This window comes from Mus caroli, unplaced genomic scaffold, assembly GCF_978045245.1.
Source record: "Mus caroli unplaced genomic scaffold, Mus_caroli_1 scaffold_10, whole genome shotgun sequence".
NCBI lineage: Eukaryota > Metazoa > Chordata > Mammalia > Rodentia > Muridae > Mus > Mus caroli.
In genome coordinates this window covers 102,737,002-102,798,336 of record NW_028227265.1, presented here as the reverse complement: position 1 = coordinate 102,798,336, position 61,335 = coordinate 102,737,002, and the positions used below count along the sequence as shown (strand labels likewise).

The 61,335-nt window shown below is 44.2% G+C and overlaps 5 pseudogenes; 3 read left to right on the top strand and 2 right to left on the bottom strand.

Moving 5' to 3' along the window:
• The first annotated feature begins 25,928 nt into the window (after nt 1-25,928).
• On the top strand, nt 25,929-27,275 carry LOC110287781 (protein Tex24 pseudogene; annotated as a pseudogene).
• Nucleotides 27,276-27,300: 25 nt separating this feature from the next.
• On the top strand, nt 27,301-28,083 carry LOC110287782 (cyclin-Q-like; annotated as a pseudogene).
• Nucleotides 28,084-35,795: 7,712 nt separating this feature from the next.
• Nucleotides 35,796-36,578, top strand: LOC110300176 (cyclin-Q-like; annotated as a pseudogene).
• Nucleotides 36,579-39,341: 2,763 nt separating this feature from the next.
• Nucleotides 39,342-40,083, bottom strand: LOC110300781 (cyclin-Q-like; annotated as a pseudogene).
• A 34-nt stretch (nt 40,084-40,117) lies between these two features.
• LOC110300177 (protein Tex24-like) lies at nt 40,118-43,141 on the bottom strand (annotated as a pseudogene).
• Nucleotides 43,142-61,335: the final 18,194 nt, after the last annotated feature.

The following is a 61,335-nucleotide window of genomic DNA, read 5'->3' as shown; positions in this document are numbered from 1 at the left end:
GTCACCTTTCTCCTGAGCCTGGGCCAGTGTAGAGCCATCGGTCCACATGAGAACAGTCTTTGTCAGTCATCTCTGTGTGTGCTGCTGTGGGGGATGCAGAGGAGATAATAGATAATGGTAAGGATTTTACTGAGGTGTACCATGTACCCATTAAAAAAGGTAGCATGAAGTCAATTGCATAGGATTGGTTCCCAGTGGTCCATGTGGGGTGAGTGGTGGGGGACAGAGGGTGGAGCTTGGAGGAAATGTTATAGTTGGGAATGAGAGGAGGCAGATACCCAGTGTTACAAAGGTCAGATGGTCTTGGGGAGCCAAGGTGACTAAGGGTGGGGTGTCTCAGATCCCTTTAGGGACACTGCAGGTACTTTTGTGTATGAATGTGACTTACCAGTTGTTAAAGAAAGAGAGCGACTTTTATTTGTCTGGACTGCTGGACTGAGTCTGGTGTGGTAGGTGTCTCATGACAGGACCTTCTGAGGGGTGGGTCCCCTGGATCCAGAGACAGCGGCTAATCAGGAGGCAGTGCCCTTTGTAGGTTTGGGATCATAGTGTTTCATTAGCTTGACATTGGGTGAGCGGCAGGCCTCAGAGGCCAGATCTTTAATTTGCCTTCTCCACAGTCCTTGCCAAAGGAAGCAGAGTCCATGTGGAAATACAGGAAAGGATGTAGCGCTTTGCTGTGTTGGTTGCATACACACAGCATAGCCTCCTCTGAGTGTGAGATTAGGAGACTGTTGAGGGGATACCACCACAGGAAAATTTCATTTAGGTTAAATGAGAGATTAGGTCAACATTTCCTGTCAGCTTCTCAATGAAAGCATCTCATTGCCCTGGCATCTCAGTAGAGGTCTTGGTCACCAGTGTATGTAATCTTAGGGCTGTTCTCATTTTCTTAGGGTCGGCATGCACTTCCCTGGTAGATCAGGAGCCATAACACAGTGGAGAAGTTAGCAGCTTTACCCACTGAGAAATGTACCCTTCAGAGGAAGGCCTGATCCCCACAGCTATAATTGTTGCTGGGTGCTGTGTGGTGGCAAAGCTCTGCAACCCAGTCCTTGTTCTCCAGGAAGAAAAGTTTTGGAGAGACGAGCCTGCTTTGTTCGTCTTGACACCCCCATGTGCTGGCATCTCAATGGTTAGCAGAGGTGCCCTCTTAAACCCATCTGCTTGGCATGCCTGTTCTGCTGTGACCTGAAGCACTGTTTGCATTTGAAGAGCTAACTGGGCCGCTGTAGACAGGGGCCAAGAACCAGAAACGCAAAGAAGATTTAAGGTATAGCGTGTGCTCCCAAGTTATGAAGCCTAATGGAGAGGAAATCAAAGCAAGCATTTGTGATTGTCCACTGCCTGGAGGCTGGCTTGACCTGTCCTCTGAAGGGATGGAAACAGGTTTAAGCATCATCATAGCTGGCCCTTGTGATTCCAGGTCCTTCCTGGACCCCGAGTGGCCTGTGCTTTAGGGTCCCCGAGAACAGGCTTGCTGGGGTAAATATTGGAGGTAAGAAGCTTTATAAGAATCAGTGAAGAGGCCCAGCCTGGTGGTCAGTAGAGAATGGCTGTGCTGATGTAGGAGTCAGAGGGGAACAGTCTTGGGGTTTTCGAGGCTGGGATGCTAGCTTTGGCTGTGCAATCGTGAGGCAGCAATCCATAGCACTCTGATATCAGCTTCTGTGTGACAGAGAAGAGCTTGCAGCCTGTCCAGTTTACCTCAGTGGGCATGCTTCAGTTTCAGTGAATGATCCTGTCTCTAAAAAGAAGCAGAAGCCGGGCGTGGTGGTGCATGCCTTTAATCCCAGTAGTTGGGAGGCAGAGGCAGGCGAATTTCTGAGTTTGAGGCGATCCTGATCTAGAGTGAATTCCAGGACACCAGGACTATACAGAGCTCTACACCCTGTCTCCAAAAACCAAAAATCCAAACAAAGTAGAAAGTGGAGAGCGATTGCATGTGAGTGATGCTGTCCATCTATTTCTTGTTTCCACATGCTGCGTCACATGATAATGAACGCACAGAGGGCACACTCTTAGAAATTGCAGCAAGGAGGGGAAAAATAATCTTGGGTAATGTGCCTAGTTAACCTGGATGCAGTGTAGGGACCTGAACTGGTAGTTGTCCACCTAAGGAGCTATTGGCTCCTTTGTCTCCCAGATTGCCAGACATTCCAGCTGGTACCTCCTCCTTCCTGGTATCTTTTAGTGTGACGTTTAGGGAACTGGAGGAAAGGCCAGAGACAAGACCAACAGAGAAGTCTGTTTTGCCACTTGAACGGTGTCTCAGGCAGGGTGAGATTCAGTAAGTGACCTGCAGAAGATTCCTGCCTCCTTTAAGAAATGTGTGCCAAGTCTTCCCTACATCCAATGCCTTCATCCTGGAGAACCTAAAACAATCACCTGAGAAAAACGTTAACCCCAGGAAGCCTGACTAAGTGTACACACAGAAACAGGACAAGGTTAACAGAGTAGGGACAGATGGAAGGATGTGGAGACTGGAAAAGAGTGTGCTAGTGTCTTAGTCACTGTCCTATTGCTGTGAGAGCCACCGTGGGCACGGCAGCTCTTTATAAAGGAGAGCGCTTGGCTGGAGCTTGCTTACAGCTACAGAAGCATGGTCTGTTATGACAGCCAGCATGGCAGGCACAGTGCTTCAGCAGTAGTGAAGAGCTATGTCCGGATCTGCAGGAAGAGACCTTCAGGTCGGGAGAAGAGAGGGAGGGTGAGAGATCACACACTTAGGTCCATCATGGGCTTTTGAAACCTCAATGTCCACCCTCAGTGACACACTCCCACCAACAAAGCCACACATCCCAATCCTTTCCAAGTTGTGCCATTCCCTGATGAGGAAGCATTCAAATATATGAGCTCATGGCGGGGGGGTGGGGTTGGGGTTTGGGGAGGTGGTGTTTAGGTTGGGGTGGGGGGGTGGGACATTCACATCTAAACCACCACAATCCGCAAATGTGTACCTGGAAGGTGTGCCTGTGGACACTAAAGTGTGTCAGGTGGTGTCCTGGAAATTTAGGTGACAATGGAGTTCAATTGCTGGAACAGCAGAAAAGCTGCAACAATGATTTCTATACACCTGAAACTTGAAGCACTTGGCAGGTCGCTGTTTTATTCTTGTTTTATATATGGCCGTGGGGAGTGAATATTAGAATTAGGATTCCAGTTCCTGTTGGTTTGGCCTCAACGCTCGGGTCCACATAGGTACCACGCTGAATGGACATGAAGCCTGAGCAGTTCAGGCTCAGAACTCTTAGCAGACAGCTGTTGGTTAGAGTAGAGACTGGTGTTGAGGGACCTGGAGCCATGCAGGTGTTTGGTGGTCTCTTGGGGTTGGGTTTGAACCAGGGATAGCAGGGATCGAAGGTTCCTGAGTAGCAAGTGCCTGTTGTGTAGGAAGCTCTTTGTAGGTGCAGAATCCCATTAGGCATTGATGCTGTGTGTGATTCCTTTTGTGGATTCTCATTGGAAAGTCAAACCTGGCCTCCCGGAGGCCAAGTGTCTCCACTCCCTCAGGACACACACCCTTTTGTTGTAGGACAGTTCAACCTAGGACGAGCCAGCACCCCAGTGAAGGTAATAGAGATCTCTGTTCTAGACATTCTCTGATCCTCAAACTCCAGAGCTGATTTTGATGTCATCTTGGTACTTGGGTAAATGCTGCCCCCTGCTGGAAGAGTTCATCAAAGTAAGGAATACATAGGTCTCTCACATGAGCTTACATCATTTAGAGTCCATTCAGGAGAAAGCGAATGTGCTGTATGTGTTGAAGACCTAAGGATTCTGCAGTCTCTCTGTTAAAATGCCACTGGACCCTCACTTCCCGAACGAAGGGGAGGGGTTTCAGAAGATGGCCTTGCCACCCACTGATCCCCACCTAGGCTTGGGACAAGCTTGCCAAGATCTTGTTTATTCATTGGACCAAGCAAGACTGACCTGTGGCCAAACTGCCTTCTGATTGGCCCAGCACTCGGGCCTTCAGTAGCCAACTGATTCCTTCCGTGGCAGCTTGGAACAACATTTTTGTGAGTCTTTAAGCAACCTGAGTAGTTAAACATTTTCCTAGACATTTCCTGGTCAAACCAGAGAAGAAAGACTACGTTTTAGAGCGAATCAGGATCCCAATGGTAAAACACTTTACTTTGCCTTATAGGATGGCTCAGATTTGCACTGGAATCTGTAATATACCTCTCTCTCTCTCTCTCTCTCTCTCTCTCTCTCTCTCTCTCTCTCTCTCTCTCTCTCTCTCTCTCTCTTCTTTCAGCAGAGTCCCATATAGCTCAGAGTATCCTTGAACTCCTGATTTTGCTGCCTCTATTTACCAATTGCGGGGATTGTGTAGTCCAGTTTTGAGTTCTGAGTCTTTAAAAAAACAAACCCCGATCCCCAATCAGGTCTGTTTTCTGGCTTTCCATCTGAACCTCTTGATTCCCCGTGACGTTTCCAGCATACTAGAAAGCTAAGTGTCCCATCAGCATCAATAAAAAAATATTTACACAGAGATTTAAACCAACGTATAGTATGCATTTGTGGGTTACTTACTGTCTTAGGGTTTCTGCTGGTGCGATAAAATACCAGTGACCAAAAGCAATTTGGGGAGGAAAGAGTTCCTTTTAACTTACAGCTTTTAGGTCCATCATCAGGGCAGGAATCTGGAGGCAGGAACTAGAGCAGAGGCCGTGTGTGTGTGTGTGTGTGTGTGTGTGTGCGCCCGCGTGCATGCGTATTTGTGTGGGAACGCCAGGGCCAGGAAGCGAGAGTGGGTGGGTTGGGGGGCAAGGTGAGAGGAAAGGGGATAGGGGATTTTTGGAGGGGAAATTAGTAAAGGGGGATAGTATTTGTAATGTAAATAATGATAAATTTTCGTGATAAACTTGACTGAATTGAGAGTCATCTAGGAGACACCTCTGGGTGTGTGCCTTTGAGGAGTTTCTAGAGAACTTCCCTTGTAGAGGAAAGATCCACTCTGGATGTGGGCAGTGCCACGCTAGGGCGCAGCAGCATCCTGCTGCTCCAATGAGCTTGGGGTCCTGGGCTGACTGGAAAAAGGAGAAGGAAGGCAGTGGAGCACCACCATTCCCCTCTGTTTCCCTGAGTGCACACAGTGTGAGCAGACAGCACACCTCTGCTCCTATATATCTCCCCTATCATGGTGGGCTGTTCTGGTTTGCTTTCTGTTGCAGCAGTGAACACTGATGAGGAGCCACAGGTTTGTATGGCTTAGTCTTCCTGAGAGAGCCGCCATTGAGGAAAAGTCAGGGCAGGAACTCAATCAGGAGCAGAGGCAGGAACCACGCAAAGAGGGGCTGTCTGGCTTACTCAACTAGGTTCCGTATACAGGCCAGGACCACCCATGTGGTGATGGCGTAGCCCACATGGGCTGGGCTCTCCTACGTCAATTAACAGTTAAGAAAAAATGATTGTAGACATGCCTGTAGACCAATCTAGTTGAGGCAGTCCCCCATTGAGTCTCCTTTAGATAACTAGGCTGTGTCAAGCTGAGAGCTGACACTAATTAGGATGACTGTAAGTCTTCAGATTATAAAGGAGACCAAACCCTTCCATCATTTGCTTTGTCATGAATGTTGTCACAAAGTAATAAAGGGGACCAAGAGAGGAAGAGGAAGGGGTGGGGAAGGAATGTGTCCTACGAGGCAGCATCACTTACAGTTTCCCCCATGTGCAGGTGACCAAGTCTATAGCACGTGGGCCCTGGGAGGATGGATGATACGCCTGATCAAAACAGTGGCATTCACTCTACCTCCTGTCCTCTACAGTTTTCACAGAACCTCCTGCAACATTCAGGGATCAAAGGGAGTTAGTCTCACTCTGATCCATTTCTGGTGTCTGATGTTCTTCAGAGCTGCTAACATACTTTGTGTGGCTTAACCTGTGCACTCCAAACAGCCTTTATTAGCTTCCTGAAGAGCAGATAAGGACTAGGATGCATCTTCTTGCTCTTCAGACCCTACTGGCACTCACTGTGGACCATGAGGTGTCCGCTTACCTTCTGACTTCTTGTCTTCTTCTTCTTCTTCTTCTTCTTCTTCTTCTTCTTCTTCTTCTTCTTCTTCTTCTTCTTCTTCTTCTTCTTCTTCTTCCTTCTCCTTTTCCTTCTCCTCCTCTTTCCTTCTCCTACTCTTTCCTTCTCCTTCTCCTCCTCTTTCCTTCTCCTATTTCCTTCTCCTCTTTCCTTCTCCTCTTTCCTTCTCCTTCTCCTCTTTCCTTCTCCTTCTCCTCCTCCTCCTTCATCTTCTTTTCTTCTTTTCTTCTCTTCTTCTTCTTCTTCTTCTTCTTCTTCTTCTTCTTCTTCTTCTTCTTCTTCTTCTTCTTCTTCTTCTCTTCTTCTTCTTCTTTCTCCTCCTCCTCCTCCTCTTCTTCTTCTTCTTCTTCTTTTTTTTACATATAAAACTATTTTTTATTACATCTTTTCCTCAATTACATTTCCAATGCTATCCCAAAAGTCCCCCATACCCTCCCCCCTACTTCCCTACCCACCCTTTCCCATTTTTTTGGCCCTGGCGTTCCCCTGTACTGGGGCATATAAAGTTTGCATGTCCAATGGGCCTCTCTTTCCAGTGATGGCTGACTAGGCTATCTTTTGATACATATGCAGCTAGAGTCAAGAGCTCCGGGGTACTGGTTAGTTCATAATGTTGTTCCACCCATAGGGTTGCAGATCCCTTCAGCTCCTTGGGTACTTTCTCCAGCTCCTCCATTGGGGGCCCTGTGATCCATTCACTAGCTGACTGTGAGCATCCACTTCTGTGTTTGCCAGGCCCCGGCATAGTCTCACAAGAGACAGCTATATCTGGGTCCTTTCAGCAAAATCTTGCTAGTGAATGCAATGGTGTCAGCATTTGGATGCTGATCATGGGATGGATCTCTGGATATGGCAGTCTCTAGATGGTCCATCCTTTCGTCACAGCTCCAAACTTTGTCTCTGTAACTCCTTCCATGGGTGTTTTGTTCCCAATTCTAAGGAGGGGCATAGTGTCCATACTTCAGTCTTCATTCTTCTTGAGTTTCATGTGTTTAGCAAACTGTATCTTATATCTTGGGTAACCTAAGTTTTGGGCTAATATCCACTTATCAGTGAGTACATATTGTGTGAGTTCTTTTGTGATTGTGTTACCTCACTCAGGATGATGCCCTCCAGGTCCGTCCATTTGCCTAGGGATTTCATAAATTCATTCTTTTTAATAGCTGAGTAGTATTCCATTGTGTAAATGTACCACATTTTCTGTATCCATTCCTCTGTTGAGGGGCATCTGGGTTCTTTCCAGCTTCTGGCTACTATTAATAAGGCTGCTATGAACATAGTGGAGCATGTGTCCTTCTTACCGGTTGGAACATCTTCTGGATATATGCCCAGGAGTGGTATTGCTGGATCCTCCGGTAGTACTATGTCCAATTTTCTAAGGAACCGCCAGACTGATTTCCAGAGTGGTTGTACAAGCTTGCAATCCCACCAACAATGTAGGAGTGTTCCCCTTTCTCCACATCCTTGCCAGCATCTGCTGTCACCTGAATTTTTGATCTTAGCCATTCTGACTGGTGTGAGGTGGAATCTCAGGGTTGTTTTGATTTGCATTTCCCTGATGATTAAGGATGTTGAACATTTTTTCAGGTGCTTCCCTGCCATTCGGTATTCCTCAGGTGAGAATTCTTTGTTCAGCTCTGAGCCCCATTTTTTAATGGGGTTATTTGATTTTCTGGAGTCCACCTTCTTGAGTTCTTTATATATATTGGATATTAGTCCCCTATCTGATTTACGATAGGTAAAGATACTTTCCCAATCTGTTGGTGGTCTTTTTGTCTTATTGATGGTGTCTTTTGCCTTGCAGAAGCTTTGCAGTTTCATGAGATCCCATTTTTCAATTCTCGATTTATAGCACAAGTCATTGCTGTTCTATTTAGGAATCTTTCCCCTGTGCCCATATCTTCAAGGCTTTTACCCACTTTCTCCTCTATAAGTTTCAGTGTCTCTGGTTTTATGTGATGTTCCTTGATCCACTTAGATTTGACCTTAGTACAAGGAGATAGGAATGGATCGATTCGCATTCTTCTACATGATAACAACCAGTTGTGCCAGCACCATTTGTTGAAACTGCTGTCTTTCTTCCACTGGATGGTTTTAGCTCCCCTGTCGAAGATCAAGTGACCATAGGTGTGTGGGTTCATTTCTGGGTCTTCAATTCTATTCCATTGGTCTACTTGTCTGTCACTATACCAGTACCATGCAGTTTTTATCACAATTGCTCTGTAGTAAAGCTTTAGGTCAGGCATGGTGATTCCACCAGAGGTTCTTTTATCCTTGAGAAGAGTTTTTGCTATCCTAGGTTTTTGTTATTCCAGATGAATTTGCAGATTGCTCTTTCTAATTCGTTGAAGAATTGAGTTGGAATTTTGATGGGGAATTGCATTGAATCTGTAGATTGCTTTAGGCAAGATAGCCATTTTTACAATGTTGATCCTGCCAATCCATGAGCATGGGAGATCTTTCCATCTTCTGAGATCTTCTTTAATTTCTTTCTTCAGAGACTTGAAGTTCTTATCATAGAGATCTTTCACTTCCTTAGTTAGAGTCACGCCAAGATATTTTATATTATTTGTGACTATTGAGAAGGGTGTTGTTTCCCTAATTTCTTTCTCAGCCTGTTTATTCTTTGTGTAGAGAAAGGCCACTGACTTGTTTGAGTTAATTTTATATCCAGCTACTTCACCGAAGCTGTTTATCAGGTTTAGGAGTTCTCTGGTGGAATTTTTAGGGTCACTTATGTATACTATCATATCATCTGCAAAAAGTGATATTTTGACTTCATCTTTACCAATTTGTATCCCCTTGATCTCCTTTTGTTGTCGAATTGCTCTGGCTAGGACTTCAAGTACAATGTTGAATAGGTATGGTGAGAGTGGAAAGCCTTGTCTAGTCCCTGATTTTAGTGGGATTGCTTCAAGCTTCTCACCATTTATTTTGATGTTGGCTACTGGTTTGCTCTAGATTGCTTTTATCATGTTTATGTATGGGCCTTGAATTCCTGATCTTTCCAAGACTTTTATCATGAATGGGTGTTGTATCTTGTCGAATGCTTTTTCTGCATCTAACGAGATGATCATGTGGTTTTTGTCTTTGAGTTTGTTTATATAATGGATTACGTTGATGGATTTCCATATACTAAACCATCCCTGCATCCCTGGAATAAAACCTACTTGGTCAGGATGGATGATTGCTTTAATGTGTTCTTGGATTCAGTTAGCAAGAATTTTGTTGAGGATTTTTGCATCTATATTCATAAGGGAAATTGGTTTGAAGTTCTCTATCTTTGTTGGATCTCTCTGTGGTTTAGGTATCAGAGTAATTGTGGCTTCATAGAATGAGTTGGGTAGAGTTCCTTCTACTTTTATTTTGTGGAATAGTTTGTGCAGATCTGGAATTAGATCTTCATTGAAGGTCTGGTAGAACTTTGCACTAAACCCATCTGGTCCTGGGCTTTTTTTTGGCCGGGAGACAATTAATGACTGCTTCTATTTCTTTAGGGCATATGGGACTGTTTAGCTAGTTAACTTGATCCTGATTTAATTTTGGTACCTGGTATCTGTCCAGAAATTTGTCCATTTCGTCCAGGTTTTCAAGTTTTGTTGAATATAGCCTTTTGTAGAAGGATCTGATGGTGTTTTGGATTTCTTCAGGATCTGTTGTTATGTCTCCCTTTTCATTTCTGATTTTGTTAATTAGGATGTTGTCCCTGTGCCCTCTAGTGAGTCTAGCTAAGGGTTTATCTATCTTGTTGATTTTCTCAAAGAACCAACTCCTCATTTGGTTAATTCTTTGAATAGGTCTTCTTGTTTCCACTTGGTTGATTTCACCCCTGAGTTTGATTATTTCCTGCCGTCTACTCCTCTTGGGTGAATTTTCTTCGTTTTTTTCTAGAGCTTTTAGATGTGTTGTCAAGCTGCTAGTGTGTGCTCTCTCTAGTTTCTTTTTGGAGGCACTCAGAGCTATGAGTTTCCCTCTTAGAAATGCTTTCATTGTGTCCCATAGGTTTGGGTATATTGTGGCTTCAATTTCATTAAACTCTAAAAAGTCTTTACTTTCTTTCTTTATTCCTTCCTTGACCAAGGTATCATTGAGAGGAGTGTTGTTCAGTTTCCACGTGAATGTTGGCTTTCTATTATTTATGTTGTTATTGAAGATCAGCCTTAGTCCATGGTGGTCTGATAGGATGCATGGGACAATTTCAATATTTTTGTATCTGTTGAGGCCTGTTTTGTGACCAATTATATGGTCAATTTTGGAGAAGGTCCCATGAGGTGCTGAGAAGAAGGTATATCCTTTTGTTTTAGGATAAAATGTTCTGTAGATATCTGTTAAGTCCATTTGTTTCATAACTTGTTAGTTTCACTGTGTCCCTGTTTAGTTTCTCTTTCCAGGATCTGTCCATTGATGAAAGTGGTGTGGTGAAGTCTCCCACTATTATTGTGTGAGGTGCAATGTGTGCTTTGAGCTTTACTAACGTGTCTTTAAGGAATGTGGCTGCCCTTGCATTTGGGGCATAGATATTCAGAATTGAGAGGTCCTCTTGGAGGATTTTACCTTTGATGAGTATGAAGTGTCCCTCCTTGTCTTTTTTGATAACTTTGGGTTGGAAGTCGATTTTATTCGATATCAGAATGGCTACTCCAGCTTGTTTCTTCAGACCATTTGCTTGGAAAATTGTTTTCCAGCCTTTCACTCTGAGGTAGTGTCTGTCTTTTTCCCTGAGATGGGTTTCCTGTAAGCAGCAGAATGTTGGGTCCTGTTTGTGTAGCCAGTCTGTTAGTCTATGTCTTTTTATTGGGGAATTGAGTCCATTGATATTAAGATATATTAAGGAAAAGTAATTGTTTTTCCTTTTATTTTTGTTGTTAGAATTGGCATTCTGTTCTTGTGGCAGTCTTCTTTTAGGTTGTTGAGGGATTACTTCCTTGCTTTTTCTAGGGCATGATTTCTGTCCTTGTATTGTTTTTTTTCTGTTATTATCCTTTGAAGGGCTGGATTCGTATAAAGATAATGTGTGAATTTGGTTTTGTCGTGGAATACTTTGGTTTCTCCATCTATGGTAATTGAGAGTTTGGCCGGGTATAGTAACCTGGGCTGGCATTTGTGTTCTCTTAGTGTCTGTATAACATCTGTCCAGGCTCTTCTGGCTTTCATAGTCTCTGGTGAAAAGTCTGGTGTAATTCTGATAGGCCTGCCTTTATATGTTACTTGACCTTTCTCCCTTAGTGCTTTTAATATTCTGCCTTTATTTAGTGCATTTGTTGTTCTGATTATTATGTGTCGAGAGGAATTTCTTTTCTGGTCCAGACTATTTGGAGTTCTGTAGGCTTCTTGTATGATCATGGTCATCTCTGTCTTTAGGATTGGGAAGTTTTCTTCTATTATTTTGTTGAAGATATTTGCTGGCCCTTTACGTTGAAAATCTTCATTCTCATCAACTCCTATTATCCGTAGGTTTGGTCTTCTCATTGTGTCCTGGATTTCCTGGATGTTTTGAGTTAGGATCCTTTTGCTTTTTGTATTTCCTTTGATTGTTGTGCCGATGTTCTCTATGGAGTCTTCTGCACCTGAGATTCTCTCTTCCATCTCTTGTATTCTGTTGCTGATGCTTGCGTCTATGGTTTCAGATTTCTTTCCTAGGGTTTCTATCTCCAGCGTTGCCTCACTTTGGGTTTTCTTTATTGTGTCTACTTCCCTTTTTAGGTCTAGTATGGTTTTGTTCATTTCCATCACCTGTTTGGATATGTTTTCCTGTTTTTCTTTAAGGACTTCTACCAGTTTAGTTGTGTTTTCCTGTTTTTCTTTAAGGACCTGTAACTCTTTAGCAGTGCTCTCCTGTATTTCTTTAAGTGAGTTATGAAAGTCCTTCTTGATGTCCTCTACCATCATCATGAGATATGCTTTTAAATCTGGGTCTAGATTTTCGGCTGTGTTGGGGTGCCCAGGACTAGGTGGGGTGGGAGTGCTGCGTTCTGATAATGGTGAGTGGTCTTGATTTCTGTTAGTAGGATTCTTACATTTGCCTTTTGCCATCTGGTAATCTCTGAAGCTTGCTGTTATAGTTGTCTCTGATTAGAGCTTGTTCCTCAGGAGACTCTGTTAGCCTCTATCAGCAGACCTGGGAGGCTGGCTCTCTCCTTAGTTTCAGTGGTCAAAGTATTCTCTACATGCACGCTCTATTCTTGCAGGGAAGGTGCCCAGATATCTGGTGTTCGAACCTGCCTCCTGGCAGAAGTTGTGTTCCAATCACCAGAAGCCTTAGGATCCCGTGGGGAATCCTGTGCGGGTCCTTGCAGGTGTCCGGAGACTCCTCTGGCAAGGCACCCCGATACTCGAGTGTACCGGAAGGGACTTGTGCTGCAGCAGAGGCCGGGTTGCCTGCTTCCCTAGTTATTGCAGTCTCAGGTCCCACTCAATTGGATTGGAGCAGAAGCTGTGTTCCACTCACCAGAGGTCTTAGGATCCCATGGGGAGTCCTGTGCGGGTCCTTGCGGGTGTCCGGAGACTCCTCTGGCAAGGCACCCCGATACTCGTGTGGACCGGAAGGGACTTGTGCCCCAGCAGAGGTCGGGTTGCCTGCTTCCCTAGTTAATGCAGTCTCAGGTTCCGCACAATTGGATTGGAGCAGATGCTGTGTTCCACTCACCAGAGGTCTTAGGATTCCGTGGGGAGTCCTGTGCGGGTCCTTGCAGGTGTCTGGAGACTCTCTGGCAAGGCACCCCGATACTCAAGTGGACCGGAAGTTTCTTCTTCTTCTTCTTCTTCTTCTTCTTCTTCTTCTTCTTCTTCTTCTTCTTCTTCTTCTTCTTCTTCTTCTTCTTCTTCTTCTTCTTCCTCTTCTTCCTCTTCCTCTTCCTCCTCCTCCTCCTCCTCCTTCTTCTTGTTCTTCTTCTTCTTCTTCCTTCTTCTTCTTCTTCTTCTTCTTCTTCTTCTTCTTCTTCTTCTTCTTCTTCTTCTTCTTCTTCTCCTTCTTCTGCAATTTAACTTTTTGATTTAAGTTTTATTGCATTATGATGAGAAAAGATACATAATTTCAATTTATCTGAATTTCTTAACCTTTAAAAACATTTTGAATAAATAGACATAATTTCAATTTATTGGAATTTCTTAACATTTAGAAACATTTTGAGTAAATAGACTTACATCACTTTCTTCTTTCCCTTTGTACCCCAACTCCTTCAAGAGAGGCCCTCCCCCTTCAAAACCTGCAATACCTTTCATTTTTATTATATTCTTTAAAATGTATAAAATATTGTAACAATAAAAATGAGTATTATAAAAGTTGTTTGATATAAAACAACAATCAATTGAACAGTCTTATGTAGATGTTTGTCTACAGCAATGGTGAAAATACATATATATTTTTCAGTATAAATTTCAAATAACTCCTGCCGTCTACTCCTCTTGGGTGAATTTGCTTCCTTTTGTTCTAGTGCTTTTAGGTATGTTGTCAAGCTGCTAATGTGTGCTCTCTCTAGTTTCCTTTTGGAGGCACTCAGAGCTATGAGTTTCCCTCTTAGAAATGCATATATCCAGAAGATGTCCCAACCGGTAAGAAGGACACATGCTCCACTATGTTCATAGCAGCCCTATTTATAATAGCCAGAAGCTGGAAAGAACCCAGATTTCCCTCAACAGAGGAATGGATACAGAAATTATGGTACATTTACACAATGGAGTACTACTCAGCTATTAAAAAGAATGAATTTATGAAATTCCTAGCCAAATGGATGGACCTGGAGGGCATCATCTTGAGTGAGGTAACACAATCACAAAGGAACTCACACAATATGTATTCACTGATAAGTGGATATTAGCCCAAAACTTAGGATACCCAAGATATAAGATACAATTTGCTAAACGCATGAAACTCAAGAAGAATGAAGACCAAAATGTGGACACTGTGCTCCTTCTTAGAATTGGGAACAAAACACCCATGGAAGGAGTTACAGAGACAAAGTTTGGAGCTGTGATGAAAGGATGGACCATCTAGAGACTGCCGTATCCAGGGATCCATCCCATAATCAGCTTCTAAACGCTGACACCATTGCATACACTAGCAAGATTTTGCTGAAAGGACCCAAATATAGCTGTCTCTTGTGAGACGATGCCGGGGCCTAGCAAACACAGGAGTGGATGCTCACAGTCAGCTATTGGATGTATCACAGGGCTCCCAATGGAGAAGCTAGAGAAAGTACCCAAGGAGCTAAAGGGATCTGCAACCCTATTGTTGGAACAACATGATGTACTAACCAGAACCCTGGAGCTCTTGTCTCTAGCTGCATATGTTTCGAAAGATGGCCTAGTCAGCCATCACTGGAAAGAGAGGCCCATTGGACTTGCAAACTTTATATGCCCCAATATAGGGGAATGCCAGGGCCAAAAGAATGGGAATGGGTGGGTAGGGAAGTGGGGGGCGCTGTGGGGGACTTTTGGGATAGCATTTAAAATGTAATTGAGGAAAATATGTAAAAAAATATTAAAAATTAAAAAAAATTTAAATAACTCCAAATATATTAACTGTATGATGCTTTAAAATAATACATCACTATTAGTTGTTTTAAATGAACATAAGTAGATGAAGTCTTTTGTTTGTTTGTTTGTTTTTTGTAGAGCTTAAAATCTTGGCTCTTACTGTGATACAAACTCAAAATAAGAACAGTTTTTGAACATTGGAATTCATTGAATTAAGCTGTACTAGAATGTCCCTCACATCATCAACGGATTTTACCTCCATAGTAGCTAAGCTAAGAGGTGAGAGTTCTGCTGCACCAAGGAATTAATTGTAGGCACGATTTTTGGATACAGATTTCCTGCTACAGTCAAAACTATTTGAACTGAGTGATTATCGTCATTCTCAGCCTGCAGGGAACTGGTAACATTCATTTAAGAAATGGTGTGTGTATTAAGATGGTCTATCCATGAAGTCATTCATCAACTGTTTTAGTGATCAGTGGTTCTGCTTGGAAGGTGGCACAGACATTAGGTGAGGGTAAGATTCTGGTTCATTGGTTGTGATGATTTTGAAAAGCATTCATCTCAGAATAAGAGTAACTTATAAAGTCCTCTTCTTCAAAATTGATACAGTAACTATAAATATCAAGCAAAGCTTTCAGTCTCACTCTTTGCTGTTCTCTTACAAGCCCCATCCCAAATTAATTGTCTACATTTCTTTTGGCTGTATAAATAATTTTGAACTATGTAAGCTGTTCTGAAAACCATAGTACAGTGTACAAAACATCAAGTAAACAATCCTACTAATAGAGAGGCTGAGATAGGAGAGGCATGATTTCAAGACCATCATGTGGCACACAGTAAGACCCTGTCATGTATAAACAAGCAGAAAGTGTATATGGATTGTACAATATTGGACCTATTTCTCCCATTATCAAATTAGAGAGACTATGGGTTGACACCTGACCAATTTCTAATTCCTCATATTTTTGAATCAATTAGTATATGTTGGTAATATTAATTTTCATATTACAAGATATTAAAGAAAAGTGATTGTTACTTTCTGTTAATTTTCTTGTTAGAGTAGGACTTATGTTTGTGTGGGTTTTTTTTTGGGAAAGATTACTTTCTTGCTTCTTCTAGGGTGTAGTTTCAAAACCTTGTGTTGGTGTTTTCCATCTATTATCCTTTGTAGGTCTGGATTTGTGGAAAGATATCGTGTAAATTTGGTTTTGTCATGGAATATCTTGTTTTTTCCGTCTATGGTGATTGAGAGTTTTGTTGGGTATAGTAGCCTGGGCTGGCATTTGTGTTCTCTTAGGATCTGTATGACATCTGCCCAGGATCTTCTAGTTTTCAAAGTCTCCGGTGAGAAGTCTGGTGTAAGTCTGATAGGTCTGCCTTTATATGCTACTTGACTTCTTTCCCTTACTGCTTTTAATATTCTTCCTTATTTTAGTGCATTTGGTGTTTTGATTATTACTAGTCGGGAAGAATTTCTTTTCTGGTCCAGTCTATTAGGATTTCTATGGGCATCTCTCTCTTTAGGTTAGGGATGTTTTCTTCTATAATTTTGTTGAAGATATTTACTGGCTCTGTAAGTTGAAAATCTTCATTCTCATCTGTAACTATTATCCTTAGGTTTGGTCTTCTCATTGTGTCTTGGATTTCCTGGATGTTTTGGGTTAGGAACTTTTTGCTTCTTCCGTTTTATTTCACTCTTGTGTCAATGTTTTCTATGGTATCTTCTGCACCTGATATTCTCTCTTCTATCTCTTGTATTCTGTTGGTGATGCTTGCATCTATGACTTCTGATCTCTTTCCTAGGTTTTCTAACTCCAGGGTTGTCTCCCTTTGTGATTTCTTTATTGTTTCTATTTCCATTTTTAGTTCCTGGATTGTTTTGTTCCTTTCCTTTGCCTGTTTGATTGTGTTTTCCTGTAATTCTTTAAGGGATTTTTGGGTTACCTCCTTGAGGCTTCCAGCTGCTTACCTGTGTTCTCCTGTATTTCCTTAAGGGAGTTATTTATGTCCTTCTTAATGTCCTGTATCATCATCATGAGAAGTGATTTTAGATCTGAATCTTGCTTTTGGAAAGATGTGTTAGGGTGTGGAGGACTTGTTATGGTGGGAGAATTGGGTTCTGATGGTGCCAAGTAACCTTGGTTTCTGTTGCTTATGTTCTTACCTCCTGCTATCTGGTTATTTCTAGTGCTACATGCTCTGGCTATATCTGACTGGAGCCTGTTCTTCCTGTGATCCTGGTTGTGTCAGAACTCCTCAGAGTCCAGCTGTGTCTGTGATCCTTTGATCCTGACTGTGTCCAAGCTCCTGGGAGTCAAGCTGCCTTTGGGACCTTGAGATCCTGGTGTGACCAAGCTCCTGGGATCCTGGGATCCTCTGATTTTGGGCATGGTAGAGCGCCTGGGAGTGGAGCTACCTCTGGGTGTTGTGGGCTTGGCTTTGGAGTTTGCACACAAGATCTGCTCAGGAAGCCAGCCCACACAGACTGGAAGGAACCCGTGCCACCTGTCTGGTGGAGTTGCTGAGTGCCTGAGTCCCACCGAATCTAATTACTCCTGGTGTAAGGGACAGATGTTGTGCCCTCCTCACCTCCTCTGCACCTCTACCTCACCTAGCAGTGGAGCTGCCTCTGGGTGTTGTGGGACTGGCTGTGGAGGCTTACCCTCTCTGTCTCTCCTACTGCATAAGTGCTTCTTATGTAAGTTGTGGTGTGCAACAGGATGAGTTGGAAAACTTGTTAAAATTCCTTGCTGGAATAAACACCTGGAGATTTCTGATTAAGCGGTTCAGGATGGAGTCTCAGAGAACTGCTAAAAGCACACAACTTCAGGATGCCAGCTCTTCCAGGCTAGGGAGCCCACAAGCCTTTCTCCAGGGCCAGCCATCCAGTGCCTTTGTATGTTTGGGTAGACAAAAGTAAGTTGTTTCCTGTGACTCAGCAGAGGACTACTTCCCTCAGCTGGGGAGTTTGCATCCTTGGCCTTTAGGTTTGGTTTTAGCTGTTTGAGATAGGAACTCACTATAGTAATCAGCACTGGCTGGCCTGAAGCTCACTATGTAGTCCAGGCTGGCCGCCTACTTGTGGCAAACTTTCTACCTCTCCATGCCTCCTGAATGCTGAGATTAAAGGTGTATGCCACTATATCCAACTGGAGAAATGTAATATCATTTACTCAGAAAACACAGCCAAGAACTATTCTAGAAGTCACTGAATGAAATAAACAAATGCCTATCCACATAGTGTTGGTCACATGCACACACAGTCCCTCATGGACACAGACACACACACATACTCACACACACACAGATACACACTTAAAGCACTTACACACTCATGGATACACTCATAGACACAATTACAGATTCAAAGTTACAGTACTTACACACATACTCTCAGACACAGACACACACACAGACACATAGAAACTCTCTCTCACACACTTACACATATAAACACCCTCATACACACACTTACAGATACACACATTCATAGATACACACAGATACATAATCACAGACACATACAGACATACACTCACAAACAGACAGACAGACAGACAGACAGACACACACCATGAAAATAGGAGTTAAGGGTAAGAGAGAATAATTGGGGGGCATGTTTAGAATACACTGGATACAAGTTATGGAAATTATCAAAAATAAAACCCAGCAATTAACAAGCGTCACTTTCAGTGGGAAAGGAACATGGCTCAGTAGTACAACATTTAAGACCCTGGGATTGGGTCCCACACCGAGACCTTTGCTTGCCCTTGTTCTATTGTTTGATAGTCCAGTTCACACATTCGAGGGGACACAGGTTTAATATATACATATATCCATATATATATATGTATCCATATATATAACTCAATTTCTCTATCTATGTATCTATCTATGTATCTGTCTATCTATCTATCTATCTATCTATCTATCTATCTATCTATCTATCTATCTATCTCTTTCTATCTATCTCTTTTTTGGGTTAAAAAAAGACAAATTAGACTTTAACAAATTGAGAAACTTTTGTAAAGAAAATGAGACAGTGAGCAGAATAGGAGAGGAAAAAAGGCTTCTAACTGTTCTTCTAACAGAAAGTTAGTTTCAGGAATACACAAAGAGAAAGAGTGGTTGGAGAGCTGGTTCAGGTGAGACAGGTACATGCCACCAAGGCTGATGGCCCAAGCAGAAGTTATTCTCAGACAACACATGTGCCGTGGAGTAGCCCATAAATACCAAGAAGAATATACAGGAGACAACATCAACATCAACAACAACAACAACAACAACAACAACAACAACACACCACCATCTATGAAGCTTCTCTTGTGGCAGAGTTCATTACAGAAAACCACAGCTGGTCAAAATGCAGAGGGCAATGGGCTGTGAGGTGCCCCACCCCAATCCATACATTTACAAACCATATCTACACCCAAGGCTCAGAGAAACATCCTAGAAGGAGGGGCTGGAAGATGGTAAGAGCCAGAGGACCTGGACAGCACAGGGGATCTGCTTGAAGATGGTTCTCATGCATATACGGCAGGGAACCGGACCCAGGAAATCTCAACCCAAGTACCACCTAACCAACATCATCATTTGACATGCCAAAGTGGATGTGTGTGTGTGCGTGTGTGTGTGTGCGTGTGTGTGTGTGTGTGTTTGTGTGAAATATCACAAGGCATTACCCTCGGAAGAAGAGCTACAGGCAATTCATGGTTGCTGAAAGAGGGAGAAGTATTTTTTTCCCCAGGGACAAGACTGCTGGCAGGTTAGCCAATCCCAAGAGGTCAGCCATATATGGCTATGTAACAATTATCATTAAAGAGAAAGATGCTGTGCATTTGGAGCATGGGAAGAATTAGAGGGAGAAGGGGCAGGGGTGGTGGTGGTGCTCAAGTAAAAACAATCCTTACATGTGAAATCCTAAAAAAAAATCAATTAAACATAGTAATAAAATGATACAAAATCAGCCCAGTAGAAATGGTTAAGAGGAAGACGTGGTAATATGAATGAACAGATTTTTTTTTTTTTTGCTTTGTTTTTGCCCTAAACAACATACAATCATTTTTGAGAACTGAAGAGCCATGATCCATTAGAGGAAAAAAATCAGAATGCAAATGATACCATGATTGTTGGTTAAAATGCTTACTTGGGACAAACACTGAGAATTAATATGCTAAAAGTATATTGCTTTCAGAGAGGGGATATGTTACTTCAATGATAATTTCTCCCAGATTGCTTTAGTGCAGTTACTTAGTTGGTTGTAGCTCACCCTAGGAAATAACCTACCCTGTGTGTGAGGTGAGTTAGACTCTGAGGGAAAAACAGAGTCTGTCACCTAAGCCTCCGCCCCCACAACCCAACAAACAAAATAGCTTTTAGTAGAAGATGGATACAAGAATTTCTATTTCAGTAATGTCATCAAGATGAAAATTATAGCTTTTCCTGTAAAGGGAAAAGATGCTGACATCTGATAATCTCTGACTCCATGCTGGTTCTAGATGGATTTGGAGAATGGATCCCATCTGAAAGAGCAATAGAGAGCTATGGAACTGATCCTGAACTCACCACAGAGGACAGTACCCTTGGACCCTAGAGCAACAGAGGAAATTGCATGCTTTTCCTGTCAAACACGTTATCCAAAAAGCTACACTAAAAGGTCAAATCTTGACACAGCGCTCAAAGGAGAATATGGGAATTCCTTTGATAAGTGTCAACATTACAGTATCCCTGGGTTCAGTGCCTTGGACCTGTAGCTGGTGTACTAAGGGGAGGTCTCCACACAGATGATATTTCATAGTTCAAATGACAAGCAAGTATCCAGCTTTATAGACCTGACAAAAACAGATAGATTTGCAGTTGGCTGAACAGATGGTAGATTTATGCATTTAACAAACATGATGATTGCCATGCACTCTCATCGAGTCAGCTTGACAGTCCAAGAGGCCTGGAAGCCACTCACAAGGCAGAGAGTTTCACAGAAACTCACCTCCTGGAGTTTGGTCTTCTCTCTAACCCATACACTAATATTCCATTCCCGCCTTTCTCTGTTGTAGGCATTCACATGCTCTCTTTTAGTATTATCCTATTATAAGTGCCTTTTAAGATTGAATTCTCACATAGCTAAGCCTTTACCAGTGTTCCAACGTCCTAGAAAGTCCTTGAGGAGAACATGGGCTTGGAATTCAGTACGAATGTTGCCTATTCAGTGACATTCAGAATTGCCTCTGGTATTACACTATCACTTTGAATAAAAGCTAAGTCACTGCCCTACACAGGAATTTACCTTCATCTAGGAAGAAGGAAGTTTGAGACCTAAGGAGGAACCAGAATAGATACTTAGAACTATAGATAGCTGAGTTACACCCATACACATGTATTTACAATGGCCTAGGGGGAAGGTGGACTATACAATAGATTAGAATAGGAACTATGGCAAGGGCACGAAGCCCTTGACCCTGGCTTCTAAGATTAAGTGGACCTTACGTGGACCTCTTTTGGATCCCAGTTGTTAACAATGAATTCTATCCCAGGTGGTTCCTGTTAGACCTTCTGTGTTTGTATTCCTCTGTTTTGTGTAAGAATAGAGTAACATCTTTGTACCTTGCTGCTGTGTCACACAACTTCCCTATTTTCTTCTGTATAAAAGTTTGATGCTCGATTTGACAAATTACATTCAGATTCTACACAACCTCTCCTGTGTGCATCTGTCTGTCATTCCATCCAACGCTTTGCTCACCTGCCCCAGAGACCCATTCCACGCAGACAAAGGGATCCAGAGGGTCTACAGCAGATAATGGCTTGAGGAATACTGAAGATTTCTTTGTACTAAAATATATTGAGTTGGGCCTGGTGGCACCTGCACTCAAGACAGAGGGAGATGAGTCTCTGTGAGTTCCAGACCAGCCTGGTCTGCAGAGAAGATTCCAGGACAGCTAGAGCTGCACAGAAAAACACTGTATCAAAAAAAAAAAAAACTATTTTTCTGTCTATCTGCCTGTCTGTATGTCTGCCTGCCTGCCTCCCTGTCTGTCGTCTATCTATCTATCTATCTATCTATCCATCTATCTTTCTATCTACCTCTGTATGTATGTATGTATGTATGTATGTATGTATGTATGTATGTATGTTTGTATGTATCTATCTATCATCTATCTATCTATCTATCTATCTATCTATCTATCTATCTATCTCTCCATGTATCAATCTGTCTTCTGCCTATCTTACAAAAAAATGGATTTCTTAATGTCATCATGATGTGTGCATGTCACTCAGTGTGACCATAGCCAACAGCAGCTTTCTGACACATCCATTAGGAAAGAGGGCAGGAAATAGAAACAACAAACAGCACAGCAGGATATTAACAGTGTCCATTTCTAGTGTTCTCTGGTTTTTAGTTATTTAGTTAGCCCAGACCAGACTGTGGAGCAGTGTATTTAAATGCCACATATTTTAAGGATGGGAACTTCAAGTCTGTATTACCATATAGACTTTAAAACTATCAGTTCTGGGAAGTTAGAGTGGCCACACACGTGATAGGCAGCCGGAACCCTTATTGTGTGGCTCACGATCTCGCCTGCTATTCTCACACATGGAGATAGCCATTTGTAATCTGTCTATCTCTTGGTTACCACTGTCAGATAGCCCCTTGGTAGACCACAAGAACAATCTTGAGCAGGCTCTCTGCTCATCTCTGCAGGTCTGAGTTGCAGCTGGGTGCTATGTAGGCTGCATCTGTGATTTCTGTGGATGAGTCAGTTCTTTTCTCTGGAGGCAGCAGTCCCTGATGGTGTAGATGTTCCCACTGCTGTTAATCTCTGGAACTCCAATGGAGAGACTATAGAAATCTAACTACACACTAAGTGGCAGGAAGACACTCAGAAAGAGGCAAAGGATGCCCTCATTTCTAGATAGCAAAGTAACTGTATCACCCTTCTTCAAGGTACTCACCCTGTTTCCAGTGCTGTGGGTCAGGCTGATCAGGAGACTTATGAACTATCTCCCATTACATGTATGCAATTCATCAGAAAATAGAACTATAGCAAAAGCATTGTATAAGGAGGTGTCATGTAGCCTGAAGCCAAAGAGGTGGAAATTTGTGTGAGTGTCGATGGAAGAGGAAACTGTGGGAATTCGTCATGTGACAGATTTAGAGATCACTTCTCTCAGTTTACTAAGCCCAGCTCTTGACTTGTAACCATGGCTATGAAAATATGAGCACAGGGCAGGGAGTCTATCCTGATGGCAGGACACAGACATTAACCATTCTCTACAACACATCACGTGAACAATAAAATGGCAAGTACATTGATGGTGAAAGTCTAAGAAGGTTTGGGATAAAAAAGAGGTGTCTCATATGATCACTTACGTTGAAGACCCACAAGAATTATTCTTGAATCTGTTCTAGTGAGCACACCCTTCCTGTGTGTGCCATAAACTCTCGGCTCATCTGGTCTGAGCATCATTTACCGAGAAGGGGCCAGACTATTTAGCATCCTAACCTATGGCTGGATTTGAACAGAAGAGAACTAGAGAAAAATGTGAAATCTGTGCTCAGCGACGTGTTGTTCATGAGGGTGAGGTCTGGAGTCATCCTTTGCTTCCAGAGTCAATTTACACTTCAGCCTAAAGGATGATGAGATGTGTAGTCTTGGTTGTCAAGTTGATTGGATCTGGAATCAAGCAGTCAAGAGGCTTTTTGGGTGAGGATGCTTTAGATCTTTTCTGGAGGAGCTGGCTGAACAGGGAAGACCTCTCCCAGAGGCCCCGGGTAGAGGTACCTGGTTACAAGGAGAATGGAGGGAAAAACTTTTACCTTTTCCTGACCACCTCCACCTCTTGTTGGCCAGTGAGCTTACTCTGTTGGTGCTTTAGTCTGAAGTTTTCTGCTGAGATTGGGCTCCAGATTCCTGGTCTTTCAGTGTGGACTGAAGACCAGTGGCTTCCCAGGGATTCTCTAGACCTACAGTACCAGATTGACGTCCCGCAAGGAACCCCACTCCATGAACTGTGCAACTCCTGGCTTCTCAGCCTTCCCAGTGTTCAGCCAGCCATTGTTGGACTATCCACTGTAAGCCAAGCTAATAAGTACTCTTTATAACCTACATCAATCTATCAGTTCTGTTTCTCTGGTGAATCCTGGTAAATACAGATTTGAAAGTGTTGCCTAGGGAAGAGGCATTAGCCTCTTTTTTTTTTTTCCTGGCTACAAGGTGTGAGCTTCTTCCTCTCATTACTCAGCCCTGCTACAATGAACTGGAGATCCTAAACACGGAGCCCCAAGAAAATTCCTCCCTTTGTCAATGTCATGTTCTTTCTCACCCAATTACCAGATGGCCATGGAAGAAACCCTCTACTGAAGGCCTTCTTTAATGAGTTTACATATATGTGTCTTAGTCTCTCTCTTTTCTCGTCCACTAATACCTTCATGAAGGTTGGCATGACTGAATGCATTTCTGCTGTACCCTCAGTGCACTTAGCAGGATGACGCCTGGGTGGCTCATTACTTGCTTCTGTCTTTGCACTCTATCAAGCCCCACAGCAATCAGATCCTTAAAGAAGCTGGGAATTTCATTAGCAAGACAGTTTTAGCATAGTATGGTCAGGTATACTGGGTGTGTCCTGAGGCAAGGTACATAGTGAAGACTGTAGTATTCACTGACCCGATGTAGGGACTGGGGTTCCATAGAAAGCTCTGGAACAGAGCTAGCTTACACAGAACCTTTCACAAGGTTGACTGAATCTTTAGCAGTGGGGAGGTTGAAGTGTTGCAGGCTGTAGGGTGTCGCTTTTCCTACTCTGCTTTAATGCACGCTTTGGGAACAGAGCCATGCTACCAGCCCCTGCCCAAAGCGTACTGGATCCAAAGATGAAGAATACAGACACACACATGTTGATCAGTTTCAATCTGCCTTATTGGCTCAATTGCTAGGCACCTCCAATCTACCGTGGCTAGTGTGCCCTTCCCAACAATCTTAGCTTACCACTCTCAACCTGCCCTAGCTTGTTAATTTTAGTCCTAGCTGGACACCTCAACCTCCCTCCTGGAGAAGCAGTGTGTGTCTACTCCATCTGAGATCTCACATGGCTGGTTGGCTTTTCTCCCTCTGAAGAATGGTGAAAATCTCCTTTCCCCTCTCCCTGGGTCAGCTAGATCAACTGTATCGATCCAGAAGTCCGGCCTCTTCCTTCTGCCCAGTAACTGGCCCATAGCATGTTTAATGATAGATGAAGAATCAATTGGGGAACAGACCCTTCCTCAGAACAACCCTGAAAGCAGATCCAGAGCCTAATTACAGTTTATTTTGGGGGCTACATTTAGCCTGTCATTAACCATTCCTTGCTCAGCTGTTTGTCTGAACAAACATTCTTGTGACTATCAAGTGAATTTTAATAGTGATTTTCTTATTAGGTACCTGGCTTCCTCTAACCCTGAAACGAATATCATACAGCATCCCGAGGTCTAGGGCAGAGATTCCTCTGTTTTGCTGTAGTTAGCGTACCTGCCCTCTCCATCAATGTGTTTGAAGAGTGTCTTGACTTCTGATCATTTTTCTGTTTCCATAAATCATCATGACATATGAATATTCGAATATGATATTGGAGGAAACCAAAATCAGTGTTTTTGGACCACAATCCTTTGTATTTGATTCTAGAATAAGCCAGGCCTTTTGATTCTCTGATGTGAATATTGTTTTATTCTTTGATATGGTGCTCTGAAACTGGATGATATGGGGGCAGAGACAGGCTGTCAAGTCCCAGGAAGTCAGCCCTCTAAGTCTCTAGAGACCTCTCTTCCTAGTCCCTGACTGTCTTTTGCAGGCAACCTCTTACCCACTCCTAACATGCCTGTGCCCTTCCATCTGTGGATGGTTTCCCTAGGTGTTGCCATTCTTAACATTTGGAATGACAGCAGCCTCAGACCAGAATACTTAGGGCTCAGCCTGAGTGGCAGCCATCTTCCTGCTAGCCATGCCCATTGCATCATAAAGAGACAGATCTGCCCCAACATTCTGAACTGTGATGTATAAAGGGCACTTTAGACCTCTGCAGAAACAGTACAGGCTGGGTGCTAGAGGTTGGAGGAGCTGTACAGATTTCCTGCTTGCATTGGAATTGTTTTATAGAGAGGGAGAAAGAGAGAGAGAGTGAGAGAGTGAGAGAGTAAGAGTGAGAGTGAGAGAGGGAGAGGGAGAGGGAGAGGGGGAGAGAGAGAGGGAGAGAGAGGAGAGTGTGAGAGAAATAGATTGCGTGTGTGTGAGTGTGTAGGTGTGTGTGAGTGTGTGAAAGTCATCTAGATAGTGTTAGATTAATAGATAGAAGTATAGATAGCTTAAAATAGATAGTAAGTAGAAGAGGTTTATTGATTTCAGGGTAGGACTTAGAAGGGTAAAGCCTTCTAGGTCAAGAGGACATGAGTCCGGAAAGGTTGAATTCCACCTTTCTGAAAGTCAGGACACTACAATTTATCGCCATAAATGAAAGAATAAGGGGGCAAACCTCTGGACTGGCCACTGGGTCGACGTTGTTAACCCAGGGGGTTAATGACCTCAGGGTCATCCCAGGAAGTAGACCAGATCTGGGTGATCGTCAGCCTCAGTGTAGCCTAGCAGAGCTGCCTAGCACTGCTCATGGCAAGAGGAAGCCAGGCCATCTTCCACGACTTATAAGCAGTGCTGGGATGGGCCATGCCTGTGACCCAAATCCAAGCTTGTCGATAGTGTCCAAAAGAATCTTTCTGGGCGAATCTGTGGTGGAAGACCCCAAGGACAGGAGGACATTTGTTGGGCCCAGTGGCTTTCCAAAGAATAGCGCCAAGGCAACAGCAGGGGAGGCCCAAGAGAAGAAGAGGACAATGCAGTTGCTTAACAAGGCTAGAGAGAAAACAGGAAAAGTCTCACATCTATTAGACATCAGACATAAGCAAGAGGTGTTTTTGAACAACACACACCCATGCAAGAAACATCCAAAACAGCAACCAAGGAGCCTGGAGGAGTGGAGGCGTGGCCATCTAGGGGGAGACAGTACAAGGTTCATAGAGTCAGAAGAACATTTCGGGTGCTGCGAAAGTCTTGCCCTAGAAGAAAACAGCTTTTCCCAGGGCAAAAAGATCAAGCCCTATTGTAGGCGTTCAGACCAGATAGTGTGTCCCCTATTAGTCGGAGAGCAGCCGCCCGGAGAGGGGCAGAAGCCAGTGTCTTCAGGCCAAGAGGGACTGAAAGTTACCAAAGTCTCCAAAGAAAAGAAGGCACAGACTTATCGCCTGTTGGAAGTAACTTCTCTGCAGGCAGAAGCTAAGCCCCAGCCCCTCAAGAGGAGGAGGATGATGCAGGGCACAGAGATGTCCGCCAAACCTCATGACAGAGGACTCTGTGTAGAAAAGGCAGTCTTCCTCAGCAGAGAGCAAGCACAATCATCTCCTCAGGACCTTCATCAGGGCGCTCCGGAAAGAAACCACATAAAAGATAAGTCGTGGCCAAAGGCGGAATGCTGGGACCACTCGGTCCAGGAAACTCCAGTAATTCTTACAGTTCGGGGCCATAGCTATGTCTCAAATGTACATCCGATTCCTCAGGACATTCATCAGAGCCCTTTGCGAAGAAACAACATAAAACCTAAGTCCAGGCCAAAGTCGGAAGGCTGGGACCACACAGTCCAGGGAACTCCAGTAGTTCTTACAGTTCGGGACCATAGTGATGATTCACAGGTGTGGAAATATCCTAGTGCTGCAAAGCACAGGATTAACTCTCTTAGAAAATGAAGAATTTCTTACGTGCCGTGGAATCATGGGTCTCATGGAGGCTGTTCGGCCTGACAGCTGGGAATGGTTGATGGAGGTGCAGAGAGCCAAGCAGAGGCAGGTTCCAGAGGCGAGGGTGCACTTCCAAGTAACCCAGTTCATCATGGAGGCAGGCGTCAAGCTTGGCATGCAGTCCATCCCCATCGCCACCGTGTGCACCATTTACCATAAGTTCTCCTGCGAGATCAACCTGGACGTATATGACCTCTCCCTGGTCGCCATGTCTTCCATTTACTTGGCCGGCAAAGTAGAGGGTCAACACTTGCGTACTCGTGACATCATCAACGTATCGCACAGTACTTTAACCCGGGCAGTGAGCCGTTGGAGCTGGATTCCCGCTTCTGGGAGCCATGAGACAGCATCGTACAATGTGAGCTTCTTATGCTCCGAGTTCTGCACTTCCAAGTCTCTTTTTAGCATCCACACAAGTACCTGCTGCACTACTTGATTTCCCTCAAGAACTTGCTGAATGTTTACAGCTGGCAACGAACCCCTATCTCTGTTACAGCTTGGGCTCTGCTACGAAATAGCTACCATGGGGCTGGGGGCTATGCCTCTACTTCAGGATCAGCACCTAGCCGTGGCTGTGCTCTACCCAGCACAGCAGGTTTATGGAGTCGAGGTGCCTGCAGAGGGTGAGCCCGAGAAGACTTGTTGGCAGGTATTTAGTGATGACCTTACCAGTATTGTGTCTGATCTCATTCAGATTTATACTATGGATACAGAGATCCTATGGCCCTGGCCGAGGCTGGACCAAGCACCAGGATGATCGGAGGCCTGGGGAATTGTTCCACCAAGTTGGTGTGTCTCCACTCGGAAGACTGGTTGTGCTGGCAGAGGACGTCACTGGTGACTGCAATGACATGCTCTCATTTTGTCCCCAGCAGCCCTTGTTCAAATAATGCCAAGAGCTTTCATGTGGGCAGGACATATAGAGCTTTCTAGAATTGGCTTCATCAGCTTTTGCACTTTGAGAAGATGCTACATTTGAGGCATGGACCATTGCAGGTCGCCAACCGCCAACCATACCTGTGCAGATTGCCCCTGCTCCAGGGCAGCAAGCGCCTGGGATATCATAATTTTGTCTCTATTATTTTTCTTATATAAATTGCAAATTAACCATAAGCTAAGTGCCAGTCCAAAGCAGAGGAGGATTCCGAATAAGCCCACCCCCACCCATTCTTTAAAATAAGAGAAGGCCGATGAAATCCAGGACGCGAAGCCTTCAGTCAGGGAAAAATCAAGTCGCGTGGAGTTGATCTCTACTATAGCCATCCGAAGCTCTTGGAGAGTCTGATCAAATTCCATCGACCAATTATTTCTCAGCTGTAAGGACAAATTCTTAGAAAGGTTTGCAGCACGGGTAAAATTTTTAAATTGTATGGAGGTAATACAGAGGCCTGGCAGTTTCATTTCACATCCCAATTGGGCAATTTGCCAAAGAATGTCTATTTGTTCTTGAACCAAGTCTATACGTTGGTTCACCAATAACAAACCCCCCTGTAATTGGGAGTATGCGAAATGCCCCTTATCCATGGCTACAGTGATTGAGGCCGAGAGTTGGTTGATGGTATCGGCCGTTTGTATTGTCTCGCTCAAAGCTAACGCAGAGGCGGTAACCGAGGCAGTGATCCCCACTGCCGCTAAGGTACCAACTATAACTGCCGATACTCCAAAATCTCTTTTTTCTCTAAACAAGGCCAAAGAGCTGGGCGCCACCACCGGGACCGGAATAAATCGGGGCAAGCGCATTATCAAAGCTAAAGGAAATTTAGTAGCATTCCAGCACATCACATAATAACAGGCATTCTCACTACAATTTAACTGACTAGAATCATGTGAGCTGGTGGAATTACTAACTACCCATAAAAAAGGGGGCCAAACGCATACAGGCACCGGCCCAAAATCGTTAGTCTGTTGGAAGGCCCAGGGGGACTTATCGCCAAATGACTGTGAGCATAATACCCCCTTTCTAATACGTGCTCCTTGCACAAAGCCTATGGGGGTTAAATCTGTGCAACTGCCATTAAGGCCGCACAGCAACCACAAATCAAAAGGGTTGCCGGTGGCCCTGGGGTTATCCAGACCATTGAGTTTTGCAATATGGAATGATCCATTGGCTAGAGGGGGAGAAAAGGTAAAGTGATTCCCAATAGTCCCTGTTCTGCGAGATTGGCAACCGGACCATGGTAAGATTGACAATGTCTCTTCCTTGGTAGAGCAAAAGGGTGCCAGTTTGGGTTGTTTAACAAGTTGGATAGTGCTTTTAGGCCAAACTGCTATAATTGAAGTTGCATTTGCACACCAGTGGGTTCCATTAGCGGCCCATACATTGGAAATGAGTGTAGAGACCTGTGACAATAACCCAATACAGTAATTTGATGGGCTGCCGCTGATGAAACACAAGCTCCCTTTAAATATAAAGGTTCTATTATCTATTACCCGTTCAGCTTGTGGGTCCCATGGTAAATATGGTAAACCTAAGGTATCTTCGGTCACAAACAAGCGGGGGAATACTTGCGCATCATGTGTCACTGGCATTGGCAGCGGGAACGTCGACATTATTCCCCATCGGAGCTCCTCCCGTTTGGATGTCACTTGCAGGGGCAGGGTGATTCCCAATATCAGCAGGGCGATCTTCATCATCTTGGGGTATTGATCGTGTTAGTCTTTCTGGGACCCAGAATGGATTTTGTTCGTTCTGCGGGAAAACACAAACAGCTCCCCTGGATCTTATTAGAATAGGATCCGGGCCTCTCCATTTGTTGGTTAGAACATCTTTCCATTTTATTAATTCTTTGGGTCTAGTTGGTTCAGAACAATGTCGTTCTGCTGCAGTATGGCCATGTGCATCAAGATTTAAAAAATTGAGGGTGAATAGTGCCAATGACACAGACACTTTTGGCGTACGGGGTATAGCTTCATCAGCGCCCCCTTTTTGTTTAACAACATAAGATTTAAGGGTCCGATGTGCTCTCTCAACAATGCCTTGACCTTGTGGGTTATATGGGATACCAGTTAGATGCGTTACTCCCATTTGGCGACAAAAGCTGTGAAATTTTTGTGAAGTATAAGCTGGTCCGTTATCAGTTTTAATAAATTTAGGTTGTCCCCAAGCGCTCCAAGCCTCGAGGCAGTGTTGGATCGCATGTGTTGCCTTTTCTCCCACATGGGGAGATGCAAAAATAATGCCAGAGCAGGTATCAACGGACACATGAAGATATTGTAATTTGCCAAAGGAGGGGACATGTGTGACATCCATTTGCCATATTTGTAAAGGCTGAACGCCGCGGGGGTTGATCCCCACATGAGGGAGGGGCAGAAATTCACAGCAATTTTGGCAGCTAGTGACGATGTCACGAGCTTCTTTCCTAGTCAAGGAGAAGCGACGGCGCAACGTTTCTGCCGTTACATGAAAGCGATTGTGGAATCCTTTTGCAGCTTCCACAGAGGATGACAGGGCTGTGGCTATTAATTTGGTGGCTTTGTCTGCCAAGTCATTACCCAGGGACATGGGGCCAGGTAGGCCTGAATGAGCCCTGATGTGAGTGATGAAAACTGGGAATTTTCTTTGAAGCAACACTGATTGTATTTCTTGAAAAATTTGTGCTAAAGTGCTAGAGGGTTTGATTACTCCAGCCACCTCCAGCAAGTTTACTGCATTTACTACATAACTAGAATCTGACACAATATTGAGGGGTTCAGAGAAGGTTTTTAATACCTCCAGAACCACTAGACACTCTATTACTTGAGGTGATGCTTCTTTATATTGTTTGGAACATATTTTGCCATTGACCACAAAGGCCCCTACTCCATTCTTGGAGCCATCGGTATACACCATGAGCCCTTCCTTAATTGGGTTTCTTACCGTTACATGCGGGAACACAATTGACTGGCTCTGGGCAAAGTGTAGGATCGGGTGTTTGGGATAGTGATTGTCTATGCTTCCAGGGAAAGTTGTAACTAGTATAGCCCAGTCATTAGATGTGGCGGCCAAGGTCTGAACTTGCACAGAGGTATAAGGCACTACCAAGAGGTGGGGGCTACGCCCGAAATGGGTGATGGCTGCTTTATAGCCTCTGAGTGCAAGCTGAGCTATGGCTTCAGGATACCAATGTATTATTTTTGCTGGGGATACATTTGGGTGAACCCATAGCAGGGGCCCATTCTGCCAAAGAACGGCAGTTGGCAAATGGGCAGTTTGTAAGACACACAAACTAAAGGGTTGTGATTCTTCGATACGGAGCAGCTGCGCTTGTGTCAGGGCCATTTCCACCTTTTGTAGGGCCAGATCAGCAGCTGGAGTCAATGTTCGGGGGGACGTGATGTGCGAATCTCCTTCTAAGATATTGAACAAAGATCTTAATTCCGAAGTGGGGATTTTTAAAAAGGGTCTAAGCCAGTTAATGTCCCCCAACAATTTCTGAAAATCATTCAGGGTATGGAGGTGGTCCCTTCTTATCTCTAATTTTTGAGGTATGATGTTATTTGGTGTCACCATGGTACCCAGGAACTGTCCAGTATTTGAAATTTGGACCTTTTCTACAGCTATTTGAAGTCCCCATTGACTCAAAGTTTTAAGTAAAAGGGGGTAGGCCCTTTGAAGCAGGCCAAGGTCCTTGTGGCACAGAAGGATGTCGTCCATATAATGGAGCATGACTAACGAGGGAAATTGATCCCTTACTGGAGAAAGGGCCTCCTGCACATAAAGTTGGCACATAGTAGGGCTGTTGGACATTCCTTGTGGCAGAACCTTCCATTGGTACCTTTTATCGGGTTCCATATGATTAACAGAGGGTATGGTGAAAGCAAATCTGGGCCTATCTATTGGACATAGAGGTATAGAAAAGAAACAGTCTTTAATATCTATTATAATCAAATTCCAACCCCTGGACAGGGCGGAGAGCACAGGAAGGCCTCTTTGCACAGGGCCGAACAAATGCATTTGTTCATTAATGGCTCTAAGGTCATGGAGCAACCTCCATTTCCCTGATCTTTTCTTAATAACAAATATGGGAGTATTCCAGGGGGAGGTAGAAGGTTCTATATGACCCAATTTTAATTGTTCATTTACTAATTGTATTGCGGCCTCCATTTTTTCAGAGGATAGGGGCCATTGGGGGACCCACACCGGGTCCTCTGTTTTCCACGGTATAGGCCGAACCGTCCCCATGGCCCCTAGGAAAAACCCAGTCCTCGTCGGGCTATGTTTCCTACTGGTGTAATAGGCTCAATTCCTCCTTGCTCTGACCGTCCTAATCCTTTGCCTGTCCTGTAGCCCATCTTTAGCATCATATTTTTTGCCTTGTTCAAACCTCCCCCCAACACGATTTTTTCATTGGACAGGGTTAGGCCCAAATGTTGCATAATGTCTCTCCCCCAAAGGTTTACTGGGAGCGGGAGCACATAAGGTTCGAATTTACCCTTTTGTCCCTCAGGAGCCTTCCAAGTCAAACTCATTGAGCTTATTGCAGGGCATGAATGATATCCCAGGCCTTGTAGAGAGTGGGACGATTTTGTAGTGGGCCAAGCTTTTGGCCACCAGTGCGTGGATATAATGCTTTTGTCTGCCCCGGTATCAAGAATACCTTCAAACCTTTTTCCATTTACTTCGAGGCAGAGTTTGGGCCTTTCATTCAGGGATACAACAAGGTAGGCTGAATCAGTTCCTGACGACCCCATCGTTTTGGGACTGGGGCCTGGGGAGCCCTCCCAGAGGGTGTCGGGGAGGAGCAGCAATTGAGCTATCCTATCTCCTGCACTGATGGAAAACACGCCCCTGGGGCTGGAACATAAGACCTGTATTTCGGGGGAGTGTAGGTGGTCAACAACCCCAGGATGGACCACTAGGCCCCGTAAGGTGAGTGATCCTCGTCCGAGGATAAGGCCCATGGTCCCAGGGGGCAAAGGTGACATTGGCTCTATAGGTACTGGTTGGATACTCATTTGGGGCATTAGTAGGAGGTCGGAGGCGGCGCGCAGGTCCACCCTTGTGGGTCTTCCTGGGTCGCTTCTTCCGCCATCCTGGAGGTTCTGACAAACCGGTTCCCATATCTTTGAGGGCCCTGGGACCGTGGGCCCAATGACCCGTTTTTTGACACATTGGGAGCAGGAACATTTAATGGAGGCAAAAGCCTTCCCTGTATATCTCGCACTGAGCGACATTGATCTGCTCTATGGTACCCTTTACCACACCTCGTGCAGAGGGTCAAGACCCCCCCTTTCTTTTCTGGGGCTTTGCAATCTCTTTTGAAATGTCCAGGCTTACCACAATTAAAACAGGTCCGTTCACCGGTCTTCTTTTGTGGAGGATGCTTTTGTGCTAACATGATAGCGGCCGCAAGGCCAGTATTGCTAAGTGGACCTCCAAGCTCTCTACACACTCTTAGCCATTCTTGCAGCCCTTTTGATTTTCTAGGAGCAATGGCATTCCTGCATTCCTGGGTGGCTTGTTCAAAAATCAGTTGCTCAATAAAGGGTCCTATCCCCTCTGGGTCCCCAAAGATTTTTCCTGCCGCCTCCATCATGCGTGCGACGAAGTCGGCAAAGGGCTCCTGGGGCCCTTGAACAATTTTTGTAAGCTGATTGGTGGTTTCTCCCTTGCGATTAAGTGACTTCCAGGCCCGTATGGCTGTGCTGGAAATCTGGGCGTACGCCCCCCAATGGTAATTAATTTGATCTGCGGCCCACGGGCCTTGGCCTGTTAAAAGGTCAAATGTCCAATCCCGCTGCTCTTGCGTAAGGGCTATTGCGTTGGCCCTGGCCTGGGACTGGGCTGCCTCATGCCACAAGGCTTTCCATTCTATGTATTGTCCCATAGTAGGCAAGGCGGCCTTAACCACCATTTGCCAATCACTAGGTGTCATGGCAGTTTGTGCCATTCTTTCAAGAATCATAATAGTAAAATTAGCATTGGGACCATATTTTCTTACTGATTCTGCAAGATCTTTTATCTGACTATAGTCTACAGGAGCGTAGATTCTCCCCCCTTCTTGTTCATAAACAGGAAACGCTAATTGTAGCTTGCGGAGGATCTTTTGGGGAAAAAAGGAAGTTGTGGATGACCGGGCCTCATAAGGTGGGGGAGCGGAGGGAATGGCGGCAGCCAACAATCTCCTATCCTTAGAGGAGACACCGGACGCGGGCTTACTTGACTTAGGTCGCCCGCCTTCATCTGGGTGATACCTTTCTCCTTTATATCTAACTGCTTCTTCTTCTAACTCGCCCTCTTCCTCCGAGGTCAGTTTACTATCCTCGGTTTCGGAAGAATCCGAGGTATCTCTTAGGTGGAGGGCAGCCAGTTCTCGGGTCGGATATAACCCGGGCTTGCTGCTCCCCTTCTCTCCCTTTCTGTTTCTCCCGGGAGGTCCTTTTTCACTTCCCTTTTTTGCCTTTTTTACGGTTTTTGTGCGCACACCCATCCTCTCACTACGCTCGGATTCTGACATACCTTCCTGCATAGCTTCTAAAACCTTTTGCCCTTTCTTTCGCTCCTCCTCACAGGCCTCATCTTCAAGACAACTCTTAACTAGTTTCCATATGGCCTTAACTCCCAACCTGAGGTCTGAACAAGTTTCTAGATCGTTGCCTAGCTTATTCCATGACGGCAGCGTCAGAGATCCTGACACCGCATACCAGGGAGCTACTCGATCAACTTCCTCGACAAAGCGGCGAAGAACTCTATCCCCAAGCTTCAGGTCCCTTCTTTTGAGAAGTTCTTTTAATGAAGTTTGTACTGATTGAGAAGCCCCCATGATACTCTAAAGGAGACTGCAGTTTTATGTCTCCGAGATCGTAAGAACTTCAATTTAACACAACCTTCTATGTTCACAAAGGTAGAGGGCTAGGAACCATACAACCAAGGCCACGAGGACGATAATTAAAGCCTCGGGCAATCCCTCCCACGGCCCGGTTAGTTGAAGGGAGTGCGAAAGGGTCAGGTAAAATTCAGGCATACCTTTCCGAGACGTAGTTCCTGCAGTTCTGGACCCTCCCCGTCACCGAGGGATCTCCGACGGTGCTCGCGATGTTCTTCTGTTCTTCGTTTTCCCGGGATTTCAGCACCAGATGTGAGTGTTCTCTGAATCGCCCGCGAATGAGGACACCACACACGATAGGGTTCTTCTGCAGCAAGCTTTATGCGTCTTGAGAGGGAGAGCATAAGCTTCACAACCGGAGACCCCAGGCAGTCCGAGCCCTTCCCTTTTATAAGAAATTCTCCCCGCCTCGGACGTGGCAAGCCATGATTGGCTCAACACTGATTGCCCCATCCCTGAGGCGGAGCTGCCCGGGGCGGGGATTTCCAGCGCAGGCGCAAACTGGATGTTTACGAGTTGGTGCTGAGGAAATGACTCAGCACAGGATGTTTACGAGTTGGTGCTGAGGAAATGACTCAGCACCGGAAGATAGCGGCGCTCCACACTGCAAAGCACAGGATTAACTCTCTTAGAAAATGAAGAATTTCTTACGTGCCGTGGAATCATGGGTCTCATGGAGGCTGTTCGGCCTGACAGCTGGGAATGGTTGATGGAGGTGCAGAGAGCCAAGCAGAGGCAGGTTCCAGAGGCGAGGGTGCACTTCCAAGTAACCCAGTTCATCATGGAGGCAGGCGTCAAGCTTGGCATGCAGTCCATCCCCATCGCCACCGTGTGCACCATTTACCATAAGTTCTCCTGCGAGATCAACCTGGACGTATATGACCTCTCCCTGGTCGCCATGTCTTCCATTTACTTGGCCGGCAAAGTAGAGGGTCAACACTTGCGTACTCGTGACATCATCAACGTATCGCACAGTACTTTAACCCGGGCAGTGAGCCGTTGGAGCTGGATTCCCGCTTCTGGGAGCCATGAGACAGCATCGTACAATGTGAGCTTCTTATGCTCCGAGTTCTGCACTTCCAAGTCTCTTTTTAGCATCCACACAAGTACCTGCTGCACTACTTGATTTCCCTCAAGAACTTGCTGAATGTTTACAGCTGGCAACGAACCCCTATCTCTGTTACAGCTTGGGCTCTGCTACGAAATAGCTACCATGGGGCTGGGGGCTATGCCTCTACTTCAGGATCAGCACCTAGCCGTGGCTGTGCTCTACCCAGCACAGCAGGTTTATGGAGTCGAGGTGCCTGCAGAGGGTGAGCCCGAGAAGACTTGTTGGCAGGTATTTAGTGATGACCTTACCAGTATTGTGTCTGATCTCATTCAGATTTATACTATGGATACAGAGATCCTATGGCCCTGGCCGAGGCTGGACCAAGCACCAGGATGATCGGAGGCCTGGGGAATTGTTCCACCAAGTTGGTGTGTCTCCACTCGGAAGACTGGTTGTGCTGGCAGAGGACGTCACTGGTGACTGCAATGACATGCTCTCATTTTGTCCCCAGCAGCCCTTGTTCAAATAATGCCAAGAGCTTTCATGTGGGCAGGACATATAGAGCTTTCTAGAATTGGCTTCATCAGCTTTTGCACTTTGAGAAGATGCTACATTTGAGGCATGGACCATTGCAGGTCGCCAACAGGCAAGTTAAAGAATAGAACTGCACCCTTAGGGGAAGTATGAATGTGTAACATAGAATCTTATTTTGTATAATAAAGATTATGCAAATAAAATATAGGAAGGGTTTAAAGCAAAAAAAGAAGTGCTGTGCAATCTACAATGTATGAGTAGGCATGAATACTGATGTGATAAGAATGCGGGGTTCAAGTCCCAGCCAGCCCTTGAGGGCAAGGTGGGCTTGGGAGGACCACAGGCACAGCAGCTGTTTTTCAGGCATCACAGAAGACATCATGTGCCTGTGGACACCCCACTTTAGGATGCCACAAGGAGCAGGCACCCTTGCCTTGAAGGTGCTCATTTCTTCTAAATGTGATGACCTCATAGAGACCATTCAGCTTCTGCGAAGGAATGGCGCCCAACACCCGCCCCCCGCCCCCGCCAACAGTTTATAAAGGCTTTGCTTTTCTCTCTACAGGCTCAGAACCAATGGGGCTGTGATGAAATATTTCATTCCAGAGATAGTCGAGTTCTTATGTGAACAGAGGAGGAGCCTAGAGAGAGTAGACACTTTCTCTGCATCCTGCTCGGTGAGCATCTCTGCTCCCTCCCACCACTCCTACCAAGACCCAGAGAAAACTGAGGCAGATGGATGTTTCTTACTTTCATTTTCTCATGTGTCTGTAACCTGGAAGTACTATTAACAAGGTTTAATTACGGTATCTTGTACCCTTGCAGGGTGTCCCTAGTGAGCTTTCGTCCCCACCTCAGCCTTGCTCAGTCCCCATGGCATATCTCCTTTACTATCAGGATTTCTTCAAAACACAGGTTAGTGCTTCATCTTATTGAAGAAGCTTGTTTGTCATCACCCTTTGTGATCTTTCTTTCCCTGGCCCTTGCATCCCGCGTCTGCTACACATCCTCCCCAAGCCACATTCTCCCCTCGCAAGCTCCTTCAGTTATCTCACATGTGGGCAGCTCACTCTTCCTTGCTCTTTCAATAACAGTGGGCATGTGTAAGAAAAAAGTATTTCATAACAAATGTTCAAGATGAGAGTTAAAGGCATACTGAGATAGACTCTCATTATATCTTAAATTCTAATGTTATTTTGCAGGAAACAGGGAAGGAGACTTGAAACTATGATAGAAGGATGTATGCTGAGAGGTACAGATGAAGGTACATCCATCTATGCATAGCTATCCAATTCAGACATTATGTGTCATAGGTGCTGTCTCTTCAATATGCATTGTTGGCATCCTTGTGAAAAATCTGGTGGCTATAGGAGTGTGAGCTTATATCTGGGTCCTCTTTTAACATATGACTTTAGTTTCATGAGTTCATATCTGAATCCTCTATTCTATTTTATTGAGCTGCTGCCTGTTTCTGTGCTAGTACCATGCTGTTTGGATCACTATGGCTCTGCAGTATGCTACAGGTATGTTAACAACTCAGGCACTATTCTTTTTGCCCATGATTTATCTGGTCTGTGGGATATTTTGTGTCTACACATGAATTTTTAGATATTTCTGTTTCTGTGAAGAATAGTATTGCAGTTTTGAGACTGCACTGAACCTGTGTATTTTATTAGGTAGGCTGAGCATTACTTAAAATATTTTATCCATCCATGAACATGGGAGGTCTGTCTATGTTCTATTCTTTTTCTCTATTTCCTTTTAAAGTGTTTCCCAAGTTTTTATTCTACAGATCTTTTATTACCTTTGTTGGGTTTATTCAATGTTGTGTTTTTTAAGCAACTGTACTTAGGATCATTTCTGTGATTTCATTTTCAGTATATTTGCCCTTGGTCTATAGGAAGACTACTATTTAAGTTCTGTTAATAACTATTTAAGTTCTGTTAATACTGCATCTTGTTGCTATGTTGAAAATATTTTTCAAGTGGATGAGTTCTCTAGTGGAGTCAGGGTCTTTAATTTATAGACTTATATCATTTGCAAATAAGAATACCTGAATATATTTTTCTATGTGTGATTTTTTTGACTTTTGTTTTCTCTAACATTCTAAATGTAAAACTTTAGCAAAATCTTGAAAAGGAGTCGAAAGAGTTGGATATGTTTATTTTGGTCCTGAGATTAGTGGGACTGCATTGTGTGTGTGTGTATGTGTGTGTTTGTGTGAAATCTCACAAGGCATTACCCTTGGAAGAAGAGCTACAGGTAATTCATGGTTGCTGAAAGAGGGAGAAGTATTTTTTTCACCAGGGACAAGACTGCTGGCAGGTTAGCCAATCCCAAGAGATCAGCCATATATGCCTATGTAACAATTATCATTAAAGAGAAAGATGCTGTTCATTTGGAGCATAGGAAGAATTAGAGTGAGAAGGGGCAGGGGGTGGTATAAACAATCCTTACCTGTGAAATCCTAAAAAAACAATTAAAAAAAAATAAAATGATACAAAATCTGCCCAACAGAAATGGTTAAGAGGAAAACGTGGTAATATGAATGAACAGGCCAACTTGGTGAAAAGATACCCCAGGCCTCCAATCATCCTGGTCTTTGGTCCGGCCTTGGCCAGGGCCTTAGGGGATCTCTGTATCCATAGTATAAACCTGAATGAGATCAGACACAATGCTGGTAAGGTCATCACTAAATACCTGCTAACAAGTCTTCTCGGGCTCACCCTCTGCAGGCACCTGGACTCCATAAACCTGCTGTGCTGGGTAGAGCACAGCCACGGCTAGGTGCTGATCCTGAAGTAGAGGCATAGCCCCCAGCCCCATGGTAGCTATTTCGTAGCAGAGAACAAGCTGTAACAGAGGTGGGGTTTCATTGCCAGCTGTAACGATTCAGCGAGTTCTTGAGGGAAATCAAGTAGTGCAGCAGGTACTTGTGTGGATGCTGGAAAGAGACTTGGAAGTGCAGAACTCGGAGCATAAGAAGCTCACATTGTACAATGATGTCTTGTAGCTCCCAGAAGCGGGAATCCAGCTCCAACGGCTCACTGCCCGGGTTAAAGTACCTGTGCGATTCATTGATGATGTCACGAGTACTCAAGTGTTGCCCCTCTACTTTGCCGGCCAAGTATATGGAAGAAATGGCGACCAGGGAGAGGTCATACGCGTCCAGGTTGATGTCACAGGATAACTTATCGTAAATGGTGCACGCAGTGGCGATGGGGATGGACTGCATGCCTAGCTTGATGCCTGCCTCAATGATGAACCGGGTTATTTGGAAGTGCACCCTCCCCTCGGGAGCCCGTCTCTCCTTGGCTTGCTGTGCTGCCATCAACCTTTCACAGCTGTCTCGCCAAACAGCCTCCATGAGACGCACGATTGTGCGACACTTAAGTAATACTTCATTTTCTAAGAAAGTTCTTCCTGTGCTTTGCAGCACTAGGATATTTTGACACCTGTGAATCATAACTATGGTCCCGAACTGTAAGAATTACTGGAGTTCCCTGGACTGTGTGGTACCAGCCTTCTGCCTTTGGCCTCGACTTAGGTTTTATGATCTTTCTTTCCTGAGGGCTCTGATGAATGTCCTGAGGAGTCAGATGTACATTTGAGACATAGCTATGGCCCCGAACTGTAAGAATTACTGGAGTTTCCTGGACTGTGTGGTCCCAGCATTCTGCCTTTGGGCACAACTTATCTTTTATGTGGTTTCTTTCCGGAGCGCCGTGATGAAGGTCCTGAGGAGATGACTGTACTTGCTCTCTGCTGAGGAAGACTGCCTTTTCTACACAGAGTCCTCTGTCATGAGGTTTGGCGGACATCTCTGTGCCCTGCATCCTCCTCCTCCTCTTGAGGGGCTGGGGCTTGGCTTCTGCCTGCAGGGAAGTTACTTCCAACACATGACAAGCCTGTCCCTTCTTACCTTTGGAGACTTTGGTAGCTTTCAGTCCCTCTTGGCCTGAAGACACTGGCTTCTGCCACTCTCCAGGCCCATGATCTCCTACTAATACGGGACAAGATATCTGGTCTGAACGCCTACAATAGGGCTTGATCTTCTTGCCCTGGGAAAAGCTGTTTTCTTCTAAGGCAAGACTTTTGCAGCACCTGAAAGGTTCTTCTGACTGTAGGAGCCCTGTGTTGTTTCCCCCTAGATGGCCATGCCTCCACTCCACCAGGCTCCTTGGTTGCTGTTTCGGATGTTTCTTGCAGAGGTGTGTGTTGTTCATAAACACCTCTTGCTTCTGACATCTATTAGATTTGAGGCTTTTTTTGTTTTCATTCTAGCCTTGTTAATCAACTCCATTGTCTTTTCTTCCCTTGCAGCTATTCTTTGGCAAGCCACTGGGACCAACAAATGTCTTCCTGTCCTCGGGGCATTCTACCACAGATTCTCCCAGAAAGATTCTTTTGGACCCTATCGATAAGCTTGGAATAGGGTCAGGGGCAAGGCCCTTGCCAGCACTGATTATAAGGCGTGGAAGTTGGCCTGGCTTCCTCTTGCCATGAGCAGTGCTAGGCAGCTCTGCCAGGCTACGCTGAGGCTGATGATCACCCAGATCCGGTCTACTTCCTGGAATGACCCGGAGGTCATTAACCCCCTGGGGTAACAACCTCGACCCAGTGGCCAGTCCAGAGGTATGCCCCCTTAGTATTTCATTTATGGCGATAAATTGTACTGTCCTGGCTTTCAGAAAGGTGGAATTCACCCTTTCAGAACACAAGTCCTCTTGACCTAGGAGGCTTTACCCTTCTAAGTCCTACCCTGAAATCAATAAACCTATTCTATTTACTATCTATTTTAAGCTATCTATACTTCTGTCTATCTATTAATCTAACTCTATCTGGATGACATTCACACATTCACAAACATGTACACACTCACACACACGCTATCTCTTTCTCTCACACTCTCCTCTCTCTCTCTCTCTCAAACACACACACATACTCTCTCACACACTCTCCTCCTCCTCTTCCTCCTCTTCCTCCTCTCTCTCTATCTCACACACACACACACACACACACACACACACACACACACACACACAATCTCTCACCTACACTCTCCTCCTCTCTTCCTCCTCTCTCTCTCTCTCTCTCTCTCTCTCTCTCTCTCTCTCTCTCCCTCACTCCCTCTCTATAATACAATTCCAATGCAAGCAGGAATTCTGTACAGCTCCTCCAACCTCTAGCACCCAGCCTGTACTGTTTCTGCAGAGGTCTGAAGAATGAAAATGTTGGGGCAGATCTGTCTCTTTATGATGCAAAGAGGAAGGCTAGAGGGAAGATGGCTGCCACTCAGGCTGAGCCCTAAGTATTCTGGTCTGAGGCTGCAGTCATTCCAAATGTTAAGAATGGCAACTTCTAGGGAAACCATCCACAGATGGAAGGGCACAGGCATGTTAGGAGTGGGTGAGAGGTGGCCTGCAAAAGACAGTCAGGGACTAGGAGGAGAGGTCTCTAGAGACTTAGAGGGCTGACTTCCTGGGACTTGACATCCAGTCTCTGCCCCCATATGATCCAGTTTCACAGTTCCATATCAAGGATTAAACAATACTCACATCAGAGAATCAAAAGGCCTGCCTTATTCTAGAATCAAATACAAAGGGTCATGGTCCAGAACACTGATTTTGGTTTCCTCCACTATCATATTCCAATAATCATATTTCATGATGTTTTTATGGAAACAGAGAAAAATGATCACAAATCAAAACACTCTTCAAACCCATTGATGGAGAGGGCAGGTAGGCTGACTACAGCAAAACAGAGGAATCTCTGCCCTAGACCTGGGGATGCTGTATGATATTAGTTTCAGGGTTAGAGGAAGCCAGTTACCTACTAAGTTAATCACTATGGAAATTCACTTAACAGTCAAAAGAATGTATTTTCAGGCACACAGCTGGGCATGGAATGGTTAATGAGAGTCTAAAGTAGCCCCCAAATAAAATGTAATTAGACTCTGGATCTGCTGTCAGGGTGGTTCTGATGAAGAGCCTATTCCCCAATTGGTTCTTGAAATATCAGTAAAGATGCTATGGGCCAATTGCTGGGCAGAAGGAAAAGGCAGGACTTTTGGATCCACACAGGTACACCTGTGATCTAGCAGACCCAGGGAAAGGGGAAAGGAGATTTTCACCATTCTTCAGAGGGAGAAAAGCCAACCAGCCATGTGAGCCTTAGATGGAGTGGACACACACCACTTCTCCAGGAGGGAGGTTGGGGTGTCCAGTTAGGACTAAAAGGATCGAGCTAGGGCAGGTTGAGAGTGATAAGCTAAGATTGTTGGGAAGGGCACACTAGCCACTGTAGTTTGGAAGTTCCTAGCAATTGAGCCAATAAGGCAACAAGGTTCAATTATGGTATCTTTTAACCTTGCAGGGTGTCTCAAGTGAGCTTTTGTCCCCACCTCTGCCTTGCTCAGTCCCCATGGCATATCTCCTTTACTATCAGGATTTCTTCAAAACACAGGTTAGTGCTTCATCTTACTGAAGATGCTTGTTTGTCATCGCCCTTTGTGATCTTTCTTTCCCTGACCCTTGCATCCCGGTGTCTGCTACACATCCTCCCCACCCCACATCCTCCCCTCGCAAGCTCCTTCAGTTTAAGAACATGTGGGCAGCACGCTCTTCCTTGCTCCTTAAATAACAGTGGGCATGTTTAAGAAAAAAGTATTTATTTCCTATAAAATGTTCAAGATGAGAGTTAAAGGCATACTGAGATAGTCTCTTATTATATCTTAAGTTCTTTTTTTTTCTTTTTATTAGGTATTTTCCTCATTTACCTTTTCAATGTTATCCCAAAAGTCCCCCATACCCTATATCTTAAATTTTCATGTTGGTTTGTTCGAAACAGGGAAGGAGACCTGAACCCATGATAGAAGTATGTATGCTGAGAGGTACAGATGAAGGTACATCCATCTATGCATAGCTATCCAACTCAGACATTATGTGTCATAGATGCTCTCTCTTCAATACGCATTGTTCACATCCTTGTGAAAAATCTGGTGGCTATAGGAGTGTGGGCTTATATCTGGGTCCTCTTTTAAAATATGACTTTAGTTTCATGGGTTTATATCTGAGTCCCCTTTCTATCTTATTGAGCTGTTGCCTGTTTCTGTGGTAGTACCATGCTGTTTGGATCACTATGGCTCTGTAGTATGCTACACGTATGTTAACAACTCGGGCACTATGCTTTTTGCCCATGATTTATCTGGTCTGTGAGATATTTTGTGTCTACACATGATTTTTAGATATTTCTGTTTCTGTGAAGAATAGCATTGTTCTTTTGAGACTGCACTGAACCTATATATTTTATTAGGTAGGTCGACCATTACTTAAAATATTTTGTCCATCCATGAACATGGGAGGTCTTTCTATGTTCTGATATTTTTCTCTATTTCCTTCTTCAGTGTTTCCCAAGTTTTTATTCTAAGATTTTTTATTACCCTTGTTGGGTTTATTCAATGTTGTGTTTTTTAAGCAACTCTAATTAGGATCGTTTCTGTGATTTCATTTTCAGTATACTTGCCCTTGGTCTATAGGAAGACTACTATTTAAGTTCTGTTAATAACTATTTATGTTCTGTTAATAACGCATCTTGTTGCTATGTTGAAAATGTTTTTCAAGTGGATGAGTTTTCTAGTGGAGTCAGTGTCTTTAATTTATAGAATTATATCATTTGCAAATAAGAATACTTGAATTTATTTTTCTATGTGTTATTTTTTTTTGATTTTTGTTTTCTCTAATACTATTTAGGTAATACTTTAAGCAAAACCTTGAAAAGGAGTTGAAAGAGTCAGATATTTTTATTTTGGTCATGAGATTAGTGAGACTGCATCCTGTGTGTGTGTGTGTGTGTGTGTGTGTGTGTGTGTTTGTGTGAAATCTCACAAGGCATTACCCTTGGAAGAAGAGCTACAGGCAATTCATGGTTGCTGAAAGAGGGAGAAGTATTTTTTTCACCAAGGACAAGACTGCTGGCAGGTTAACCAATCCCAAGAGGTCAGCCATATATGCCTAGGTAACAATTATCATTAAAGAGAAAGATGCTGTGCATTTGGAGCATGGGAAGAATTAGAGTGAGAAGGGGCAGGGGGTGGTGGTGGTGGTAAAGTTAATACAATCCTTACATGTGAGATCCTAAAAAAATCAATTAAAAAAATAATAAAATGATACAAAATCATCCCAACCGAAATGTTTAAGAGTAAAACCTGGTAATATGAATGAACAGATTTTTTTTTTTTTGCTTTGTTTTTGCCCCAAGCAACATACAATCATTGGTGAGAACTGAAGAGCCATGATCCATTAGAGGAAAAAAAATCAGAATGCAAATCATACCACGATTGTTGGTTAAAATGCTTACTTGGGACAAACACTGAGAATTAATATGCTAAAAGTATATTGCTTTCAGAGAGGGGATATGGTACTTCAATGATAATTTCTCCCAGATTGCTTTAGTGTAGTTAATAAGTTGGTTGTAGCTCACCCTAGAAAATAACCTACCCTGTGTGTAAGGTGAGCTAGAATCTGAGGAAAAAAAGACTCTGTCACCCAAGTCCCACCCCCACAACCCAACAAACTAAACAGCTTTCAATAGAAGAATGATACAAGAATTTCCATTTCAGTAATGTCATCAAGATGAAAATTATAGCTTTTCCTGTAAAGGGAAAAGATGTGGACATCTGATAATCTCTGACTCCATGCTGGTTCTATATGGATTTGGAGAATGGATCCCATCTGAAAGAGCAATAGAGAGCTATGGAACTGATCCTGAACTCACCACAGAGGACAGTACCCTTGGACCCTAGAGCAACAGATGATATTACATGCCTTTCCTGTCAAACACGTTATCCAAAAAGCTACACTAAAAGGTAAAATCTTGACACAGCACTCAAGGGAGGATATGGGAATTCCTTTGGTAAGGGTCAGCAATACAGTATCCTTGGGTTTACTGCCTTGGACCTGTAGCTCATATACTAAGGGGAGGTCTCCACACAGTTGACATTTTATAGTTCAAATGACAAGCAAGTATCCAGCTTTATAGACCTGATGAAAACAGATAGATTTGCAGTTGGCTGAACAGATGGTAGATTTATGCATTTAACAAACATGATGATGGATTGAGGAAAACAGACTTCTTTGTACTAAAATATATTGAGTTGGGCCTGGTGGCACATGCACTCAGGACATCGAGGGAGATGAGTCTCTGTGAGTTCGAGACCAGTCTAGTCTCAAGAGAAGAATCCAAGATAGCTAGGGATGCACAGAAAAACCTTGTATCAAAAAAAAAAATCTATCTGTCTGTCAGTCAATCTGCCTGTTCGTCTGCCTGTCTGCCTGCCTGCTTGCTTGTCGTCTGTCTATCTATCTATCTATCTATCTATCTATCTATCTATCTATCTATCTCTCTTACTATCTATCTCTCTATATATGCATGTATCTATCTATTTGTGTATCTATCTATGTATCTATCTATGTATCTATCTATCTATCTATATCTATCTATCTATCTATCTATCTATCTATCTATCTATCTATCTATCTATCATCTATCTATCTATCTATCTATCTATCTATCTATCTATCTATCTATTTATGTATCAAACTGGCTTCTGTCTTTCTTACAAAATAATGGGTTTCTTCATGTCATCATGATGTGTGCATGAAATCACTGTGACCATAGCCACCAGCAGCTTTCTGACACATGCTTGAGGAAAGAGGGTAGGAAATAGAAACAGCAAACAGCACAGCAGGATATTAATAGTGTCAATTTCTAGTGTTCTCTGGTTTTTGTTACTTAGTTAGCCAAGACCAGACTGTGGAGCAGTGTATTTAAATGCCACATATTTTTAAGGATGGGAACTTCAAGTCTGTATTTACCATATTGACTTTTAAACTATCAATTCTGGGAAGTTAGAGTGGCCACACGTGACAGGCAGCGGGAACCCTTATACTGTGGCTCACGATCTCGCCTGCTATTCTCACACCTGGAGATAGCCATTTGTAGCTGTCTATCTCTTGGTTACCACTCCCAGATAGCCCCTTGGTGGACCTCAAGAGCCATCTCTAGCAGGCTCTCTGCTCATCTCTGCAGGTCTGAGTTGCAGCTGGGTGCTATGTAGGCTGCATCTGTGATTTCTGTGGATGAGTCAGTTCTTTTCTCTGGAGGCAGCAGTCCCTGATGGTGTGGACGTTCCCAATGCTGTTAATCTCTGTAACTCCATTGGAGAGACTATAGAAATCTAAGTACACACTAAGTGGCCAGGAAGACACTCAGAGAAATGCAAAGAGTGCCCTCATTTCTAGATAGCAAAGTAACTGTATCACCCTTCTTCAAGGTACTCACCCTGCTTTGGGTGTTGTGGGTCAGGCTGATCAGGAGACTTATGGACTATCTCCCATTACACATATGCAATTCATCAGAAAATAGAACTATAGCAAAAGCCTTATATAAGGAGGTGCTCATGTAGCCTGAAGCCAAAGAGGTGGAAATTTGTGTGAGTGTCGATGGAAGAGGAAACTGTGGGAATTAGTCATGTGACAGAGTTAGAGATCACTTCTCTCAGTTTACTAAGCCCAGCTCTTGACTTGTAACCATGGTGATGAAAATATGAGCACAGGGCAGGGAGTCTATCCTGATGGCAGGACATAGACTTTAAACATTTCCTACAACACATCACGTGAACAATAAAATGGCAAGTACATTGCTGATGAAAGTCTAAGAAGGTTTGGGATAAAAAACAAGGCAACCCTGATGACCATGTACGTTGAAGTCCCACAGGAATTATTCTTGAATCTGTTGTAGTGAGCACACCCTTCCTGTGTGTGCCATAAACTCTCAGCTCATCTGGTCTGAGCATCATTTACCGAGAAGGGGCCAGACTATTTAGCATCCTAACCTATGGCTGGATTTGAACAGAAGAGAACTAGAGAAAAAGGTGAAAGCTGTGGTCCAATATGCAGTGTTCATGAGGGTGAGGTCTGGAGTCAGCCTTTGCTTCCCCAGTGTATTTACACTTCAGCCTAACGGATGATGAGATGTGGAGTCTTGGTTATCAAGTTGATTGGATCTGAATCAAGCAGGTGAGAGTCTTGCTGGCCAAGGACGCTTTAGGTAGTTTCTTGAGGAGCAGGCTGAACAGGGAAGACCTCTCCCAGAGGCCCTGGGTGGAGGTACCTGGTTATAAGGAGTTTGGAGGGAAAAACTTTTACCTTTTCCTGACCACCTCCACCTCTTGTTGGCCAGTGAGCTTACTCTGTTGGTGCTTTTGTCTGAAGTTTTCTGCTGAGATTGGGCTCCAGATTCCTGGTTTTTCAGTGTGGACTGAAGACCAGTGGCTTCCGAGGGATTCTCTAGACCGACAGTACCAGGTTGAAGTCTCCCAAGGAACCCCATTCCATGAAGTGAGCAACTACTGGGTTCTCAGCCTTCCCAGTGTTCAGCCAGCCATTGTTGGACTAGCCAGTGTAAGCCAATCTAATAAGTACTCTTTATAACCTACATCAATCTATCAGTTCTGTTTCTCTGGAGAATCCTGGTGAATACAGATTTGAAAGTGTTGCCTGAGGAAGAGGCATTAGCCTCTTTTTTTTTTTTTTCCTGGCTACAAGGTGTGAGCTTCTTCCTCTCATTACTCAGGCCTGCCAGAATGAACTGGCAGCTCCTAAACATGGAGCCCTAAGAAAATCCTCCCTATGTTTATAATTGTCATGTTCTTTCTCACTCAATTACCCGATGGCCATGGAAGAAACCCTCTACTGAAGGCCTTCTTTACTGAGCTTACATATATGTGTCTGAGTCTCTCTCGTCTGCCCTCCACTAATACCTTCATGAAAGTTGGCATGACTGAATACATTTCTGCTGTACCCTCAGTGCACTTAGCAGGATGACGCCTAGGTGGCTCATCACTTGCTTCTGTCAATGTACTATATCAAGCCCCACAGCGATCAGATTCTTAAAGAAGCTGGGAATTTCATCAGCAAGACAGTTTTAGCATAGCATGGTCAGGTATACTGGGTGTGTCCTGAGGCAAGGCACATAGTGAAGACTGTAGTCTTCACTGACCCGGTACAGGGACTGGGGTTCCATAGAAAGCTCTGGAACAAAGCTAGCTTACCCAGAACTTTCCACAAGGCTGACTGACTATTTAGCGGTGGGGATGTTGAAGTGTTGCAGGTTGTAGGGTTTAGCTTTTGCTACTCTGCTTTAATGCACACTTTGGGAACAGAGCCATGCTACCAGCCCCTGCCCAAAGAGTACTGGATCCAAAGATGAAGAACACAGACACACATATGTTGATCAGTTTCAATGTGCCTTATTGTCTCAATTGCTAGGCACCTCCAGTCTACTGTGGCTAGTGTACCCTTCTTAACACTCTTAGCTTATCACTCTCAACCTGCCCTAGCTTGTTAATTTTAGTCTTAGCTGGACACCCCAACCTCCCTCCTGGAGAAGTGGTGTGAGGCCACTCCATCTGAGATCTCACATGGCTGGTTGGCTTTTCTCCCTCAGAATAATGGTGAAAATATCCTTTCCCCTCTCCCTGGGTCTGCTAGATCCACTATGTGGATGCAGAAGTCCTGCCTCTTCCTTCTGCCCAGTAAATGGCCAATAGCATCTTTATTGATAGATCAAGAACCAACTGGGGAAGAGGCCCTTCAGCAGAATCCAGAGCCTAATTACAGTTTATTTTGGGAGATACCTTTAGCCTCAAATTAACCATTCCTTGCCCAGCTGTGTGTCTGAAGAAACATTCTTGTGACTATTAAGTGAATTTTCATAGTGATTAGTAGGTACCTGGCTTCCTCTAACCCTGAAACTAATATCATACTGCATCCCGAGGTCTAGGGCAGAGATTCCTCTGTTTTGCTGTAGTGAGCCTACCTGCCATCTCAGTCAATGTGTTTGAAGAATGTCTTGACTTCTTATTATTTTTTCTCCTGTCTCCCCATATCTTAGCTCACAAAGTACCACTCTTGGAACCCAGCAGCTATCGCTGTGTCCTTGATGCAAGGAGACAACTTATCAAGGACCCTGCAGTGTACTCCCTTCCACTCTAGGAAATTACATGTCTGCAAGATAAAAATAATAAACCCAGGTACCTCTTGGCAGGTTACTGTTCATTAAATGGATTGTGGATGGAGACAGGCAGACAATGCGTCCTATTGTCACGGAAGCTTTGACATTTATATTTTGGTCCTTCCTTGTTCCCCCTCCTCCAGAATTAATGAAAACAGCCACCTTGTCAGCCAGTGGGAGCGAGTTGTAGTGGCAGAACACCTGAGCTCTCCACTGTGGGACTGGGCTGCACAAGGATGTTGACATACTCTTGGTCTCGGGTCCTCCTCTGACTCCTCTACCCTGAAGGCAGTGCTCCAGTCTCATCAGACCGGGAGCTGATGACACACCCTGTGGCCTTGTAGGATGTGATTCCTGTAGCTGTCTTCAGACACTTCAGAAGAGAGCGTCAGATCTCATTACTAATTGTTGTGATACACCATGTGGTTGCTGGGATTTGAAGTCAGGACCTTCAGAAGAGCAGTCAGTGCTCTGAACCGCTGAGCCATGTCTCCAGCCCCTGGGAATTCTAATTACCCCAGGAGTCCAGCAGCCCAAGATAAACAATATTTACTTTGTTACACTGAGATGGACATGGGGAAAGTGAATAGCAATAGGAAGGTGGATTTGACTGCCTGAGGAGAGCGATGTGACAAGCGGTTGCCAAGCTACACATGTGGGTCCCTGCTGCGTGTTCAAGGGTGGAGGGATTCCGCAGTCTTTGCACAGAACTCTCACCTTTACCTTCCCACCTCAAACCAAAGATGACAGAGGATGACGTTGTTACTGTTAACTGAAGGCTGTCATTTACCCTTGCTGGGACACCTACCCCTGCTCCTAGTTTCTGATGGTATTTTAGCTCTCAACCCTAGGAGTGGCTTGGTTGCCCCATAGAGTTAGGTGGCAGTAGTGGTGGTAGGTGGGTGTACTTTTAAATTTCCTTAACTGGACACAGGACACAAAGCTCCACCCCTTGGACCACGTATTAAAAATCGGATTCATGGGAAATTGAGCACTGTCACTGCCCTCCTGAGGAAGCTGATTCCCAAGCCCAGTCAACTTCCCCTGTTTCTCTTCCTCAGCATGCTCCTTCCACTTGACCTGTGAGAATAACAAAAGACTACACCTTCTCTCTGGCCTCCTAAGACCAGAGCGCTTCCATTTGCCACTTGTTTATTGGTTGTCTGTCTCCTCTCCCCACAGGTGAAGAGTCACAGTTTGAGATGGACATTTAAGGGGCCAGCTGTAGGACTCAATGATGCTTCTGGGGCCCCCAGGGCCCTTTGCAAGAGAGCTGCCACAGCAGTCAGGCCTCATACCAGGCAGACACTGGGTGTGGGTCGGCCACCCAGTCCTGCTCCTCAACTCGGCGCCATCTCTGCGTTTCATTTTGTGAACACCAGCGCATACCTCCTTGTGCCTCTGTCTATACAGAGCTGCTACTGCAGGGGAATCATTCTCACTCACACCCTCCATTCATGGAGCTCCAGCGAGTGGACGCAGAGGAGTCTGTCTGAATGATCTGGGAATCCTAGGCCCAGAAGCACACCCACCTTTCCTTCGGTTGGGTTACCTGGGAAATCCACACTTTTACTTCTTTCCCTGCCAGGATATAAAAGCCACATTTACCATAGGCCCTGTGTGAACTGTTTTCCACTTGAAATGATGACATGGTAACTATTCTCTGTCCAGTGCTTATGGTGTGTTTTCTCTGTACAGTATTTTTTAAAGATTTATTTATTTTATGTATATGAGGAATCTATCTATCAATCACCTATCTATCAATCATCTATCTATCTATCTATCTATCTATCTATCTATCTATCTATCTATCTATCTATCTATCATCTATCTGTATAGATTGTTGTGAGTCATCACGTGTTTGCTGGGAACTGACCTCAGGACCTCTACTCACTGGGAAGATTTATTTATTATTATATGTTAAGTACACTGTAGCTGTCTTCAGACGCACCAGAAGAGGGCGTCAGGTCCCATTACAGATGGTTCTGAGCCACTAGGTGGTTGCTAGGATTTCAAGTTCGACCTTCAGAAGAGCAGTCGGTGCTCTTAACTGTTGAGGCATCTCTCCAGCCCCCTCTACATTATCATATGTGCTTGTTATACCAGCCCTCTGGGTCAGCAGAGCACGCCTTACTGTCACTTTACAGCTGAAGTCTGGCTGAAGAGAAGCTAGCTCTCTATGGGCCTGGGCCAGAGCGCTGCTGCTCTGTAATTATTTTTAGTAGCAGCAAGTGTTACCTTTGTCTGGTGAGATGTTCACCTTTCTCCTGAGCCTGGGCCAGTGTAGAGCCTTCTGTCCACATGAGAACAGTCTTTGTCAGTCATCTCTGTGTGTGCTGCTGTGGGGGATGCAGAGGAGATAATAGATAATGGTAAGGATTTTACTGAGGTGTACCATGTACCCATTAAAAAAGTTAGCATGAAGTCAATTGCATAGGATTGGTTCCCAGTGGTCCATGTGGGGTGAGTGGTGGGGGACAGAGGGTGGAGCTTGGAGGAAATGTTGTATCTGGGAATGAGAGGAGGCAGACACCCAGTGTTACAAAGGTCAGATGGTCTTGGGGAGCCAAGGTGACTAAGGGTGGGATGTCTTAAATCCCTTTAGGGACACCACAGTACTTTTGTGTGTGAATTTGACTTACCAATTGTTAAAGAAAGAGAGCCACTTTTATTAGACTTGATTGCTGGACTGAGTCTGGTGTGGCAGGTGTCTCATGACAGGACTTGCTGAGGGGTAGGTCCCCTGGATCCGGAGACAGTGGCTGATCAGGAGGCAGTGCCCTTTGTAGGATTCGGATCATAGTGCTTCATTAGCTTGCCATTGGGGGAGAGGCATCCCTCAGTGGCCAGATCGTTCAGTTGCCTTCTCCACAGTCCTTGCCAAAGGAAGTAGAGTCCATGTGGAAATACAGGAACGGATGTAGCGCTTTGCTGTGTTGGCTGCATACACACAGCATAGTCTTCTCTGAGTTAGAGATTAGGGGTTTGTTGAGGGGATACCACCGCAGGAATATTTCATCTAGTTTAAATGAGAGATTACATCACCGTTTCCTGTCAGCTTCTCAATGAAAGCATCTCAATTCCGTGGCATCTCAGTAGAGATCTCCATCACCAGTGTATGTAATCTTAGGGCTGTTCTCATTTTCTTAGGGTCGGCATGCACTTCCCTGGTAGACCAGGAGCCATAACACAGTGTAGAAGTTAGCAGCTTTCCCCACTGAGAAATGGACCCTTCAGAGGAAGGCCTGATCCCCACAGCTATAATTGTTGCTGGGTGCTGTGTGGTGGCAAAGCTCTGCAACCCAGTCCTTGTTCTCCAGGAAGAAAAGTTTTGGAGAGGCCAGCCTGCTTTGTTCATCTTTACATCCCCATGTGCTGGCCTCTTAATGGTTTGCAGAGATGCCCTCTTAAACCCATCTGCTTGGCATGCCTGTTCTGCTGTGACCTGAAGCACTGTTTGCATTTGAAGAGCTAACTGGGCCGCTGTAGACAGGGGCCAAGAACCAGAAACGCAAAGAAGATTTAAGGTACAGCTGTGCTCTCGAGTTATGAAGCCTAATGGAGAGGAAATGAAAGCAAGCATTTGTGATTGTCCACTGCCCGGAGGCTGGCCGGTTCTGTGATCTGAAGGAATGGAAACAGGTTTAAGCATTGTAGTAGTTGGCCCTGGTGATTTCAGGTCCTTCCTGGACCCCCAGTGACCTGTGCTTTTAGGTCCCTGAGAACAGATTTGCTGGGGTAAATATTGGAGGTAAGAAGCTCATAAGAATTAGTGAAGAGGCCCAGCCTGGTGGTCAGTAGAGAATGGCTGTGCTGATGTAGGAGTCAGAGGGAACTGACTTGGGGTTTTCGAGGCTGGATTTCTAGCTTTGGCTTTGCAATGATGAGGCTGCGATCCATAGCACACTGATCTTAGCCCCTGTGTGACAGAGAAGAGCTTGCAGCCTCTCCCGTTTACTTCAGTGGGCATGCTTCAGTTTCAGTGAATGATCCTGTCTCTAAAAAGAAGCAGAAGCCGGGCGTGGTGGTGCATGCCTTTAATCCCAGTAGTTGGGAGGCAGAGTCAGGCTGATTTCTGAGTTTGAGGCCAGCCATGTCTACAGAGTGAGTTCCAGGACAGCCAGGTCTATACAGAGACACCCTTTCTCCAAAGCAAAACAACACAACACAAAACAAAACAAAACAAAACAAAACAAAAACCCCAAAACAAAACAAAACAAAACAAAACAAACAAACAAAAAAAGTGGAGAGCAATTGCATGTGAGTGATGCTGTCAATCTATTTCTGGTTTCCACAAGCTGCGTGTATATGCGCAGATGCCCACATGTGAATGAACGCACAGAGGGAACACTCTTAGAAATTGTACGGGAAGGAGGGCAAAATAATCTTGGGCAATGTGCCTAGTTAGTTAGCCTGGGTGCACAGTGTAGGACTCTGAACTGGTAGTTGTCCACCTAAGGAGCTATTGGCTCCTTTGTCTCCCAGATTGCCAGACATCCCTCCTCCTTCCTGGTATCTTTTAGTGTGACGTTTAGGGAACTGGAGGAAAGGCCAGAGACAAGACCAACAGAGAAGTCTGTTTTGCCACATGAACGGTGTCTCAGGCAGGGTGAGATTCAGTAAGTGACCTGCAGAAGATTCCTGCCTCCTTTAAGAAATGTGTGCCAAGTCTTCCCTACATCCAATGCCTTCATGCTGGAGAACCTAAAGCAATCACCTGAGAAAAACGTTAACCCCAGGAAGCCCGACTAAGTGTACACACAGAAACAGGACAAGGTTAACAGAGTAGGGACAGATGGAAGGATGTGGAGACTGGAAAAGAGTGTGCTAGTGTCTTAGTCACTGTCCTATTGCTGTGAGAGCCACCGTGGGCACAGCAGCTCTTTATAAAGGAGAGCGTTTAGCTGGAGCTTGCTTACAGCTACAGAAGAATGGTCTGTTATGACAGCCAGCATGGCAGGCACAGTGCTTCAGCAGTAGTGAAGAGCTATGTCGGGATCTGCAGGAAGAGACCTTCAGGTCGGGAGAAGAGAGGGAGGGTGAGAGATCACACACTTAGGCCCATCATGGGCTTTTGAAACCTCAATGTCCACCCTCAGTGACACACTCCCACCAACAAACTACACATCCCAATCCTTTCCAAGTTGTGCCATTCCCTGATGACTAAGCATTCAAATATATGAGCTCATTGCAGGGGGTGGGGTGGGGTGGGGTTTGGGGAGGTGGTGGTTAGGTTGGGGTGGGGGTGGGACATTCACATCCAAACCACCACAATCAGCAAATGTGTACCTGGAAGGTGTGCCTGTGGACACTAAAGTGTGTCAGGTGGTGTGTTGGCTGTCCTGGAAATTTAGATGACAATGGAGTTCAATTGCTGGAACAGCAGAAAAGCTGCAACAATGATTTCTATACACCTGAAACTTGAAGCACTTGGCAGGTCGCTGTTTTATTCTTGTTTTATATATGGCCGTGGGGAGTGAATATTAGAATTAGGATTCCAGTTCCTGTTGGTTTGGCCTCAACGCTCGGGTCCACATAGGTACCACACTGAACGGACATGAAGCCTGAGCAGTTCAGGCTCAGAACTCTTAGCAGACAGCTGTTGGTTAGAGTAGAGACTGGTGTTGAGGGACCTGGAGCCATGCAGGTGTTTGGTGGTCTCTTGGGGTTGGGTTTGAACCAGGGATAGCAGGGATCGAAGGTTCCTGAGTAGTGGGTGCCCACATCTTGTTGCTATGTTGAAAATGTTTTTCAACTGGATGAGTTCTCTAGTGGAGTCAGGGTCTTTAATGTATAGAATTATATCATTTGCAAATAAGAATACTTGAATTTATTTTTCTATGTGTGATTTTTTTTTGTTTTTTGTTTTCTCTTATATTATTTAGGTAAGACTTTAAGCAAAACCTTGAAAAGGAGTAGAGATTGTTGGATATTTTTATTTTGCTCCTGATTTTAGTGGGACTGCATCATAGGTTTTTTTTTTTTCCAAATTTGGCATGATGCTGGCTATAGGCTTGGTTGTACATCATTTTAGTATGTTAATATATGTTCACTATATCCTTAGACTTTGTATGGCTTTTATCACGAGGAGAGAAGGTTGGATTTTGAAAAAAGTGGTTTGGCAAATATTTATTTCAATATGCCTTCTGTCTGTAAGTACATTTATAATTATTGATTTGTATATGTTAAACAACCTCAGTGTCTGTCATGATTTTTTACAATAGTCAAATGGTCTTTATTGTGTGTTCTTGAATTCAGTTTACAAGTGTTTTATTGACTCTTTTGTATCTATATTCACCAGGGACATTTGTTTATAATTTTCCTTGTGTTTGTGTGTGTGTAATGCTGGTTTTTCCAATACTTTATAGAATAGTTTTAGAACACTGGTTGTAGTTCTTTTATTGAAATCTGGTAAAACTTTATGAGTCAATTGGAATGTGGGCCTTTTTGTCCTTTTGGTTAGGAAGTTTTAAGATTGCTGCTTCAACCTCATTGCCTCTCTATTTAAGGATTTTAAAATGTCATCTTAGTTCAACCTTTGGAGGCTATATGTATTAAGGAATTTATGCAGTTCATTTTGTTTTTCCAATTTGGTAGAATAGAGGTTGTTTAAGTGTGTACTTGCGAGCATCTGGATTTCATTGGCGTCTGCTGTACTATCTCCCTTTGTACTCTAGTCTTACATATATATATGTATATATATGTATATATATATGTATATATGTATGTATGTGTGTGTATGTGTGTGTATATATATATATATATATATATACACATACATTTGGATAATTTCAGATAAGCCAGAAAAGGTTCACTATTTCTTTGTCTTGGAAGACATTGCTCTTTCATTGGGTATTGAACCTTCCAGTGGAGTCAGGACTATCTTCACAAAGCACAACTCCACTGTTTCCAGTAGACATAGACACCATCATCGTTTCTGATAACCAGTTGCACGTGCACATCCTGGTATATGAAGGGAAAGAGGCATGGCCAAGGGTAGGAACCTGTTGGGGAAGATCAAACCCATAGGTAGGTGTACCTCCTACACCCTGTCTCAGATTCAAGTCCCTCTCGACACCCTCTGTTGCAGAGCACAATACAGGAACGAGGACCAGATTACTTTTACTAGCGACAATGACTTCAATGGGCCAGGTGACTGAGGCACCCATTGCTCCACATGAGAATCAGACAAAGTTCCAAGAGTCCACTGGCATCACCATCCCGTGTATTCCATGTGAAAACAAGAGTTGAAGATAAGACAACTTTAGGCAACATCACTGAGAGGATGAGAGGAGTCTTGTCAAGTGTGACGAGATTATCTGTTGATTGGATGGAAACCTGTAGGATTAGCAGCATCAGACAATGGGGGACTAGACTACTCAGTTGTTGGTGACATACGAGGCAGAATACCTGGGGCCCTGGGCTTCTCTCTTGGGGGAGCTCCCCTATGGTGGTGCTTTAGGACCCACTAAGAAACAAGTTGCTTAAGGAAATCTAAGTAGAGATATAGTATTCTTCCGGAGAAATATTTTTGTTGGACCTCAATCCACCAAGTTCCAGATAGTTGAGCTGCTACAGTAATTTCCTGGACACTCCAGGTCCTTGGATATTGACCACCTTTACAGGAAAAAAAAGAATGATGTGTTCTGTAAGCATTGGGCCAGGCATAGAAAAATGTAATGTCGTAAATAAAACTGTTTCAGATCTGCACCCAAATGTGGACATTTTAAGTGCATCCCTCTGCTGATTTAATATTATGAAAATATCTTTTACATTCTGAGAGACAGGAACTTTTGCTGGATCTTAGAGACAGAGTTCATACATACTCACACACACACACCAAAGAAACAAACAAACAAGAACAATGTAACGACCATCTTTACTTGCCTCAGGTTTCCCATGTCATCAGCTTTTACAACCCAAGCTAATGTGTAGCTGTGATCTTAAGTCACACACTCAGCCGTGCCCTTGATCTGGAGTAATGCTTGCATGTACGTATGCTATGCTATCAAATATAGGTTGAAAGCATTCTTATAAAATGAATACCCATCATAACTGTTGAAGACAATTTATAGATATTGCTTGATAAGTAATGATGTTTGCTGTACTGTTATCTGGGTTAGTGGGATCATTTGGAGTCAGTGACTTAATCTTTTGTCAAACTTTGATGATTTCAATACAATATCCCTCATTCTTTCCCCAATATGTTGCTTTGTGTGCTGTTCAATAAAAGAGAGAACAAAGCCCTTAGTTAAGGTCTCTCTCTCTCTCTCTCTCTCTCTCTCTCTCTCTCTCTCTCTCTCAAACACACACACACACACACACACACACACACACACACACACACACACACACACACTGGGAACTGTTTGCTGCTTCTCCAAAGCAGAGAAAAATAAGAAAAAAGTCTGCCTACCAAGGCAGGTCAGGGTCTGCTGGAAGACTTCCTGGCCTGCTGAGGCATAGAACAACAAGAGATATGCTTGAGGCTCAAGGTGAGGGGCTGAAGATTTTATTGACCTTGGTGGAAGGAATAGGGAGGTTTTCTGGTGAGAACAAATGTCTTGTGTGTATATTTTAGCAAATTGTTTATGTTGGCTTGTGGCTTTGCTTTCCACAGTACTGTAGTATAAAAAAGAAACACACTCATTGCTGATGTGGTAATGACCTGCAGCCCTCCCATTGTCTCTTGCATCTTTTTTTTTTTTCTATCCTTTTTATAACACCCCCTTCAGAGGACTCTTTGACTTCATACCAGCCAGTCCAGTACACACACACACACACACACACACACACACACACACGATGGAGAGAGAGAGAGAAAGAGAGAGAGAGAGAGAGAGAGAGAGAGAGAGAGAGAGAGAGAGAGAGAGAGAGAGATATGAAGACATCAAACAGGTTCATAAGAGACCAGGCAGTCATAGATTCAAACTCATACAACAGACAGAAAGTGACAGGAGACATAGGGAGAGAGAATTATTCAAGTCTGGGCCCACTCATAGTTAGATTATATCAAGGGGTAGAACATTTAATTTCTTCCCCTTAATGTGTCATAGACACATTATTGGTAACTGGGTTTATCATCAATTCACTCAAACCTGTATGACTCATGTGTAAGTCTATATCCATTCTCCTTTGATTATCTTTTAATTTCCTGTCTTATGGATACCATGCTAGACTTTCTCAGGGTTTTAACACTATTCCCATAAGCTAATGGAAATACCTTTTCACTACACAGAAAGATGGATCTCAAATGAGTACCAAAATAGCCCACACAGTAGATGATATCTATCAAACCAAATGATCTGGTAGCCTAACAGTGCACAGGGAGCAGCTGTCTCTAGAAGACTTTTCTTCATTGCAGCCAGGAGCACTGAACATCTTAGAGCCATGTCAGCCACTGTCAATCTGAATGACTGAAAACGTAATAACATGCCAATTAATAAAAGACCTTGCTTAGTTCCCTAGTTAGAGATGGACCCTGGTCTCAGGGTGGGTCCATCTAAACAAGAAAGCTCCAACTAAGCTCCAGTGAAAAGTAGCCAGGATTCCTCTTTATTTATTTTAATATTTACTTATTATTATATGTAAATACACTGTAGCTGTCTTCAGACACACCAGAATGAGGGTCAGATCTCATTATGGGTGGCTGTGAGCCACCATGCGTTGCTGGGACTTGAACTCAGGGACCTTTGGAAGAACAGTCAGTGCTCTTACCTGCTGAGCCATCTCTCCAGCCCAGTAGCCAGGATTCCTGTGTCACATTTTCCAAGTTGCAAGAGAAACATTCTTTCATTTCTGATCCAGGGATCTATTTGAAGTTGTGGGTGAGACTGGGCTACAAGATGCCATGATGTCTGTGGGAAAACCACAGCAACATCTGGGTAGAGAAAGTGCTAGTGGCTTGAGTGTTTAGTAATTGTGGTCTTCTTCTTCTTCTTCTTCTTCTTCTTCTTCTTCTTCTTCTTCTTCTTCTTCTTCTTCTTCTTCTTCTTCTTCTTCTTCCTCCTCCTCCTCCTCCTCCTCCTCCTTCTGCTTCTCCTTCTGCTTCTCCTTCTGCTTCTCCTCTTTCTTCAGATTTATTTATTTTATGCATGTGAGTACACTGTAGCAGTGCAGATGGTTATGAGCCTCCATGTGGTTGTTGGGAATTGAATTTTTAGGACCTCTGCTCGCTCTGGTCAACCCCACTTGCTCTGGTCCAAAGATTTATTTATTATTATAATACATAAGTACACAGTAGTTGTCTTCAGTCTAGCCAGAAAAGGGCATCAGATCTCATAACAGGTGGTTGTGAGCCACCATGTGGTTGATGGAATTGGAACTCAGGCCCTTTGGAAGAGCAGTCAGTGCTCTTACCTGCTGAGCCACCTCTCCAGCCCCTAGTGATGGTCTAGCCTACCTGAGTACTTAGCTCTTCACTTAACTGGAAGACTACTCCTCTTCAGTTATGTGCTTCCTCCAGATTCTTATCCTCAGCAAGGATTTTTTTTTTAAATTGTAGCTAAGAAAGTACTGGCTATGGTATTCTGAATGTCATCAGGGTCACAGATCTGTCTTTTTTATTTTGTGTATCCTTCCATTTTTGTCATAGACAACCTCAAAGCTACTCTTGGATTCATGTTAACTGATTCTTAGTGCTGAAATCTAAAGATCAGTCATTCTTAAACCACTTTCTTCACATTATTAAAGAGTCTAGAATCTTACTTTATGATTCTCCAAAAACGCAGGCCTTCATTTTGCCCACAAGAGTCTTTGTTGACACAGACAAATACCAAACTGAAGGATGACTGATTTTTATGTGTGCATCTCAATGGCAGCCTTGCTGATTTCCTTGAGACATGGTGACTTTCCTCCCATCTTGTTGGTTACGGCCAAGGCTGATCTTGAAGAATGGAAGGTCTGTTCTATTCTACATATTTGTCTGGGGTAACCTGATAGGGCATGCATTAGATGATGTGTTAGTCACAATTTTTGTTTCTGCACAAACATCATGACCAAGAAGCAAGTTGGGGAGGAAAGGGTTTATTCAGCTTACATTTCCACATTGCTGTTCATCACCAAAGGAAGTCAGGACTGGAACTCAAGCAGGTCACAAAGCAGGAGCTGATGCAGAGGCCATGGAGGGATGTTACTTACTGGCTTGCTTCCCCTGGCTTGCTCAGCCTGCTCTCTTACAGAACCAAGACTACCAGCCCAGGGATGGCACCACCCACAATAGGCCCTCCCATTCTTGATCACTAATTGAGAAAATACCTTACAGCTGGGTCTCATGGAGACATTTTCTCAAGGTAGGCTGCTTTGTCTGCGATAACTCCAGCTTGTGTCAAGTTGACCCACAAAACCAGCCAGCACAGATGGACCAGCCAGCAACTTTTTATCCTAGTGGTTTTTGTTTGTTTTTGTTTTTGTTTTTTTCAAGACAGGGTTTCTCTGTATAGCCCTGGCTGTCCTGGAACTCACTCTGTAGACCAGGCTGACCTCGAACTCAGAAATCCGCCTGCCTCTGCCTCCCGAGTGCTGGGATTAAAGGCATGTGCCACCA